Source organism: Orbicella franksi, chromosome 1, assembly GCF_964199315.1.
Source record: "Orbicella franksi chromosome 1, jaOrbFran1.1, whole genome shotgun sequence".
In the NCBI taxonomy this organism is placed as follows: domain Eukaryota; kingdom Metazoa; phylum Cnidaria; class Anthozoa; order Scleractinia; family Merulinidae; genus Orbicella; species Orbicella franksi.
Genome location: NC_138145.1, coordinates 25,167,347 through 25,239,435, shown reverse-complemented (window position 1 = coordinate 25,239,435; position 72,089 = coordinate 25,167,347). Strand labels below are relative to the sequence as shown.

Below are 72,089 nucleotides of genomic sequence, written 5' to 3'. Positions count from 1 at the left end.
ACAGAAGAAAAATTTGGAAGAATATTACAGGACTGAAAACTTTGCCTCCATTAGAAAACCGACTTTTGTTAATAATTTGCTATGGAAATCAAAGTATTCTTATTGAAATAGCTGTGAAGGTGTGGTGGCTTCATGGTTAGTGCGCTCGACTCCGGATCGAGCGTCCAGGTTCGATTCCTGGCCGGGGACATTGTGTTGTGTTCTTGGGCAAGACACTTTACTCTTACAGAGCTATTCTCTGCCCAGGTGTACAAATGGGCGCAGAGGGTAGCCCTGCGATGGACTCGATGTCTCTCCCTCAATCCCGGAGGGAGAAGAAATATTCCTAGTCACTTCATCCTACAGAAACCGGGATAAGGTCTGATGGGCCACTTGGCTCGTATGCGGATTTAACCTATTGGAATAGATACATTGACGACTGGAATTCCTTACCGAATAATGTTGTCGAGGCAGACCATGTTGTTAAGTTCACTAAGGTTTTCTACAAGCATTTAATTGCTCGTTAGCTCTCTCTGATTAATAAGTAATATATAAAGTATACTTTGTACTAGATTATTTAATCTCGAAATCTATGTATAGTTTTATCTTGTCGTATATATCTTTATTTCTCTATTTATTGGTTATTCATAGCTTTGGAAGTCAGCTTATGTGAAGATTTACGTTCTTCCCTGTTGGCACCATCTTTGTAATTTGTTAAAATCATTTTTTTTTTTATCACAAATAAAGTTTGTTATAAATAAATCAAAAGCTTTAATGTATAAATGCACGAGTTCTCATAGGCCATTAAGTGTTAAATTGTAGCCAACTCCTTGAGTTCAGTTTATCACTGGAAAGGGTAAAAAAAAAAGGTTGTCTGCATACAAGCCAAGTGGCCCATCTGGCCGAAGATTATCCCGGTTTCAGTAGCATGAAGCGACTAGGAGTATTTCTACTCCTCCCTGAATGGGATGCTAGTCCATTGCAGAGTTATTCCCTGCATTAAATTTGCCGGTACCCATTTATTCACCTGGGTGGAGAGAGGCACTGTCGGAGTAAAGTGTCTAAAAAGTGTACCTCCGCTTTTAAGTTCGTGAAAATGAAACGATTTACAAGAATGGTGAGAAATGTCATCATGAGTAATTTTTTTCCTTGTGCAAGCAGCTGCTGTATGCTGCTCTCATTAAATAGTGGCGCTAATCTATGACATCGACTGAGTTTGCCTTTCAAAGGTTAATTCATGTCTTCCTAGTACTCACGCGACCTATGTTCAAAAACAATAAGCACAACGGATGCACGTGATGATTCACACCCCTGACATTTTTCCCAAAAGGACCAACGTTCATTATCCCGTTAAGATTTACAGACAACAATCTGGTTCATGATGCATTCTACTTAATTTGTTACCGATTGAACGCCAAAAAACCGCGCGACCTCAGCTGTAACAACAAGTTCATCGCTTATGTGGATTATGTTTCTGTCACGTGTTTCTCTCACCATCTCGTGTTTTGGCTATTTCCATTCCATATCCGTAAACGTGCACGCAAGCTGAGCCAAAAAACTGCGCGATCTGAGCTGTATCAACAGGTCATCGGTTATGTAGATTATGTTTCTGTCACGTGTTTTTCTCACTATCTCGTGTTTGGGCTATTTCCATTCCATGTCCGTTTTATCCTTAGCTCCGGCGGGGTACTCCAAAAAAATTTATAAGCGGGGGTGTGCGGCGAGCTTGTTGAAATCCTTACTCTCTTTTGAGCAACATGTGCGATTTTCCCTACCCTATAGTTCGGAACAGACAAAAACTGGATACCCTTTTAATTTTTTTTCAGACCTGACCCTTCAAAAAACATACTCAATTCAAGACCAGAAATCATACCCTAATTCAAACCAACATTGCTAAAATCGATACCGTATTTCAGACTCAAACGACTCAAAAACCATACCCTTTGGCGTCGCATAAACCCCCCTCTTCCGGGTCCTTAGATAGCCCTGGGATTGCGGTGAAGTTGGTGAACTCCGTCCTATTTCTGGTTTTCAATAAAGTCAATGACCTGGGATATGTAGATGATTGATACTAGTAAACACACTCGCCAAGATTAGACCCAGATTAAGAACTGTGAGGTTTCTCACACGCGTATTATTCGGAAAAATGTTTCACCCGAATTTATATGAAAGAAAAATGGCATCTTTTGACATAAGAGGCAGCCTTCTCGGACCTCACAAGAGCTTAGAAACTCAAACGTTCTCTATTACAAATCGTATAACCCTGTGGAGTTACAACTTTGTAAAACATCAGGCCTCAGTTGTTCGAAGGCGGGATAACGTTATCCACCGGATAAATCGCTCCCCACTGAATCAGTGTTAAAAAAACAAACCACGCTATCCGCTGGATATTGATTTACCTGGTGGAAAGCGTTATCCACTTTTCGAACAACCCTACCCGAACCAGGCACTTAGAGGGTCGTATATTTAATGAAAGAAAAGGGGGTTTTTTTAATTTATTTTTTAAATATGACAACGTCACATGAAAACCGGCAATATGAATTTCCTGTGACTTCGTCCACCGTTCTCTTGTATTGACAGACATGGTTGGAACTTGGTGTGTTCGGTCCATCGCTACATGTCCATGTTACCGAGAGATCAAGCGTCATCATGCGAAGTAAATCTATAAAAAAAAAAAAAAGTTCGTGAAAATGTTACTGTTTACTAGACTAGTGTAGCAACTTGACAGGTAAACCGACTTATTTTAAGACCCATTGCCGATCTCAACATTCAAGCCCGGAACTTCGCTCCCAGTGCCCTGTGTAAGAATGAATAAGTTGCCAGTAATCGGATACCCGTGTTTGCGCGAAGAACTCTGGGATCGTCAGGGGGCAAACATTGCTAGTCGCTAAAAGGAAATGTATGGCGAAAAGTTGTTTCGAGGTACAAGAAAACGATTTTTGAGAGGGATCAACGCTTTTTCGCCGTCGTTTTTATCGCAAATGGATTTGGGCAATGTTAATATGTGGAATATGTAAGTTTTTCTTTGAATAACCGTGAAATATGTGCCAAAATCTACCGATAAACTCCGTTGTTTGCGTGAGGTTTGTTGTGAAATTTACATCGCGTAATGGCCTGAAAATATTACAAAATCAATTAGGTATAAATCGAGACGGAGGAATAACCCAGTAAAGCCTTTTAAGTTGTGTACAGGCTACTTTTGGCTTATTTGAAAGCTCAGTCGTACAAATAATACTGGAAATAAGCCCGGTGGCGATCATTGTACTGTCAGGGGTTGATTTAATGACAAATGAGTCCGCGCGACTCATGCTGTGTGGCTACTGTGTTGCTCAAAGCCTTTGTTTTGCTTTTACAAGCACGTATTTCAGTGATTTTCCATTCCTATAACAGATCAAGGGTAGCTCCTTGAATATATCTCTAAGTATTTGTATTTGAAAGTGCCATTTGTGCGTGATTATGCTTTCCAAAGCTTGGTATTGACGGTTGAGTGAAATAGCCCGACACAAAGGGTGGTAGTTCATTCTGCAATTTTCGATTTCTGTTTTAGAGCTTCTTTTCTGTCTTAATATTTAACTTCTCGGAGGGTCTTTTCTACCATTTGCTCCGGGTAGCCTCTCGAGATCAGGCGTGTATTGAAATTTTCAATATTCTCTTCAATGTACTTCACAATAAACCTCATGTAAGCAAAAGGGAGTTTATCGGTAAATTTTTAAACTTATTTCACGGTTATTCAAACAAAAACTTACATTTTCCATGTATCAAAATTGCCAAAATCAATTTGCGATAAAACAACGGCGAAAAAGCGTTGATCTCTCTCCAAAACCATGTTTTTGGGCGTCGAAACAACTTTTCGCCATACATTTCCTTCTAGCGACTTGCAATGTTTGCCCCCTGACGATCCCAGAGTTCTTTTCGCAAACACGGGTATCCGATTACTGGCAACTCATTCATTAAGGTAGCCATTGGAAAACAGCTTGATCGAGTGCACGTGCGTCAGTGACACGTGTATGGATAGGGGAACGTAGATAGCGAAAACACGAGATTGTCCCACATTACACGTTTCCTGCCAGAGGAGGGGTGACACCGCGTGACAGACCTGAAAAGATCTTTATAGTGAATACGACGTGTTATGTTGACTTACTGTTTATAAGACTAGTGTAGCAACACCCCGACAGATATGCCTACTTAAGACCCATACCCAGTCTCAACGTTCATCAGAGAGCGTACGGTAGACTATAAATCAAGCCTGGGGTTCAATGCAAAAACTTCGCTCCCAGGGCCCCATCTAAGAATAAAAAGGCGAGCCATTAGGAAAGAGCTTGACAGTGCGCATGCGGGCGTCAGTGTATGTGCAGCATGCTCGTGTATGGGTAAGAAAGGTATAAAATGGCGAAAAACACGAGATAGTACTCCAGTACAGGTTTCCTGACAGAGGAAGTGTGGCTCATCAGACGTGAAAAGATCATACATAATACGACTGGTTATGTTATCTTGTTGTTTACAAGGCCACTGTATCAACAGCCCGACAGATATGCCGACTTAAGACCCGTTGCCGACCTTAACGTCCATTAGGGAACGCACTGTAGACTAATCAAGCCTGAAATTCAGTGTTAAAACTTCCCTCCCAGGGTCCTATCTTAAATGCCTGTCTTAAATGGGAGAGCCATTAGGAAAGGGCTTGACAATGCACTTGCGATTGTCAGTGTTTGTGTAGCATGCGTTCACGTGTATGGATGAAGAATGCTGATAGCGAAAACACGAGATCCATATTACACGTTTCCTAGCGTGGCATGTTGTCGCAGTTTACTAGTTTTTACTCCGAGATAATTAAGTAGATGAAATGATAAGGGCCTGTCTCGCCAAATGTCACAGTGACTCAGTGATCTTATCCTGCGATCGAGAAGAGGTCCTCGTGACCCTTCTAAACTAAATAATAAAAGCTTGTTGGCCGCCAGCCTTTAGCAATGAAGTGTGATTCTGACTTTTACGTTTGTGGATGAAATCCCATTGGGTGACCATTTAAATGAAAGCTCATGAGTAGTGCTTTCACGTGGTATGGATTATAATACCATAAAGCTACAACAGTTCGTTTGGAGGCCTTATCTGACACCTAGTCACAGAAGAGATTGGTGAAGGTGGTGAGAGCAAGTTCTAACTTTTAGATGCTTGGATGCAGTCCCAGTGTGAGACCATTTCAAAGAGAGATTGAGATTTACTATTATTTGACGTTGTCGGTTGTCTGTTTTTTTCCCAAACGGAAGGCATGCACTAGCTAAATTTTTTGTTGAAGGGGGGAACTATTTTAAAATTAAATTATCAGAAGGTTAATGTAAACAGGTTCTACTCTTACTGTAGATGAGTAATGCCCGCTACCAGTTTTACGCCCTATTATGACACCATAAATGATTACTAGCCAATCAACACTGACGAGAGCTGATAAAATGGATTGATCAAGGGTTGATTACTTTTGGCTTAGCGAAAGACATGGCGCACCTGAAGGCAAAGCGATCGTTCAACCCTTTTTAAGCTCCAGGTACAGCTTTTATTAACAATTTAATATGCTTTAATAGCATTAATACCAGTGAATTTGTCACCCCTGATTTTAAGGTAGTTGCAGTCCAGTTAGTGGAGTTGCACCAACCCTAAGCTTGCATGTACGCACCCAATAATAAACCATCGTTTAAGCTACGTTTTCATACCCCAAGTTCTGTTTCATATCCAAATTTGTTAACACTATCTTTGCAAAAAGCACAACCTATCAGTGTTCTTTTCCTAAACATTGAGCGTATTCCGAGCTTGATCCCTCGTGAATCTGCTATATAACCAGAACAGAGTGGCTGTGTGTATTCCAATTTTGTCCAACGAAGGCTTTGAAAGGCACTTCTGCTTCCGTGTTAAGGCCAATTTAATCATGCAGACATTTCCATTCGTGGACATAAAGAACATCATCACAATTGGGCAAAACTAAAACAAAAACTAAATTTAAACCATGTGCGGCGCTCCCCTTCTCACTTTCTATAATCGCTCCTTAGCAAGACTTAAGAGTCACTTTCAACGACCAGGATAACCACGGTAATCACGACATTGATCCTGTCAACTAGTAGTTACTTGCATATGACTCCTTAGTTCCACAGACCAATAAGACACGGCATGGAGAGACAACCAGCGGAGTGAAGGTACAGCAGCTCTGAAGAAATTAACTACATGTCCCTTTGTGTCCTCTATGTGTGCTGACAAAGAACAATACCTTGAGTGCTTAAGTCTAATTACTAAAATTGAAGTTAACATTTCAAGAATTAATCACTACTTGTGCACTGTTGGGTCATTTGTCGCTTTTGGGGGTTTCCTCAAGTCCTAAATACATCGTAATATCGTTATAACTACTTGGAGTATTCCTCCCCTTTTTAGGTTTCCTCGAGTCTTAAATCATAATATCGCCAGACGGGATCACTTCTCATAGACGTATATTCGCTGTGACAAGCACTGGCGAGTCTCCCATTTTCTCAGAAAACAGGCCATAAATCTCTTTTCTCCCTTTCTGACGCCGTTCTTTGACTTGACTGTTTTACAACAACAAAGTAACTGCGACTTTAATTGAATCAGAAGGGTGTCGAAATGTATAATCACTTGTTGACAACACCAATTTGTTTTCTTAGTACTTAATGCTATCTTTCTTTCTTAGTACAATGTATAAAGCGAGTTGCTTCAGTACTCTCAATTTTGTTAAATTAAAGAAATTCAATTTAATAACGAGCAATGGCTGCATATCAGTGGCCATTGCGAAAGACATTCTGCATCTTTGAAGAACGAGATATGAAATGACTGAAGGAAACAAGAGTCTTAAATTTTCGCATTGATGTCGCGCATGGAATTTACAGAACGTCTTCTTCTCCACTGAAGCGAGAAGCACGATTCAAATAGCTGCTCGTAAGAAACAAGTTTTCGTTCGGAAATTTCGCTCTTTCCACATTTTTCCTTCCACGATTGACGCGCAAAGAGTAAGAGCGAAAACGTGCTCAATTTCTACAACATGGCGTCGCCTTACTCAACTTGATTTCAGCGATTCCAAGTTCACCGTACAGATTATTAGCAAATTAAAGATAGACAAACGAAGTTCTCCGCTGGTTATTTGACTCGTTTGTGGAAAAATATGTATAATTCATTGCTACAACCTTACATATACAAAGACATTTTATACGACGCGTTTACAATATATAACATCATGACACATAATTGCGCAAAATAATCATCACTGACCTAAAAGGTCTTCTAGGTGCAACAACACCCGGCGGAAAATGAATTTATAACTCTCCATTTACGTTAGTTTAGTGAAAAGCATGCTTCGGAGTAAAAGTCAATGTACCCTACACCAAAAGTGAAGTTTAAGACCTCATTATAACTGCAGGAATGCGGCGACAAATGCCTCAAGGGATATCAGCTGACGAGGGCAAAACTAATTTTCAGAAGAAAGACATTGGTATTCAGAGTCGTTAGTCAACTGAGAACACAATTAAGAAAAGGAAGAATTCTTACAATGTTAGCAAGGACTAGGAATTCCTTCGAAACCGCACGATTCGGCCTGAAGTTGGTCAAAAATTGTCCGGCGGCCATGAACTACGTGAAGCGTCCACTCCATTAACTCATCATGCTTCAATGATGCGCCTGGAATCTCAGGAAAGCTCCAATCTTGTTTCTTTCATTTGCCATTTTGTGAACTGTTTGACACTTCTGCATTCAGACAACCTGAAATAACAATTGTTCAGTGATAAAATTGGGCTGATTATTTACTTTGGCATGAGCAGCTTTTGAGGTTATCGACGATCTTCGCTCTTATTTCATTTCCAACTTCGAGTTCTTCGATCCATCAAACGTAAACCAGGAGAATTGCAGCCGATAAAAATGAATAAAACTTTTCGTCATAAAAGCTTCTCGGCCATATCCCTTTCGTGTTCAAAATTTAGGATAAAAGCAGAAGGTCCCTACACAGGAAACAGGTCAAATTCACTAAATTGAGCTCGTGTCAAGAGAATCGACTTAATTTCCCGTTTCTTCTTCTCTTATCCACATTTTCTTGTCAGTAAATACCTCATCATGTGGAATCCTTACCCAAAAGTAAAGCCCGCTTATAACTTCACCGCCGAGTTAAACATTACGAGGCAAAGAGGTGCTGGGTAATGCTTATGCTTCGCGGACATGCAGGGACTCCGAAGACCCCAGAAGACAAAGATACTAAATATATATAAACAAAAAAGCTGCATTGTTTTAACTGAGACTGAAAATGTATTACAAAGAGAAACTTTTCGCTATTTTCTAACAAATAAGCCAGACAGTTGTCTTTTCTTTGTTGTCCTTTGCCCGTTCTCTCTTCAATGAACTGCGATCAACACGACGCTCAGTTTTACACAGGTTTACAGCGATTAACTGTCGGCCTAGTCTTATACTGAGCCTTATACAGTTTCACTGAAAGCAGTCCACGCGAAAAAATTGATCGATATCCATGGATTAGCTTTTTCCTCGGCCTTTTCCTAGCTTTAGTCAGTCGAATTGAAACCTTCGCCTCAAACCCGCTCGTTGTAGATGGTGTAAAACGATACTACCGTTGTTTATTCATCAACACTCTTAAATGTTTTCTTTTCTTCTCGGAACTAGCAGTTTGTCTGGTTGTGAGATGAACAGAAAATACTTTGACTCCATATCCTCCAATTTATAAGCACTGAGAAAAGCCGAGGCCCCGGGGCCGGGATGATGACGTCTGCGGTCGTTGTAAGTCTCATTATTTTCGTTCTCCGCTGCGTAACATTCTACCTCGGCCGACGGTCGAGCCCAAGACCTTCAGAATTTCTAATTTTCTAGTACCTCGGAGGCGGGAATCGAGCTTTGCTTGTGTTTACTGGCTCGAATCGAAGGTGATCTCCATCACGCGAAAAAGACAAGTCGGCTAATTCCGCATTATTCCGTCCTCTACAGAGAAGCCGTGCAACGTTGGCATCATTGACGCAAAGTGATTAACATGTTCGTTGTATTTTTACGTGTCGTGTTACTTCAACCTTCACTCAGTATTCACTGGGACCATGAACGAAATCTGCACTAAAGGAGTTGCAACACCTCGTTAAAACACGGCTGCATGCTTCACAATTCAAAGATGTGCTTTGCGGTCACTCACTGCTCGACAACTTGCTTCACTGAGTCACTGAAACAAAGCACGTCACTATGTAGCCCTTCTCTTTGCATTATTTGGATCTTGTGAACTTGGCTTACAAACATAATTCTGATTCGCACCCAACTTTTTTGTTGATGCTCTGATTTTCATAAAACTTAAATAGGCGTATAGTCATAATTGAGTACACAAGGTTGACATCTTAATCACCAGAACGAATTTAGTGAGAATTTCCCTTTAGATAATGTTACAAATGCACAATTATTCCGTCCAGCTTGAATCGATAAGCTACTTCTTATTAAACAAAGAACAGGCTTTCAGTCGGTCGATTTGAGTCGCTTACAGCGCACAAAAGACGACAAAAGATGTTGCAACTTACTGACGTGATAGTTTGGGTAGTGGATATCCTGAAGACTCCGCACTAACCGTCGAGTACTGTTAAAATAAATTCTACAAACCTTCCTTCATTACTTCGCTAACTTTGAACCAGTGAGAGTCGGCGTCAGTCGTTTTGTGCAGCAGATTAAAAAAAAAAAAAAACTGGCGCGAAATTAAACAGTCTTAATGATTTGTTCGATCCAAGACAAACTTTGTGATCACACTAAAACTGCTAACGTCATTCCATGTATTTATTGCATTTTAAAAGGCTCTAACATGTCTAAGTTTGCCGCAGCAGAAACAAAGCGAGTTATGCTCTTGTTTTCTTATGAGAAGAAATTACAAGTCACGCAAGTTATTAATAAATGATTAGTCACCTTGGGTTGTTCTACATTCATTCAGTCGATTGTCTTTGGTTCCATTTACAGTGGTGATTTTGTACTTCACGTTCGGTCCTAGCTCAATCTCCGTACGCCAGAGACGTTGTAATTACCAAAACAAACCTTTTGTTTCTGTCTTGGCTTTTGTTTTCAGTTAAATGTTGTAGTTCTTCCTCTTTAAGCTGCAAATCCATCTTCTAACTGTTCTCGTTTTTCCGATTCGTGAATAGTAGTAGGTAATCACAAAATCCTGCTGACAATTACAGAAAGAAGCAGTCTTCCTTGACAATAATTTCCGGCCGTCGTAGAGTACTGAGACTTGTCAGATAAGTTTTCCTTCATCTCAGTAGATGTTCATGGGAAAGAATTGGAGAAATAAGGATTTCCAGAGGTCCATTGCAGCATAGTCAGTCCTTCTTTGTTGTTGCACATACGTCACAAGTTATTGTCGTTTTAACACGTGTTTCCGAGGTTCAGTTACTGCGCCATCTCAGGAAATCACGTTTCATCGTCGGATTCTGGTTATCTTCTCGGAACTTCACTTTCCAGAGAGGTAACTCTGGAATATTTTCATTAGTTGTTAACGATTACAATATATGTCGATTACTCGGTTTGTCTTTTGGCTTTGTTTCCCTCCCTTCTGCATCACTTTCGTACTAATTGTCTGCGTATCAAAAATGTAACAGATACCCGTAAAATACCATCTTTGTATTAAAACACTGAAATGCTTATGGCTTACATTAATATTAGATAATCGATTCTGAAACAATAATTATCTTGTCGAACATATACATGAAAATGCTAAGAACGAAGGAAAGTAAACTAGATCTTGATATAAAAGACATTACAAGAATGCTAATATCAAAAGCTAAGATCGCGAAAGCTGCTGTCTCCGTATCCTTCATGTTAATTTTCACAAAACCAAACCATATGCTGATCCAGTCTTTGGATGCGGCGAAGCTGCTTTCCCATGTCCCAGTCCGGCAGCCATGTGGATTAAAACTGACTCGTTGAACTGCTGTTTCCACCACCACACAGTGGCGGCTTCATCGTTAACGAGGCCACTGGTAACCGCCAGCAAGATCTCCCAACTAGCCTGAGGACATCGATGTGAGCGTCTTGTCTCATCTAGTGGAATATGATACGTAAACACACCACGGTCACGAAACAACATGAAAAAGAAAGCTATTAACACGTTTGTAGGACTAAAAAAAAGCACTCCCCGTCGACTTGATGTTATTATTTCTTGGTAATGAGAATTTAGATGTAACATCATAACATACATCATATACCAGGTCAAGCTTGATTGTGAACTCTTAAGTCCATATTTAACTTGATCTTAACATGTGTGTGCAAACATCAACTCAGTTATTTCGTCACTCTGCAAAAATATTTGTCGCACGTGTTCCTATTCGTTCCACCGACACGCGCAGTGTTCGCAGTCAGTTATGCGCGGTATTTGTTAGGCTCGATTTCTACCGCTTTCTCGAGTCCGGTCTACGTTCCTCCACAGCCATTTTGACAATGTTATGCCGCAATTTATCATCAATAAGAGGACAGACGCATAAAAAACTGATGTCAATTTGTTAATTGGAATTTTGTGCTTCATACAAGAATTTCCAAAGCAGAGATTCTGCTCGCTGGGAGGATCATCAATTGGAACTTTGGACTTTCATCATTTGACACACTGACACCTTAACACTGGCCTAACTGTGGTAGATGGCATATTGACTCTTAGAGAAAGGAGAACCATAACCTGCGGGCTGGATTTCTGATTTGGAATTTCGTGCTTCATGCGAGAAATTCCAAACCAGAGAGTCTGCTAGCTAGGAGGACCATCAATTAGAATGTTAGACTTTCATTTCATACACAAACACATTCATCGGAAAACGAGGGTGTCTATTTGTAGTACAGTTTTGCGAGCTGCAGATGACAGATTCAACTGAAATCATGGTTCGCCGGTTGAGGGAAGACCAGAAGTCCGCGAGCAGGATTTCTGGTTTGGAATTTTGCGCTTCATGTGATAAACTCCAAATCAGAGGGTCTGGTTGCTAGGAAGATCATCGGCAATGTGACCGTTAGGCTTTTATCGTTCAGCACACCGACACATGCAAACAAACACCTTTGAAACTTGTAGTCGAGGACAGCTGTTTAGACCTGTTTGTCTTTTGGCCACTATTTAATAACTTCGTTTTTCGTTATGTGTCATTTGTAGTAGAACTATACAGGTAACAACAGTTAGCATAGTAATGGAGTAATTAAAAATGTGAGAGTACCCAAATATCTTTTGCTTTACCGAGAAGATCTAATGAGAAGAAAGAATTTGCGAACTAATTTGTCCTTGTTGCTATGACGAGGATTTACAAGCCTTTTTGTTATTAGTTTTATTCAAGACATATGTCATTGCAGTTTTTCGTCAGTGGGAAGACAACAGATCGACTATCGGTTACTAACCACATCGAAATTTTGAGGATCTTGATCTCGCGATCAGTGAAATCCTTATCAAAAACACTGTGAATAAGTTTGTCCGCCTTTCAAGCTAGCTAGTTACGATCAAGAGTAAAACTCTTATTTTCGGTGCATAGCCATAGTCTGCTGGCAGCCCGGCGGTTTTTTCTGTTAGGGTCACTTAGACGAATGCCGCGCCCATGTCTCGTACCATTCCCCTTTACGCTAAAGCGTCATTCCTCATAACCCCTTCTGAATTTCGAGAGAAAAACAGACCGCCAGCGGTCTACATAGCTATGGGATTCTAAGAAAGAAGCATCCGAATCGTAAGTAAACATTACTTCAATTTCCCTAATATTAGTGCCTGAGTCACACCACACTGCTAAACATGAATATCTTTGTCCTTGCGGTTGAAAACGGATTAAAATTTGGCATGTAACACACCAAATTTATTGCGGCATAATATTAATAACATTATTACATCTACTAGCGTTAGATGAAAAATTCAACCAGATTCATGGTTGGTTGGCGGAGAAAGGAAGGCTATAGAGTGCGAGCAGGAATTCTGGTTTGGAATTTCACTTTCCATGCGAGAAAGTCCAAATCACTCAAACCAGAGAGTCTGCTTAGCAGGGCCTCAACATGATGTGAACATTACACTTATGTTATTTAACACTCGAGGTCAACAGGTGATTTGGTTGGGTATTCCACGTTTAATGCAAGAAGTTCCAAACTACAGAGTCAGATCGCTCCGAATTACACGATTCATGCGCAAAACGCCAAGCCAGAGAGTAACATCAACATGATGTGACCGTTATATTTATCACTGATGTCATTTGACTCACTGACAAAAGCGAGGTATACTGCTTTTGTGATAGACTGACGCATAGCGATGACCTAACTGCGGTAGATAACAGATTGACGCATGGATAAAGGAGCGCTAGAGCCTGCGAGCAGTAATTCTGGTTTGGAATTTCGTGCTTTATGCTAGGAATTCCAAAGCAGAGAGTTTGCTCGCTAGGAGGACCATCACTGAGTTGAGCTCTGGACTTTCATCATTTGAGACACTGATACATTAAGACTTACCCAAGTGTGGTAGATGACAGAGTGACTCTTGCAGGAAGGAACCATGGCCTGCGAGGAGGATTTCTGTTTGGAATTTTGTGCTTCATGCGAGAAATTCCAAACCAGAGATTCTTCTCGCTAAGAGGACCATCAGTTGGAACGTCAGACTTTCATTTAATGTGAGACACTGAAACATTCATTGGAAAACGAAATTTGTGGTGTAGTTTTGCGAGCTGTAAATGACAGCTTTAACTGAATTCATTTTTCGTCGGATTAACTGAATTCATAGTTCGTCGGTTGAGGAAAGACCAGACGCCTGCGAGAAGGAATTCTGGTTTGGAATTTCGTGCTTCATGCAAGAAGTTCCAAACCAGAGAGTCTGCACGCAAGGAAGACCATCAGCTGGAGCACTGGAAGTTCATCATTTGAGACACTGACACATTGAGACTGAGAATGACTTAACCGTGGTAGATGGCAGATTAACTCTTGGAGGAAGGAACTATAGCCTGCGAACGGGAATTCTAATTTGGAATTTCGTGCTTCATGCGAGAAATTCCAAACCAGAGAGTCTGCTAGTTAGGAGGACCATCACTGAATTGGAGCGATAGACTTTCATTTTCTTTCACACTCGAAAAGTGAGCGAGTCCTTTCGTGGAATTTCGTGCTTCATGTGAGAAACTCCAAGCCAGATAGTCTGCTTGCTAGGAAGACCATCAATGTGACGGCTAGACGTATATCGTTCAGCACTTCGTCACACAGAAACAAACACCTTTGAAGGACAGTTGTTTCGACCTGTTTGTCTTTTTGGCCACTCTTTAATAATAGCGTTATTAGCCACTTAGCTTACGTAATTTGCAATACTGTACTAGGAGAACTATACGAGTAACAATGGTAAACTCAGTGATGGGGTAGAAGCCGTAGGACTGTGACAAATTGAACAGCCAATTAAGTTTGTTGCGGTACAATAGCAGTAACATCTACTAGAGTTAGATGACAAATTCAGTCACATTTATTGTCTGTTGGAAGAAGGAAGGCCACTGCTTACAAGCAGGAATTTGGGTTTGGAACCCGCACACGGAGAAACCAAGTGTGATTTTGCAGAAAATTTATCATTCATTATTGGAAGGAGAAACAATGCCTGTGAGTCGGTGATCTGATTTGGAATTCCACGTTTAATGCGAGGAATTCCAGATCAGAGCATCTGCTTGCTAGGAGAAACACTAATGTGACCGCTATTGGAATTACATCATTTGACACAAGAACATACCCATTGGAAAAACGAGACGTTTTTGCAATTTGCTTTCTAAAAGCAGTAGATGACACATTCAAATGCATTCATCGTTTGTAATGAAAGGACCAAAGCCTGCAAGCAGGTGATGCGGTTCTATGGTGGACCCTATCCGTTAAGACTCACCTAACTGTGATAGATAACAGATTAACTCTTAGAGGAAGAAGAACCATAACCTGCGAGCTGGATTTCTGATTTGGACTTTCGCGCTTCATGCGAGAAATTCCAAACCAGAGAGCCTGCTCGCTAGGAGGACCATCATTTGGACCGTTAAAATTTTATCATTTGGGACTCTGACACATTAAACACTGACCTAACTGTGGTAGATGACATAATGACTCTTAGAGGAAAGAGATTCATAGCCTGCAAGTGGAAATTCTGATTTAAAACTGCAAACCAGAAAATCTGCTCGCTAGGAGGACCATCAGTTGGAGCGTTATACCTTCATTCGATACACTGACACACTGACACACTCACTGAAAAACGATGGAGTGTCTTTGTCGTCTATAGCGCATTCAACTGAAATTATGGTTCGTAGGTCGAGGAAAGACTAGAAGCCTACGAACAGGATTTCTGGTTTGGAAATTTGCGCTTCATGGGAGAAACTCTAAGCTAGAGAGAGTGCTTGTTAGGAAAACCATCAATGGGAGCGTTATGCCTTCATTTGACACACTGATGCACTCACTGTAAAACGATGCGATCTAATTGTAGTTTAGGTATTCTAGTGGTAGAGGAGACATTCAAACGAAATCATACTTCGTCGGTTGAGGAAAGACCGGTAGCCTACGAGCAGAATTTCTGGTTTGGGATCTCGTGCTTCATGCGGGAAATTCCAAACCAGAAAGTCTGCTCGCAAGGTTCAACAAACTTTCATTAGACTTTTCACTCTCGTTAGACTTTCTTTTGACAGACTGACACATTTATCAGAAAACGATGTAGTCTATTTGTAATGTAGTTTTGCGAGCAGCAAATAAAATATTCAGCAAAATTCATGGTTCGTCAGTCGAGGGACGACCAGTAGCCTACGAGCAGGATTTCTGGTTTGGAATTTCGCGCTTCATTGGAGAAACTCTAAGCCATAGAGTCTGCTTACTAGGAAGACCACTAATGTGACCGTTGTTTAGCACACCTGCAAACACAAACAAACGCCTTTGAAACTTACAGTACAGTTATACTAGATTCACATCAACGAGACTGAAACCAAAATGTACGTAAGCGTCGATCATGCGACACTTGAGTTTTGCATTGCCGATATATCGATGATTGTTATAGTGTACTAATCTACTCAGCCGAAAGAGGATGAAGGGTAAGTTGGCCTTGCATCACCTGATGGAACTGATTTATAATACTCGTACATCAGCATATCAAAACGAAGTCTTACTCGGGAACAGTCAGTTTGCGTTTCGCGCGATTTCCTGTGTTTAACAATAACAGACGTTCCCGCGCTTGACAGCCGTTGAGTGTTTTTCAGTCCACTGTGAATGCTGGAAAAATCCTGTAAAATGATGAAGCACTGGATTGGATCTAGTGAACCCAGCACTTGTTTGACCTCAAAAAGAAAATTAACGAGCTCTTTGAGGGGTTGGCGTTCTAGCTTTTATATGTTAGATATTTGATTTTTAGAGTCAAAAAAACTCGTTCACTTCTGATCGATTTCACAAAACTAATTTTCCTTACCTGGTCTACCCTTTGAAAGCGACTTTCTCTGATTTTGAGTCCTAAAAAAACGGTGAAACACAACTATAATGGAAAGTTTTCAAACTCTTCTAATGATAATGCTTATCAGTTTTAGGATTACCACTACGATGTCACGTGTTTACGTACCGCAACGCCCACGTGCTCCCTTGCTCCCATGGTAAATCGACAAATGCACAGCTTGATTCAACAGTTATGGATACGTCAAGCGGAGGAGGACTACGAAGCTTTCATTCCTCCCTACATGGCATTAACTTCTTTCTTTAATATTATCATTTTGTGTCCAACAGGAATATACGTAGGGAATCTTAATCGGGGTAATCCAGTCTATCACCCAAGAGTTTTCCGGTTCGACAATAAGAAATTTCACTATGAGGCATTAGCCAAACACGCTACTCTATCGAACATAAAAGTATACACCCACAGTACTCTATAGCTCAAATAATCGAAATAGCACTCCGAAAATTGATAACGCTAAATAATAAAAGTAACGAGACAGACGAAAGATTGCATGTAAGGGAGGGTTTTATGCCGCACAAAAACATCTACAATGTTTACAATAATTGTTCTTCATATTTTAGTGACATGCAAGCTTCGAGAAAACAAAACTGTAATTAGCATAAACTAAAGACACTAGTTAAAAGACTTTAATATATCCTGATATATTGTACTTTGGCTGAAGAGCCTGCATTTGACTCATTCTTATTAATCTTATAGCTAAGACTTCATCTGATCTGTTTTTACATCGCGTTTCCTGAGGGTATTCACAACAACAACAGCAGTATTTCGGTCAGTTTCCCTGTTCCATCTGCTGGTCTACCACGAAGAAACATTTGGCGGCAAGCTGAACAGTGGTGCACGGCGTAGGGGCAGCAGAGGAGAATTTGGATTGACTTTCGTGGCTCAATTCTAATTCTGCAATTAACAGTTCTCATGCTATCTTGACTTGATGATGTTTTCATTGTCTCGAATTGATTTACTGACCTTCAATTAACTTAGTTATTTGTTATTGTGTATGCTTATGTCAGAACAAACCATATCACGATCGACCACTAAGTAATTAATTAGTGTCGTACTGAAGGTCAGAGCTCAGAACTGAATAGCTGAATTTCTGACGGGATTCAATATCACATTTTACCCAGCGTTTAATCCTAAGCAACTGGTAAAAATCGGGTACTAGTTTGCCAACATCGAGCAATTTGCCTACAGCTCTCGGCAAAATCGTTTACCAAATTTCAGTTCTCTAAAAAGTGACATCTCCTTCCAGTATTTTCTCGATTATAAATTTATTCATGAGGGGCTTTGGAGTGCAATAAATCTTTAATCAGCCACTTCATACTCTGCCTGCTTTAAAGAAGTCAGGTTAGTTCATGAATTCCCATTCTCTCGACGATACTCCCTGAGAACAGTATATCCCGATTAACACGCCTGTACTGTGGACTTTCATTGCCTGAGAAGGTAAGGAAATCTTATTAACAACTACCGAAAGCAGTAGTTTCGTTTACTTCCAGTATAACTATCGTCGAAGAATTGTGCTTGTGGACGGATGTAGGTTTCGTTCTTTTCGTGCGGGGCAGTTTTGGGACGGAATTTCATTCTAAATACGATTTGGTTACAGCAGGGAGCATTAATTGACTAGCGACAATCTGTTCAACCTCTTACGATAGCTGATTTACAAAACGTCCACTCAAGAAGTGATCAAACTCTGTAAAATACGGCGTTGAATCGTTAAGTGCTCGGCAGCGTTGAGAGATCGAAAAGATTCCGGACTGATGAGTTCTTCACTCACATGTAATCGATAACACAAGAAGACAAGCTAGGATCAATTACAGCTATAGGAACGAATTGCTTCAATACATTTCCTATGGCCAAAGATGGTTAAATGTTCCAAAATAACGCGTAAGAGCTCATTACTTTAAGATCGCCTGCAAACCTTGAGAACAAATTATTAAGTTCATGTTTCCTCACGGCTGATACTGATGTAAATGTTACTGACATGCAGAATCACGGCTCGATTGAGAACTCTTTATTTGTTTTCTCAGAGATGACTCACTATATAAAATCCAACATCTATGCCATACGAAGCTTTGAAACAATGAAGTAAATGTGTTTGCTATAAAACGTTTACTCGGAAATCACTTGAAGCTATTGTTACAAATGATATGTCCACCGAAAAATGGGAACATTTTCTAGAAGTTTGCTCTCTGTACAAGAAGATCCATCTCTGGCCATTTATAGAAAATTAATAAGTAATTAATGGTAAGCCTGCTGAGAAAAGGAGTGATAAATTAACACGATCCATCTCATTATTGGTGAAATTAATTTCACGACGGGTAAAAGAGAAAAAGGACTCAAACAAAACAAAATGTCACCGGTCTTCCTGCTTTTTTCAGGATGTTAATCACACTAATGGCGGTATTCTGTTGCGCCCTGTTCCCCTTCCTGGACCACCCCAAAGAAGTCTTCGGGGACAAGCTGGACAGTGGGCGTGCATGCAAGGACAACAGAGAAGAATTTGGTTTTGCTTTAGTTGGGCATGACCTCAGAAGCGTGTACGCTGACAATTTTGCTCGCTGCTACTTTGAATGCAGTTTAGAGGAAAGATGCCAAAGTGTGACGTTTCTCTGAAACGAGAAAGAATGTCAAATGAAGAAAGAAACAAAGAAGTCAAAACCTGGAGATTTTGTGGAAAATCCAGCTGCTACTTACATGGAGAATAACGATCGAGGTCTATTAACTCGCTGTTTTTGCACGACTGCCTAGATGCTTTTCAAATAACATTTGACAAGTAGCCCCTAGGAACAAATTCATATCCCCAAGAGGGGTGGGGTGGGAACCCCTTAGGGTTTTGTTCAAAAATGACACAAAAATTATTTGCATTTAGTCGATAGAGGTCAGCTTGCTATGCAAAGTGAGATGCTTTATGCTGCCATCTTGCCGGGATTTCACTGTTTCCTCATGAAGTCAGGGAATATCGTAAAATGCTGATGAAATGAAAAAAAAAATTGCAATTTTACAATGCTTCTCGAGAACTGGAAAAATCGAGGAATTTCGTAAACGCAGTTGACTGACAACAATGAGACTTAGGTGGCCTCAAGTGATCCTCTCAACTGACTGACGGCCAGCCTTTTAGCTGGCCTCTGACAGACAACCAGGCTTTAAACTGGCAAATTACCAACATCTAACTGTTTGGATGAACTGATAGCAAACGCACAAACATTTGACAGACAACTGACAAACAACCAAAAGTGATTTTCGCCAAGTGAGTATGACTCTCTGATCATGGTTTCTTGCAGCAAAGAAAGGTTCAAAATCCTCGGTCCCAGGTTCTTCATGCAAAGATATTCTGATAAGCGGCGAGGCTCACGGAGATGGCGAGTACTGGATCGACCCAACAAACTCAGAGAACGCCTTCACAGTTTTCTGTGACATGACATCTGTTCAAGGTACATTGAACTAATATTTCCTTATTACAGGAAATTTTCTTGACACTTTAATTTCGCGATTGCGAAACTGAAGTGAATTAAAGATGACGCAAAAATTATTTCTAATGAAACGTTTCTAAAAGAAAGTTTCAAACTATTCTGAGACAATGTATTGGTCCTCGTCATTACTTTCGTCTTCCATGTAAACTTCAACCGACACCTCTTTGGTACAGCCATCAAACTGTCCGTTGTATTCACTGGTTTCTTGTAATTCTGTTCGACAAGCCGCTTACACCTCTCAACGGCTTCCACGTTCTTTGTGCAGGTACACGTAGCGAGTCGCACCGTTGCCTTCTTATTTAAGAGTAAATGCCTATAAAAATGGACCTAAATCGCCTATCAATGGCACAAGTCGAAAAATTGATTTCGCTTGTATTTTGTCCATAGATAGGTCCTAGTAAGAATAGAAACGGACCATAGTTAGTTTCTGCTAATACAGCTTTCTTTGGGAGAAATACGCCAAAATCGATTTCGACCCGATTGGGCTCAAAATCTACTTCCGGTTTTGCTGAATTTTCCGAATATTTGATTGCTTCGCGCTCCGCAGAACAGCTACTTGAGAATCTTTCAATGGATTTTATATTCAGTTCGGGTCTTCGTGGTATGACTGAGCGAAAAATAAAATAAATCAAAGTTAGTTTTGAGCCCGAAAAAAGATCAAACTGACACGCAAAATTTTACAGTGTGTCGCCAGAGAATTATTGCATGAAAACATCGCCATATTTTTCTATGGGCTATACCTTTAAATACCATAAAAACACTTTCTACGGGTTAAATATACACCCACCTGTTAGGCTATCAAAAAACATCTCTGGGCAAATGATTTCAAGTCGCCCGCCTTGGTCTGTGTTTCTCATAGATTTTGCCCAAAATCCGGCGTTGGAATGTAAACAATTGCGTGACGCGGATAGCCACTCTCGAGTAAAATATTCGTTTCCAGCAATCCGATGAAAGCAATTTTTGAAACGTTGTGTGGATAAAATAATGGAAAATGTTTTTTTTTTTTTTGTTTTCTTTTTTTGTTTAAGTTAGTATAAGTATGTATGTTTTTTCATTTGCATTGCAACACCCACGACATCCCTGATAAAGAACGTTTCTACAGTACTCCGGGAAATGATTTTAACACTTATTTATTTTATTGAATCACGGATAACTTACAATATAGTGGCAGTTTTAGAGATACACTTAACCAATCCTCTATGGTTTATGGCAATTGAATCATTGACTGACAAATAAAGTCAAGTGGAAATACCATAATTTCTATAAACTACTAACTGCGTGATGGCATCTCCGCTCTTCTAGCCGTGTAGAAAATTTGTACCTACACAATATACTCAAACTCAGCTAGAAAACCCGAAATTTCTTGAATTGAATTAGCCCAGGAAGAAACTGCGTTTAAGTTTCGATCATACTGGGAAAAAAATCCATCTTTTCTACTTTGGTTGTTTGATCAATTAACTGAAATTTGCGGATCATAACACTGGTAGACAAATAAACATTACAGTGGTTGATCTAGGACTAGGTTTACACTAAAGGAGTTTTTTTGGATTCGTAAAAGTTCCCGGATTCATCAATTTTAGAGTATTCGGATTAGTAGGGGTTTACAGTGAAAGGATATTCGGATTCTTAACCGTTTACACACGACGATAACTCCGGGAACATTCATGATGGAATGGTTAACAAGCAGTTTGTTGCCTCGACAACGAGAAACAAAATGCCTCCGAAAATAAGGCTAGGGGTAGGTTGAGACAGTCTGAAGTTTTCTTTCAACTCGCTGACCATGGTACTGTTGTCCATCATGTCAGGTCCCTCCAGGCATTTATTCTGGTTTTTCTTAATATCTAGAACCGTCGAGGTTTTCGATCGTGCCATCGTCGTCATCTGCGCAGTAAAGTATAAATTGGGTTTCTGAGGAGTATGGCATTACCCATTATAAAAGTGATTACCTACACCTGAAACAGCACGAGGTGATCACCCAGCGACCGCCATCAAATGGCCATCAATGTGCCTACGACTCGACTACGACTGGATCATGTAATCTGCCATTTTCGTTCCACCGCAAACTCAAAAGATCACAGGCCGAAAAATATCCGGATTCGAGAGAAAATCGTTTACACGACAAAACTCTCCAGATTCAAAAGTTTTCGGATTCAAGGTTCCCACTTTAAATTCCGAATTCAAAATCTCCGGAGAAACGACCAAACCGGGGAGGTTTTATTTCGGATTCGTCCACTTTTGTGTAAACGGCAAAATCAATCCGGCACTAAAACGTTCCGAATTCATCACGAATCCGGAACAATTTCCTCTAGTGTAAACCTACAATCCTGGCCATAAGTTGTTGCATGAAAACGAAGCTATTCTGAAGACTAGATCAGATGTGGGAAAAAAGGAAAAAGGGACAATAGAAAGTGGTCAGACAGTTGTGTTGGAACCAAACGCTATTGCTGAAAAATCGCTATTATTGGAATAAGACGTGAATATCTATCTTCTCGTCTCTTTAGTTCGAGAATACTGTTCTAGGAGGCGAACAATTCTTGAAACGTGGCTATTCTGAAGCTATTGTCAAGGATTTTTTTCTTCAAGATTTTTATCAACATTGACAGGGGGAGAGGGGTAGGCGGGCTTGCGCGGTTTTGGTCTTAAGAGAGGCTGCCTGTGAAGTCATCTGCCGTAACTGTCCCAACACTTTTGACCAGGATTGCAGTCTTAAATGAACAGCGAACATCCATCTTGTTTTGTTAGCGGAAGTCGGTCACGGAAGAGCGAATTTCAATGAAATATATGTATAATTTGATTAAGCAATTAGCCAAAAATAGGTTGGCCGCCAAAACAGTTTAGGGTTTAGCCTAACTCTAACCTTAAGTTTTAAGACTGAAGAAAAAAAGAAAAAAAATCATTGAGCATTTCAGTTGTTTGAAACAGAAACATTCGCGCACAATGAACTATATGTATAGTACGTGCGTAACCTGGAAAGCAATCCGTCCAGCACAGTAATTGTTCAAATTAACAGCTTACCGAGACACTCGCACTGTCGATGCCTCTTATTTATGATTTAAACTTTTATGATTTGTTTACTTTACTTTTTCTAACTTTTTAGCCGGAGAAAAGGCACTAAATGTGTTGGTACAAATAAAAAGGTTTAACCGAAAATCGATCCGTCGAAATCAACAAATACAAATTTAATCACTGTAGCGTTCCTTCAGATCACGTAAGGCTACAAACCAACAATATCAACTTGTCATCACGCTTAACAAATGAACTTAGAACGATTTTCTTTCTAGAACTCGCTCTTGTAATTAGAATGATCAAAGAAAGAACGACAGCTTAAAACGACATAGCAGTAACACCCGAACTCCAAGTAAATTGCTTTTAATTGGCGTTTTTAATTAAAGAAATTTCCGAAGCGATGACTTTCAAAATATTAAAGTTAAAAGTGGTCCATTATGTTTTTCTTTTTTCACCCGAATGTTCTAAGATAGCCATCTGCGGTTTGTTGGAAACGAATTACGTATTCACGGTGGACGCCCGCGTCACGCAATTGTTTACATTCTCACGGCGGTTCAGGGAAAAAATTGTGAGAAGCACAGGCCAAGGCGGGCGACTTAAAACCATTTGCCCAGAGATATTTTTTGATTTTCAAACAGGTGGGTGTATAGTTAACCCGTAGAAAGTATTTTTATGACGTTTAAAGTTATAGCCCATAGAAAAATATGGCGATATTTTAGTGCTATAATTCGTCTGCAACACATCGTAATATTTTGCGTTTCTGTTCGATCTTGTTTCGGGCTCAAACGAAACCTCGATTAATTTTATTTTTCGCTCAGTCATACCATGAAGACCTGAGCTGAATGTAAAGACCATTGAAAGATTCTTAAGTAGCTGTTGTGCGACGCGCAAAGCAACCAAATTTTCAGAAAATTTAGCATAACAGGAAGTAGATTTTGAGCCCAATCGGGGCAAAATAGTTTTTCGTAAATTTCTCCCCAAAAAAGCTGCATTAGCAGAAAATAACTATGGTCCGTTTGTTTACTAGCTAGGGCCAATCTATGGGCAAAAAATGAGCAAAATCGATTTTTCGACTTGTGCCGTTGTTTGGTCCATAGTTATGGGCACTGGCTCTTAAGTTGTGACCATCTGAAATGTGTTGATATAATAAACTCGAGGAATGACTTTGCTTTGATACTTTTAAATTAAGTCGTTTTACCCACCTCAGTTAAAAAAATGTTAAATCACATTGTCAAGGAAATAACCAAACTTGTAACGTTGGTAAAGTCGCGAAATTAGAGTGATTTCGCGAAATCGAGGCATTTATTTAAGTGTCGTTAAATATACGACCTCCGATATTTTTCTACAGCTGGCAAACACAGGGGAATTTGGGCTTTTGTATCACCAAACAAAAGCTAGGGAATATTCCATGTTTGCAGGCCCCTTTCTTTACGGCGTTCTCATCATTTTTCCTCCAACTTCTTTCACGTTTCTCGCTTTGAAAGGATGAAGGCGATCGCCATTTTGACTCCCGTCAACTTATGTTTTTTCATTGACTTGCCGTCTAAAGGTGTTAGAAAGAATTAGGCACTGAATAATTTATACTTCTGTCCGAAAAGAAGGTTAACTAATCTATGATTCATTCATTCTTGGTGTTTTACTCCCGCGCTTTGTTTCTCTTTAATTCAGGTGGGTGGACACTCATCAGCCGTTTTCTGATGAAAGGTGTAAATTCTCCACAAGATGCAGCTGTCGAGTCAGATTCTTACAGAGAGATCCTCTCTAACTACCACGCCAACAGCCAGTTCTTGCTGCGAGATGGCTTTAATCAGTTGAAGAACGACATGGGCTTCACTCAGATCCGGTTTTACTGTTATAAAAAAAAAGAGAGACCGAGTGTTTCACATCGTAACCAACCAGAACACCAAGGGAGCTAACGTGGTGAAGTTTTTTACCGAGTCTGACACTATCCCTAGAGCTTGTGACTCTTTTACACGCCTCCCTGAAGACAACTCAACTCTGGCCGATAGTTGTAGTGATTGGGCTTTTGAGACAACAAATCGATGGGGACATGAAAATAACCTTAATAAAAGACGCCTCTATTCAAGGCCAATTTTGTGGGCGTGGAAACGATACTACACTCTTAGTGGTGACCCACTTACTTGTGATGACAAGTTAAATGAACTCGCTATGTCTAAGGGAGACAAATGGCAGATCTTTGTACGATAAGGCAATTGCTTTCAATGTTATAGAGCGATTTTCAGTTAAGTGTCAAAGGTAACAAATAATTGCTTTGGATTTGCTTCGCACGGCTTTATGATTGGTTTAAAGAAGGTCGAACCACTTATTTAACGAATCAGATTTAAAACCAAAACCAATTGCCAGTCACGTGTTTTTTTCCCGCGCTTGGCGCCGGTGACATGCAATTCCTTCGATTTCTTTCTTGAAAACCTTTCCATATGAAGCTTTTCACGGAAAATTATCGTGCAATCAGAAGTATACTGGCATTTGTGAGCACGGCTTACATCCCTTTAGGGAGTTTAGCTGATTGAGACATTTTGTTTTTAATTTCCTCTCCATGCATTCTCGGTCCTTATTTTAATATATATAATTTATACATCATTTTATTTAAGTTTATTTTTTTAAGATGGCAGTGTGCTACACTTAGGCCAGGTGGGCGAACTGTTTGCAAAATATGCTTACTGAAGAACATAGCTCTGACTCAATTGGTTAGCACCTAAGTAAACGTCCTCACATCGTTAAAGTAAATATACCTAGAAATATAGATTGTTTTGGAATGATGAAGTTGACAGGCAGTGTTTTCTGCTGGTTTTGCTTTCGTCTTTGTTGTTGTTGTTGTTGTAAATAAGGAATCTTGTTTTACATATTGCAGAATATATAGTCAGGGGTGCTTACTGAAAGAGGCGTTTAATTATCTCATATCTATTGCTCATGCAAACAGATTCAATACATTGTTTGATATCGATATATCTGTTGTTAGTATCACCCAACTAGTGGACTAATGTAAATCCTGCATCTTGATTGGCTACGCAATTGGCGCAATCGAGCGTGACGCTTTCTTTCGTTTTATTCCCAAATAAATATTTCTTCAACTTGCATTTGCTAACTTTATTATTGCCTTTTCTGTTCGACTAGTTGGGTGATACTAAAACAATTAGACTCTTCACCCTCAAGGGCCACGGGTCAATAGCACATTCGGCTTCGCTTCATGGGCTAATTGTTAAATAGCACGTCTCCACAAATCATGTAACCATATAAACTAAAATTTTCGTCGACGAAAAACTGAATAAAACAGAGTTCCCTTAAAGATCCTTAAAATATTTGTTTCTAAGTTCATTAACTTTCTTGGCTTTTCACTATGGAAATGAGAGAGGGGGGCTTATTGAAATGATCTTGAGGCTTAGGAGAGGAGTTTGGTCTTTTAGAAATGGGACTCGGCTCGACAGTTCTTACGAAATATGCATTTGAATTTATATCATAGGGTTAGGGTTTGCGAATGCTTCGATTTAAATGCGTTTGTTTTATTGGCCGATTGCACTTTGCTGAATCCTCTAGGACACATACGCTTCTCCCGCTCATAACATGATAAGAGTTTTTACTATTATATAGTACTAAATATTGAGGTTAAATGAAGGCATTTAAGCCGGCCTACTCTTAGATCGTGAGCAGGTTTAGTCGTGACTGGTTCACACACGAGAACAAACGACACTAGTTAACTATTTATGACTGAGTAAAATTAGTTTCACCTTTTCTAAATATTAAATATGACATTTTGCCCGAACAAGTAGACCATTCCATGTCGTGAGTTTTTTGGCTAATAGTGAGATTTTCTATAATTGTTCTATGTAACTACTTCCTTCCTGACCGTTTGTTCTAACGGTGTACAATGGTTGTTTTATATAAAACGGTTGTTTTTGTCCTAATATTTCTTAATTTTAGTAATTTCTTTAGTTGAATTACGATGTCTGTACTCCATCTTACTCTTTATGCGCGTTATTCGTTTCGGAAAAGTCCTTAGCCGTCCCTCGACCAGCAAAAGAAACGCTACAATCTTGTATTTTGTCGAGAACGTTAGCCTATCTCGTTCCCAAATCTCTTCGTCCACAAGAGATCTGGGAACGAGATTAACATTCTCAACGAAATGCAATAGCCACGTTCGATATATCAAAATTCTAACATGGCTCCGAGGCTTTCAGGAAAAATTGCAAATTTGTTAAGTTTCCTTTGTCTCTCAATTCCCAAAGGAGACTTGAACACAAAGAAAGCACCTCCAAATATAGAAGTTTGCCCTGAAAGCCTCGGAGCCATGTCCGAATATTGATATGTCGAACGTGGCCTATTGCTAGATTGCAACGTTTATTTTATTTTCGTTGATTTTAAGGACAGCTAAGAACTTTTTAGAGATGATCAACCCACATTCAGAGCCACCAGTCTGCTTACTGAACCTTTTGTCTGTTAAGGTTTTATTGCCGTTACCCGTTTGGTTTTCTTCAAATCCTATTTACTACCTGGCGAGAGCAAACCGCACGATTGTGTATCAGCTTGTGAGCGGAGCTAATCCACTTCTCCTGAAACTGTAAACTTCAAAGTAATAAGTCACAGTTGGGCCTAACCTAATTGCAACATTAGGGCCATTTATACGAGGAAAATAATCCGCGGCTTGTGTAAGACGCGAACTTGACCATTTATAGGAGCGTGGCTTATACAAGACGCGAAGAGCTCGTATAAACGGTTCACGGCTCGTTCGCGACTAATGCCTCGCTTCGGTGTTCGTTGTCATAACGAGCAACCAGGAGCAACGAAACGAGACGGCAGGCTTCTTCGCGAAGAAAACGATGACTCTTCGGGTTTTTATTAAAAACTAAACTTCAGTTAAGTATTTTGCACTACGGCTTCTAAATGAAATTTTTTGAGTCTGAAAAAATATGAACGAAAGCCGAGACAAGCTGGACGAGGGCGATCAAGAATGGTGGGAGCGGAATGTGCAGGAGCTGGATCTACATCTTACATTTTGACCGAGAATTCAGGCAAAACTTCAGGGTTTAACCGAGAATTCAGGCTTGTGCAGTGTGAGTTCGCGTCTTACGTAAGCCGCAAACAAGCCGCGATACCGTTTATACGAGTGGCTTCGCGTCTTACATAAGCCGAAGCTTATTTAAGTCGAACACAAAACCCTTGTCTTACACAAGCCGCGGATAACATAAGCCGCTGGCTAAAACTGGCCAAAATGTACCGTTTATACGGTAAGTTCGCGTCTTATTTAATCCGCGGCTTGTGCAAGCCGCGGATTATTTTTCTCGTATAAATGACCCTGTTATAACAACCACTTGTCCATGACTCCATGTTACCTTTGTCCCAAGCTGAGTTTACCTAGTTTAAACTGAAATTATTTTTCAACCATTCTTTATTTCTAGTTCAGAGCATAATAGTGGACTAAAACAGGCCGTTACCTACCGCTGGGCCGAACTGAATAGTCTAATAAATTTTATGCGTGTAACCGGCTCAGAACTAAAATTCTTAAATTCTGTCTGATAACGACTGAATTCAAGAAGGGACACGAAACCATGATTTACACCAGTATCGTCGACTTTAACAGTTGGTAGTAGCAGCAGCGTCTAGAGGACTTCCAACAATGAAATCACAAATGCCAACATTTTTCTTATGGATACATTCATAAAGGGCTTCAAGGTACAATAAATCTTTAATCAGACATTTCATACCTGTCCTGGCGTAGGGAAGTCCATAATGTTCTAGTTCTCTCAGCGACACGGTCACCGGTCATTCGATTGACCGACTATCCTTTGTGTTATCCAAAATTACGTGCAGTTTTAAACTCAGTGAATTAGCTCAGACATCAAGTCAATAACTTCAAACAAGAAGATTACAAAGTTTTATTCATCAGTTGGTTGATAACGAGAACCGTGAGCAGTTAATGACAAAACCGTCGATACTTTGTGTTAAGAACTCAGTGAGACAGACTTCAATGATGATTGTTAGTACGTGCATAAATCCTATGTCACAATCACAAATGGCTGTCGTTAGTAAGTGCGGTAAAAGATAATTAAATGTCAGCTCTTAAAAAGGTATCCTAATCAGTATAGTCGAGAGAAATAGTAGAAAATTTTAACAATTCTTACTTTTTCAACTAGTACACCATTGTTTGTTTACATCTCTCAAGTTGTTAAGTGCGGATAAGTTTCAAAACATTTTATCTACCTGGATTATTCATACATTCCTGTTTCGGTGGAAATTTGAACAGTTCTTTCTCCGACTACTACTCAAGATAATTCTATTCATCAGCTTTATACCAGATCTTTTGGAATTTTACATCGAAATTTTGAAAGAACGAATTATGGGAGATTCTCTGATTTACAACAACTTGTCAGCCTAAGAAAAAATTGAAACTTTCTGTTCAAAAACAACTTTATGACTACGAAAGAAATAGTAGTTATATTGATATCTATTACAGCTGTTTTGCAGACTTAGCTGGAAAGGCCACTAGAAATTATGTGAATTTGAAATTAATTGCTAATACTAGCGGCGGACCTCTTTAGTAACGTTTGAATGAGCCCCAATGATAATCAACATAAGTGACACCGTGGGTTTATAACAACTCGAAGCAAATGTACGTCACCAAAAAACCCCGTGGCCTCGGGATTAGTTTCGCTTTTAAATCTGATTGGTTAAATAAGTGGCATAAGCTTTAAACCAATCACAACGTTGCGTAAAACAAAGTACTCATGTCTTACTTTAGACACTTAGTTGAAAACCGTTCTAAAGAACTGAAAATAAATCCCCTATCGCACAAAAATACGCCATGTGTCTCCCAAAGACACGGCGTTCTCGTCTGTAAAGTCATCACACAAGAGCGAGCGTGGATCGTTGTTCTGAATATAAAGCGCATAGTAATTTTCATATGCCCACAAAATTGGTCTCGAAAACAAGCGTACAGCGTTGAGAACGCTGCTATGCCCCCATCGGTCTTTCGTACTATAGCCCCACATATCACAGTTTCTAGCCAAAGTTGAGTTGTCATCAGGGAGGCGTGTAAAAGAGTCACAAGCTTTAGGTTGAGTGTCAGACTCGGTAAAAAACATTGCTGGTCATGATGTGAAACACTCCGCCCGCCTTCTTTCTAAAACAGTAAAACCGGATCTGAGTGAAGCCCATGTCGTTTTTCAACTGATTGAAGTCATCTCGCAACAAGTAGTGTTTATTGGAGCTGTGGTTGGACAGGATTTCTCTGTAAGAATCTGACTCCACATCTGCATCTTGTGGAGAATTTAGATCTTTCATCAGAAAACGACTGATAGGAGTCCATCCACCTGAAAGAGAAAATAGTAAGGTCCAACTTTAAAGGTAATCATCCTGGAGCAGCAAAGCAGTTGGCTTTCATTTTTATTGGAAATGCATGTTTTTCTCTGGTAGTTTTCAAGGCATACTTTTTACAACAAAATAGAGTGACGCTGCAATCTTTTCTGAGCAACAACAAAAGTGGTTTCAAATTTTATTGGATCGTCTCTTTTAACGTACCTTGATCAGTTGTCATGTCACAGAAAACTCTGAGCGGGTCCCCTGAGGATGTTGGTTTGATCGAGTACTCACCTTCCCCCTGAGCCTCGCCGGTTATTAGAATATCTTTGCAGGAGGAGCCTGGAACCAAGAGTGTCGAACCTTTCTTTGCTGCAAGAAACGTCATACATTACAACGGGACAGTCCATGTGTATTTCGTTGCTTTAATTATGCAATCTACAGTCATAGATTCTAAAGGGTATCCTGCCAGTGTTCCTGTGTTTGGTCTCTCCATTCCACTTGTGTTCTTGTAGGAAGTTAAAACTGTCCATAGTCTTAGTTAATTATCGCCTCGTGTCGCTTGGAAACTGATGGTTATTTGATGGTTATCAAGGCGGTAGACATTAAGTTGTGCTCTTGAACAAGAAAGTCACTCTCACAACATCCCCCTCCAACCTGGCGTATCAAACAGGTACCAGCGAAATTAATATTAGGGGGTAACCCGACACAATGGACTAGCATCCCATCCAGGGGAAGTTGAAGAGAGACAGGGATAAGTTCCGGTGGTATGGGACATTTGGCCTGGCACAGTCATAATTCACCTTTCCATTTTTTTCCTTTACAGAAGTCATCCCTGCAATTTTGTACATCGTGATTGGCCGATATTCATTGTAAGATGAGTGGAGGTTAACCCTCCATCCAACCTGGTCCTTTTCAAAAAAACAAAACAGCTGAAAGGACAAACCTCGGAAGTTGTTTTCCATATAAGTAGCAGCTGGATTTTCCACAAAATCATCAGGTCTTGATTGCTTTGTTTTGATTTTCATTTGACATTCCTTCTTGTTCCAGAGAAACGTCACACTTTGACATCTTTCCTCTAAACTGCATTCAAAGAAGCAGCGAGCAAAATTGTCAGCGTGCACGCTTCTGAAGTCATGCCCAGCTAAAGCAAACCCAAACTCTTCTCTGTTGTCCTCACATGCACGCCCACTGTTTGGCTTGTACCCGGAGACTTCTATGGGGTGGATCAAGAAGCGGAGCAGGGCAAACCAGAATACCGCCGTTGTGTATAACATCCTAAAACATGCAAGACAACCGTGAAATCTTTGCAAGTGAATGTATGAAACATCATATATTTGAATTGCAGAGAAAGATGAAGACATGACTGATCATCGCAGTTATATACACAACTTAAGCAGCTGTGAAATTAAAGCCTGAAAAAAATCAGGCTTGAACGGGATTTCCCAACCAGCACGAGAATTGTAACCAGTGCGGTATAAGCGGGGACCTACCTTGCTACACTTAAATCAGGGGTGCTGAGATTACTTTCTCGAGTCAAACTGCAAACTGAAGAGACTTTGCACCAGTATTGGGCCAGGATTTACGTTTTCTTCTCAGACGGTCAGAGAGGGTTCATAGGCCATCTTTTCCACCGTATGATTGCGTAAGCTATTGCTATTCAGTTTGGCAAATGTTCGTTGCTAAATTTCCTAACACTGAAGTAACTAAGGGTTAGGATATTTAAGAGACGGTACAGCAACCGTCGTAACAATTGACAAGATGACTTTTCTGTCAGTGATCCAGGCATACTCCAAGTTTTCCAGCTAAGAGTCGAACTTATGCGACTGACCTGCTGGCTAACTAGTCAAGATGTTCTACCACTGAGCTACGAGAGGCTCGTGGGAGTTAAGGCCATTAAGAGCAGCTTCGTCTAAATATCAACTAGACTTGGAAATAGCGAAAAAATCGAATTCCTTCAAACTCGCCTAGAATGAAGCCCTACGGGCACTAGTTACAAAAATATTGTTTTAAGTTCGATAAATCAAAAATTATCTTTTTTCCGCAATTTTTTCGTTTCGATGCCCCAAATCGGCCAAAATCCATCGAAAATGAGCGGCATATTCAGAGGCTCGTAAACTCAAAAGTAAAAATCTTCATTACAAACTGATTGCACGTCGTATTTGTATTTCCTTTCTTGTCTATTTAGAGCTAAATAGATCGTGATTTGATTAGAACAAAAATATTTGATGAATTTTCTAAATTAACGACCCAAGACAGTTTTACAAGAGGTCTACATTTAGCCTATTTTCAAATGCTGAAAAGGCGTTCTGGTACACGGTTTTTCCCAAAACGCCTAGTTTGGTCTGAAAGAGCATTGTTTCTTCTTTAAATTAGTGAAATAAAATTTTTGGGTAAATAAAATAACGAGCGATGAGATAGCGAACTAAATGCAGCACTTCTTCCTGAAAACGTGACCGTTGACCCAAGTGTAACGAAACTGATTACTGCAAGAAAACCCTGGAAGAAAAGCAAACGCTTCGTTATTTTGAAACAATTTCTAAGGATATCTCTCCGAAACCATGATTGCAAGAAACTATTTCCAGATATGAAATCTTACAGGGTGAAGGAAGGAGCTAAAGGGCGCATTTCGACACAATAACTTTGTTTGCTGAGAATTGAATTGAAGTCAATTCCAGTGAAATTTGCAAACTTGAAGTATGTTAGCCGATACTTACCTGATTATTTATATTTATAGAAGAGTCGTCTTCTTGGATTAACCTTCAAAAGAAGCTGGACCCAGATTTGGAAACCTCTAAAAGAGGAAATGCTTGTTTAATGTTCCGTGACCTGCCCGCTGCTATAAATTCCATGCACATGCCAACCGCATGTTTGTCGTAAAACCAACTGAACTCCACTGACAGTTTCCATGGGCAACTCCAAAATAAATAATCGATCCCAAAAATGTAAAGTGAAATTGGCTGTCTTCATGAACAGTTAGAAGCTAGAGTCAAGTTCCATTACCTTTTAAAAGTGCTTGATTTTACTTTGTTCACTCAGTAGTTACTGTCACGTTCGAATACTGCGTATTATTATGTGGCTAGCTCCGTGAGCGGGCAAGATGAATCAAATCCTGCGCTGTGATTGGCTACCCGAGCGGGCAAGATGGAGCTATCTTGCCCGCTCGGGACTACCCGCCGTGTCCCGCAAGAAAAATTTCCGCGAAAGCCATATAATAAATCCTTTATTGACCAAGCTTGTTCGGTCAAGATGGCTGGATATTGACCTCGTTCTTTTTTGCGAGTTTATGGACCTCGACTCCGTCTCGGTCCATAAACACGCAAAAAAAGAACTTGGCCAATATCCAGCCATCTTGACCTCACACTTGGTCAATAACCCATACGTATCGGTCACGCCAAAACACTGCAGACCGTGCAGACTGAGTAAGTTTCCCATACAAAGTCTCGTACGCGTTTGTCTATTCAATCAAAAGTCAAATACTGCGCTTGTGCAGCCTGTGGATAAATGACAAACTTTCAGACATATTTAACACTATTTTGTAACTAAACCCAAAAAAAAGGAGTCACAGTGAAAAGCCCAAACAAGTGTCTGCAGTCTGTACGGTCTGCACTGTTTTGGCGTGACCGATTTGCGGTATTCGAACGTGAGAGTAGTGAACAAAGTCGACGCAAACAAATAAAATCAAGCACTTTTTAAAGGTAATGGAACTTGACTCTAGCTTCTAACTGTTCATGAAGACATGCGGTTGGCATGTGCATGGAATTTATAGTAGCGGGCAGGACACGGAACATTAAACATTTCTTCTTTTAGAGGTTTCCAAATCTGGGTCCAGCTTCTAACATACTTCAAGGAGGGTTCCCAATAGGTTTAGCGGGATGCGGGATTTGGCTTTTTTTCGCCGTGATATTTGGGATTTGAGCTGAAAACAGGGGCGGGAAGCGGAAATTACAATTACGAGCGGGAGCGGGATTTCGTGTTTTTGTGGGGTTGGGACGCGGGATTTGCAAGGGGAACAGAGCGGGATACAGGATTTCAATTCTTACGTGACTTCAGAAATTGTTATTGACCAGCGCAAAACCACAAGCTGGCAGAAACGAACCATATAGCTGTGTCAGGTTTCGAGTAATGAATAGCAACCGCTCTCACCCTGCAAGCAGAGCCTTTTCTTACGGTACATATTCAAAAAAGCGATAAAAGAGGCTCTGCTCGCAGGGTGAACCGCTCTGTACCCTGTCAGGTTCTGTCAAATGTATCGTCCATTTCCGACATTTTCGATGCTTGCGTCTGTAACCTTGACCTCCCGATCTTTTCTAGTTTTTCTAGTCTCTCGACCTTTTCCAAAGCGCTTGGCTTGTTTTGGCCAGGATGACCAAACCGAATGGCGGTGATAGTGATTTAACGAACGAAGTATGCGACATTACGAATTGCGTCATCATATACTAGACCATATTACGAAGAGGTTGTGCGAACAGGGATGCCTTCATTCGGAAAGAAAAGTTCTGAGCCCTGATTTCAAGTAAAGTGAAGACGCTGAAAGCTTTGAAAGAAACTGTCAAGTGTGTTTCCGGCCGTCTCTTGAATATGGGAATGAACAATCTTTTTCTCTCACTGATACGTGGACAAAAGGAAACAAGATAGTAAACCGTTTACAGAAAGAAACGTTATAATCATTTGTGCTTACTTATCTGCTACCCATTGAATTCTTTTGCGATCTTTTATGCAATATCTTGTTTTAAAAAGTTTGTGTCAATAATTAAATTAATTATTAATTTAAAAATTAATAATTAACGCAGAAACGTCCTTGAAAATTAGGCGGGATCGGGATTTCCAGGCAAAAAGGGGCGGGATGGCGGGATTAACAAGAAAAAATGGGCGGGAAAGCGGGATCTGAGAACCCTATTGTGGACCCTCTTCAAGTTTGCAAATTTCACTGGAATTGACTTCAACTCAATTCTCAGCAAAATGCGTCCTTTAGCTCCTTCTTTGACCCTGTAAGATTTCATATCTAGAAATAGTTTCTTGCAATCACGGTTTCGGAGAGATATCCTTAGAAATTGTTTCAAAATAACGAAGCGTTTGCTTTTCTTCCAGGGTTTTCTTGCAGTAATCAGTTTCGTTACACTTGGGTCAACGGTCACGTTTTCAGGAAGAAGTGCTGCATTTAGTTCGCTATCTCATCGCTCGCTATTTTATTTACCCAAAAATTTTATTTCACCAATTTGAAGAAGAAACAATGCTCTTTCAGACCAAACTAGGCGTTTTGGGAAAAGCCGTGTACCAGAACGCCTTTTCAGCATTTGAAAATAGGCTAAATGTAGACCTCTTGTAAAACTGTCTTGGGTCGTTAATTTAGAAAATTCATCAAATATTTTTGTTCCAATCAAATCACGATCTATTTAGCTCTAAATAGACAAGAAAGGAAATACAAATACGACGTGCAATCAGTTTGTAATGAAGATTTTTACTTTTGAGTTTACGAGCCTCTGAATATGCCGCTCATTTTCGATGGATTTTGGCCGATTTGGTGCATCGAAACGAAAAAATTGCGGAAAAAAAATAATTTTTGATTTATCGAACTTAAAACAATATTTTTGTAACTAGTGCCCGTAGGGCTTCATTCTAGGCGAATTTGAAGAAATTCGATTTTTTCGCTATTTCCAAGTCTAGTTGGTATTTAGGCGAAGCTCCTCTCAAACTTGTTTCATGGGACAAACATGCCGCATACTGCTAAGGGTGCAATGTCGATAAGTGACGTAATTTGCAATGATAGAAATAAGATTGTGGATTTCTAGGGGCAAGCACATAGCATATGGGTATATATTTGAGATTCCTTTTGATAGGCTCAATATTTCCCACAAACAAGTCATGTAAGAGATACTTGTAAGCGATTTCTTAGTGAACAAAAACATGTGTTTCAAGAGATTTTTTTAAAGCGATTTCTTGGTAAAACAAAAAAAACAAAGACATCATGAGCTTCCACTGTCGCTGTTTTGAAAGCTTTAGCCGTCTTAAATTAGGGTAAGAGTGAACTTAATTAATTTCATTGTATTCTAGTAGCTTGCATGGTGTAAAAGTCTTCTGTGTAAGTGCTTAATTTTAGAAGAAACAAAAATTGACAGTCAAAATAAAGCTCTCACTGACATTGTTTTGACTGAAACGTTTACCCTGGGACAAAAGGAACTTAATTAATTGCATTTGAGCTTTCCATGACATGAATATGAAATGTCAGTAGGTAAGTGTATGCTGCCGGGAATAAAGTGACTCAGCTAAGACGTAAACAACTGGAAACACTGAAAAACTAAAACCAATACTGTCAATTTTGCTGGCTACTTTCGATGAAAAAATGTTAAAAGCCATAAGTAAGGCAACAAATAAAACACGGCATTAAACGTAATCAGTAGTAGCTAATAGTGCATGGCAGTCGAGAAGTCAAATTCAGTTCCCATATATATTACTCTCGGAGTTTTGTTGATTCTTGTTTTCTTATGTGATCGATTGTGTAGATTTCCAGGCTAAAGTCCGTCCAAAGACCTGATATCATGTCTAAGATCTTTATGAAAACTCATACTGATGTGCAAAAAATTGGTACTTCCCGAAATTATTGAAGCTCCATCAGCCGTTGAGAATGCCTAACAATGCAGCTCTAATCTAAAAATATTCTAGCGCTCTTCAAATCAAACCCAGGGTTTCGTTGAGGAATAAGGCCGGGTCTGTTGTGCGACTTTAATAGGCAAATACAGAAAACCACAACAGTTCCTGATTGCTTATTTTGCCTGAAGAAAATTCTCACACTTTTTTTCTAGTTGTTTAATGGCATATTACGCAATTGGGAATCCTTGATATAAGGCAAAATTAATATTACAACCATCATTTTGATGCTAGCGGGACTTCAAACGCGATGTTTGACGAGTTAGCTGAAAGGCCTCTGATGAGTCTCTTGGCAGGGTTGAAACATACGTATGCAAGGCTAGCGATTGTAAAATTCTCACACTTTTTAATTTTCAAGAAAAGTTTGGTTGTTCAAATAAAAGACGCAAGATTTGAAACTGAAATTTGCAACTTACTAATTGTTCACTAGTAAGTGTCGTCATCTTTAGAATGAAATGCCGAAGAAGAAGAACTAAAGCTTTCAAGTCTACCAATCTAACAAAGTTTGTTTGATTCATGATGTAGTGTCTATACTGCAAGGAAAAGAAATTGTTTCCATTGCTAGTTTTCAACAAGATTTGCTTACCTTTTCAATGGTATTTTTCAACTGATGTAACATCCAAGTAGCACTAGAAGGTGTGCCCGTACTCAGTTAATGATCGTCGAGACAATGTAATGTTGTCAACTTTTCTCGTACTAAAAGAGGTATGGAACGCCTGATTAAAGATTTATTGCGCCCCGGAGCCCCTCATGAATAAATTTATCAGCCACCAAAATGTTGGAAGTGGTGTCGCTTGATGTACTTCATTAGTATTCATCGTTTAGTCCATCGTTTATATGTGTCCCACAGTTTTTGTCTGAAAAACTGTCTCCTGAAACAACATAATTTATCCGAGCCATTGCAGCTTTAGCAGGAAATTTCACAACGCTAATGAGGAGGCCTGGCCTGCTAACGTATTCTATTCATCAACATTATACCAGATCTTTTGGAATTAAATTTACATAGAAAGCTTGAAAGAACGAATTATGGAAGATTCTATGACTGGAAACAGCTAGCCAGCTTTCTAGCTAGTTGTAGCTAAGTGCATCGACCACTATAAATATTCAACACTGCTTTAACATTTTTAACAGTTTTTTGTAACATTTGCCTGTGCCATTCTCTTAACGCTAACTAAACATGATAAAGAGAAAACATTTCTTGGCATTACAATAATGGAAAAAATGGCGTGTTAGACACCTATCGAAGCCCTACACTAGGCAATATAAATCAAACAGCATTATCTCAGCTGTTTGAGCCTGAAGAAGTATCTCCTTACTATGTTTACCGGTATTTCACATACTGGGTGTTGATCAATTGAATCAAAGTTATGTCACACAGTTAGCATATTTACAAGCTGTGTTCCCAAGTGTAGCGCGCTGCCTTCTCAGGTTGCCATGTGCGGTCAACATAATTGTAACAGTTGAAACTCTGCTTTAATTGTACTAATGCTCGTCCACATTATAGCGACGTTTTCTGGTCAAATATGGCCGTGATTTGAAACTCTTGCAGGACTTAGTCTTCAATGGTGCAAGTCTGTGCAAAACGCTTATCCTTCGGAGGTATGGTTTTCGAAATATGACGGTCACAAACTTTCCTTAGCAGCAAATTCATGACCCTGAAGACATGAGTAATCATTGTAGTTTTAAACACAACTTAAGAAGTTGTGAAATTAAAGCCTGAAAACAAAATTCAGGCTTGAACCAGCTGGCACTTAAGAAGGACGCCCCTTAAACCTAAACCAAAGCAGTTATAAGAGCTAGTGATTACAGAGGGTTTACAAGACCTCGAAGCAAATGTACATATACGTCACCGGCGCCAAGCTCGGGAAAATAACTTCTGACCTCGCGATTCAGAGTTAAGCTTTTTAAAAATCTTATTGGTTCGATAAGTGACACGAGTTCCATAAAATCAATTATTGACTGAGTTATAAATGTTGTTGTTTTCAAAAAACAAACAAGAGAAAACAAACAAAACTGCGTAAGGCAAAGCCAAAAAATACTTATGTCTTCCTTTAGACAGTAAATTGAAAACAATTGATTCCCTTATGACCCTTGTCGTACAAAAATGCGCCATATGTCTCCGAAAGACAGATCGGCCCTGTTCTTGTGGTCATCGCACGCGAGTTCGCGTGGGTTGTTGTCCTGAATATAAAGTGCGAAGTAATATTTAAGCGCCCACAAAAATGGTCTGTGATACAAGCGCAGATCATTACGAGTGCTTTTATGCCCCTCCTGCCCCCGTCGGTCTTTCGTGCTATAGCCCCACATATCACAGTTTCGAGCCAAAGTTGAGTTGTCATCAGGGAGACGTGTAGAAGAGTCACAACCTTCAGGCTCAGTGTCAGAGTCGGTAAAAAACTCCACACGTTAGCTCCCTTTTAGCATCATTGTTGGTCATGATGTGAAACACTCGTCCCGCCTTCTTTTTAAAACAGTAAAACCGGATCTGAGTGAAGCCCATGTCGTTTTTCAACTGGGCTGTGATTAGAAAGGATTTCTCTGTAAGAATCTGACTCCACAGCTGTATCTTGTGGAGAATTTAGATCTTTCATCAGGAAACGACTGATAAGTGTCCATCCACCTGAAAGAGAAACTAGTAAGGTAAAGCTTTAAAAGCAATCATTCTGGAGAAGCAGAGCAGTTGGCCTTCATTTTTACTATACTAGAAATACATGTTTTTCCCTATTGTTCTGAGTTAAACACCTTTGCAGGGCATACATTTACAACAAAATAGAACAACGCGAGTTAAGAAGGCGATCACCCTTCAATCTTTTTGAGAAAAAAATTTGAGAGATAATAACTGCAATAGTGCAGTCGAACCTCCACTAACGGCCACTTTTCTACAACGACCGCCTCTCTACGTACAACGGCCACTTTGTTTTGTCCCAGCAAACAGTCCATACATTTATTCTAATTTTAACCTCTCTACAACGGCCACCTCTCCTCAACAGCAACGACCACTAAAACTCGTCCAAACTGTCAGAATAACCTCTTAACAACGACCAATTTACTCTGTCCCCAAGGTGGTCGGCCCTACTGGAGAGGTTCAACCATAACTAAAGTGGGTGTGAAATACTTACTGACAAATAGAACTATAACCAAATTTTTAAACGTTGATCTTTTTTCCAATGTACCTTGATCAGTTGTCATGTCACAGAAAACTCTGAACGGGTCCCCCGAGGATGCTGGGTCGATCCAGTACTCACCATCTCCCGGAGCCTCACCGCTTATCAGAATATCTTTGCAGGAAAAGCCTGGAACCGAGGGTGTCGAACCTTTCTTTACAAAGGCTGCAAGGAACCATGATCAAAGAGCCACATATTAAAACAAGACAGTTCTACAGTCATTAATTCACCTAATCATACTGCAATGATCAAACACAAATCACACCCTAAGGGATACCCTGCCAGTGTTATTGGTGTCCGTAGTCCTTGTTAATTACCGGCTCATATCGCCTGGTAACTGGTGTAATTTCCTTCATTTGCTGGTTATCAGGGCGTTGGACGCTGAATCGAGTAGTCTGGGTTCAAGCCCTGGCCAGTTCATTACGTTGTGTTGTTGGGGAAGATATTCACTCTCACAATGCAACGCCCTACTCCAACGAGTATCAGCAAATTTTTAAATAGGGGTAACCCTGTGCAGTGGTCTAGCATCTCATCCGAGGGAAAATTGAACAGAGACAGGGATACGTTCCGGGGGAATGGAACACTTGGCCTGACGCAGTCTTAGTTCACCTTTCAGTTATCTTTCTTTTTAGCCGTCATTCAAGCAATTATGTATGTCGTGCACAGGTAGGTAAAAATATCAGTATAACGGTGTGAGTCAGTTAAAAGATTGACCGTATATCCGTTGTAAGATCATCTGATTAGAAGTTAGCCTCCCATCCAATCTGGTCCTTTGTCTAAAACAAAAAGCTGAATGGACAAACCTCGAACGTTGTTCTCCATATAAGTAGCAGCTGGGTTTTCCACAAAGTCTTTTTTCTTTTTTGTCTTTTGTTTCGTTCTTCATTTGACATTCTTTCTCGTTCCAGAGAAACGTCACATTTTGACATCTTTCCACTAAACTGCACTCAAAGAAGCAGCGAGCAAAATTGTCAGCGTGCACGCTGTTGAAGTGATGCCCAACTTAAGTAAAACCAAACTCTTCTCTGTTGTCCTTCCATCCACGCTTACTGTTTGGCTTGTACCCGGAGACGTCTTTGGGGTGGACCACGAAGCGGAGCAGAGCACACCAGAATATCGCTGTTTTGTATAACATCCTAACACCTGTAAGGCAATAGTGAAGTCTTAAACCATGAAAATGGAATGCGTTGCCTCCATCAGTAAATAGGATGCACGACAGATTAGTACAGAGGCTCATTTTCAGCTCATTTTATTTATTTGTTTGTCAGAAAGGTCAGTTGAACCAGTGACTCCAATGTGATAACTTTAGTATCAGTCTTTTCGAAGGCATAACTGTGGAAGGGGAGCGAAGAGAGCGAAATGAAAAGGCCTGATGGCCCCGATGCTCAGGTTATAAGTACGAGAATTGTAACCACTGCGATATAAGCAAGGACCTATCTTAGTAATACCCTTAATACTCTTGCCTACACTTTATAATGGGTCACTGACACTACCTTTTCGAACAGTGGCGGATCTAGGGGAGGGGCCCATGCCCTTATTTTGGGAAAAAAAAAGAAAAATCACAGAAGGAAGAAAAGCAGGGAGGGCAAGCAAAACAACCCTTCCCCCCACCCCTCTCTCTCTCTCTCTACAATTTGTACCAGTATTGGGTCGGTTCTCAGTCACTGTGTGTTCGTGGGCCATCCTTTTCACCGTTTGATTGCATAACTGAGCTGTTGTCGTTTTGGAAATGATCGTTGCTAAATTTACTTTTATCGTGCTAACCTAAGAGTCAGTACTAACCTAAGAGTTAGCACATTGAGAGACGGTACAGCAACTGTAGTAAAAATTGAGAGCGTGATTTTTCTGTCAGCGAGAAAAAGAATTTCGATTTCACTAGGTAAGAGTCGAACTTCTCGGTGCGACTGACTTTCTAGGTACTAGATTGTTTTGAACAGTTTATTTCCGAGAACCAAGTTGAAGTTTTGCAAGAAATAATTTTAATCGATTTCTAATAAAAAAGAAAGAACACTTTTTTTAACAAGAGAACCTTTAAAGCGATTTCTTAGCAAAAACAAAAACTGACATAAAGACTATTCGCTCTCGTTGTTTTGAAAGCTTTAGCCGTCCGGCTGAGCTATCGTAGATTAAGGTACTGGTGAGCTTAATTAATTTCATTGTATTCTAGCTTGCATGGTGTAAACGTCGTCTGTGTAAGTGATTTGTTTTGGAAATGAAAACAGTCAAAATGAAAGCTCTCACTGAGATTAGTTTGACTGAAACATTTACCGTATGACAAAAGGAACTTAATTAAGTGCTTTTAAAGCTTCCACACTGATATAAATATGAAATATTTTGGAGTACTGAGGCTATGCTGGGATTAAAGTGACTCAGCTGAGACGTAAACGACTGATAACACTGAAAAACTAAAACAAGACTGTAAATATATTGCTGGTTACATTCGATGAAAAATGTTGAAAGCTGGATGTAAGAAAATAAATAAAACACGGCATTAGACGTAGTACTAGCTAACAGTGCATGGTGCTATATATATATATTACTGCAAGGAGTTTTGTTGATTCTTGTTTTCTTAAGTGGTCGATTGTGTAGTTTAAAAAGCTTAAGTCCGTGGAAATACCTGATATCACATCCAAGATCTTTATGAAAACTCATACTGATGTGCAAAAATTGGTTCTTTCCGAATTTATTGAAGCTCTCGCCATTAGTTGAGAATGCCTTATGTTGCTGCTCTGATCTGAAGTTACTATGACGCTCTTTAAATTAAACCCGGGGTTTCGTTGAGGAATAAGGCCGGGACTATTGTGGGGCTATGAGGGGCAAATCGAAAGAGTACAGCTGATTGCTTATTTTGCTTGAAGAAAAGTTTGGTTGTCGGAGTAAAAGACGCAAGATGTTTAACTGAAATTTGCAACTTACTAATTGTTTATCATCAGTAGTCAGTATATTTATCTGCAGAATGAAATGCTAAAGAAGAAGCACTAAATCTTACAAGTCTATCGATCTGACACTATTTGATTCAGTGTCTACACTGACCGGGGAGGGGGTACTCCCTTATATGGGCTATATAGGTATGTGCGACCCCGAAGGGTATGGTTTTTCAGTCGTTTTGGTCATAAATAGGGTATCGATTTTAGCCTATAGCTGGTTTTCACATGACGTCACCAAAATTCGAACTACAAAACTACTGATCTTCCTGAGATTTTACTTAAATGATGTATAAGAGCAGCTGAAAACTAATATTCATACAAATTTTCGCTCCGAATGGTTTCTTGGTTTTGTGATACACAGCGCTTGAATTTCTAAGCTTTTGCGTGACGCGGCATTTACATGACGGCCAAGAGAGCTGTCATGATGGTTAAAAAAGTGACTTATTTCGGGGAACTTGGCTATCTGAACAGTTCATGTCTTAGTCAAAGTATTATTTTAATGTTTTAGAGTTCTTCGAGGGATAAATTCACGCTTTTGTAGCAAAACTCAGTGACAGATGTTACTGTTGGTTTCCGGCCGCCATGTTGGTGCCCATACGGATGGGCACCAGCATGGCGTCTCCTTACAAATCTCTATAAGTTTGGGTAAAAAATATCTCCGCATATCTCGCATAAGAAAAATTGCTGTGACCAGAATTTTGGCGAGAGTCTTTGCATACTTACCTTCTTTCATTTCCCAGATTCTGGACTTTATCTATAGACCGGTTTTGATTTTTATTTTGATCTATTTTGAATTGCGTGACACTGAAAACCAGCAATTTTGGCCATTTTGGTCATAAATACGGTATGGTTTTTGCACTCTAGCCTTGATATGGGTATGTTTTTAAGAAGAAGCCACTTTTTCATTATTATTGAAAAGAAAATTAACAAAAGCCCTTCACAAATTATGTTTACGGTAATTTAACATTGGTCTGAACCAGGGAACGTATTATAACGCAGGTCTGAAACTGGGTTTTGATTTAACGATCATGTCATGAATAGGGTATCAAATGTTTGGTCAGGTTATAAATAGGGTAGGGAAAATGGCAGATTTTGGTCATCAGTAAATAGGGTAAGAGTTTTGGGAAGCGTGCCGCACATCCCCACCCAACTTTTCTGGGAGTACCCCCCCCCCCCCCGAGCTATACTGCAAGGAAGAGAAACTGTTTCTTTTGCTAGTTTTCAACAAGATTTGCTTACCTTGTCATTGGCATTTTTCAACCGATGTATTCTCCAAGAAGCAAATGTGTGTTAATCGAACACATGTATACCGTACTCAGTTAATGATCGTCGAGATAATGAAATGTTATGATCTTTCCAGACTAAGAGAAGTATGAAATGGCTTATTAAAGATTTATTTCATCCCGAGACTTCTCATGAATATATTCAGTATAAGCCAAAATGTCGGTTGAGGTAATGAACTTTATTTGGCTTACTATTTATCGTTCCCACATACTTAAATACTATTTTTCTTTGGCCATCGTAGCTTGATAAGGAATAACACGCAAACCGTTTATCACCGCAGTTTGCGTGTTATTCCCACATACTTAGTTGTAGTCAGAGGAAAATGTCTCCTAACAACATAATTTATCCCAGTCATTTATACAGCTTTTGGCAGGGAATGTCACAACGCTATTTTTAATTTTTAAAAGGAATGATAAGGCCTGGCCTTCCAACGTAAAAAGATTTCCGGTGTTGTTTTTCGTCGCCCTAAAAGGTAGTACCGGAAATCCTTCTGCGTCCGCGGGAAACAAAGGTGCCGCTCGAAGTTGGGATGCCTGTGGCTCAAGCTTTGATATTTTTATCCAAGCGTACCTTACCAGCGGTGTTGCTTTTCAGAACAGGTTGGAAAAGATGGCGGAAATTGGAGTGATCGTGCGATCGGATCAAGAACAAGAGGTGCAGTATGCAGTCCAATACGTTTTAATCCCTCCTTTAAATTTCATCCTCTCAAAGATGGCATGCTTGCCTTGTTGTCTGACACAGGCCATTGCAGTTTTCCTGAGAGAAGTGAATAAAGATCGTGCAGAAAATGGTTTGAGTCCCGTTGGCACTTCGGCCGCGTTAATGTTTCTTCTGGCACGAAAATTCAATGCTGAACGAGCGGTAACTCTATACCGACAATATCAGGTGAGGATACTGTAAAAAGGAGAAATTATGTGCGAGTTTCTCTACCTTACTGCGTTGCGTAAGGGCAAATGTAATTTTTAGTGCTAGCCAGCTGCGCCAAACAAGCCGCTAAATAAGCTTATGATTTGGTAAAATTCGTCGAATTTTTCCGTGCTGTCAAACATTGTGATAATCTGAGAACAAGAAAGTTTGAATGCTGAAAGCACCGTTTAACCTTTGTATAGGGTTAATTAGGTGGCGGAGAGCTACAATTTGCTGCACATTGACCAGTGCTGCATGTTCATTTAAATTGCACCGTGATGAAAGCTTAAAATGTAATAGCGGGTGTTGGTATAGCGATAGATAGCCAAGATTGGCTTATAATGACGACTTGTGTTTATTATTATCATTATCATTATCATTATCATTATCATTATCATTGTCATTGTCATTGTCATTGTTATTAACGGTGAATCTGGTTGAATCTGTCATCTACCGTCGGAAGGAAACACACAGCAAAAACACGCCCTATTTTTCTTCATGTTGATGGTCCTGCTAAGCAGACTCTCTGGGTTGGAGTTTCTCCCATGAAACGTGAAATTCCAAACCAGAATTCCTGCTCAGAGGCTGTAGCTCTCCTTCCTCCAATAAACAGTGAATCTGGTTGAATCACTCCTTAGCCACACACTCCCTTTTCTTCCAACGAGCGTGCAAGGACATAAACCTTATGTTCACACTGATGGTCGTCCTAGCGAGCAGGTAGTTTGGTTTGGAATTTCTTGCACGAAACGAGGAATTCCAAACCAAATCACAAGCTCGCATGCCTTTGGTTCTCCTTCTACCAAAGAACGATGAAACACGGCTGAATTAGGGGTAAAAGGAGCACTCTACAATAACACCCTTCGTTTGTGTCATGCGTGTTTTATCACGTTTGTTACATTATATAAGCGTAGTGGTAACATCGTGTTGATGGACCTGGTAGGCCGACTTTCTGGTTTGGCATTTCTCGCTTGAAACGTCAAATTCCAAACCAGAATTCCTGCTCATAGGCTATATCTCTCCATCCTCCAATAAATGGTGAGTCCGTCTGACCTTGTCATCAACTGTCAGTAAAAAGTACACTACAAAAACACTCCTTCGTTTTTCTGATGTTGTGTTGCCCACTAGGCAAATGATAGCCAATGATGTAAGTGTAACCGTCACGTCATGTTGAGGTCCTACCAAGCAGAATCTCTGGTTTGGAGTTCCTCGCATTAAAAGTGAAATTCCAAACCAGAATTCCTGCTCGCAGGCTATACCCCGTCCAAAGTACAGAGCAAACAAAAAATACTCCTTCCAATGTGTGGTGAATAACAAAACTCTAATGGTCATATTGTTGGTCGTCCTAACGAGCAGACAATGTGGTTTGGAATCAACTCTTGCATTAAATGTGGATCCCAAACCAAATCACCATATCGCAGGCTTTGGTTCTCCTTTCGTCAATGTACGATGAAATCCGGTTGAATTTGTCAGCTACCACCAGTGAAATGTACACTGCAAAAACACCCTATCGTTTTCCCAGTGTTGTTGACCTCGTGTTCCAAGTGATGTAAGGGTAACGGTCACACCGTGTTGAGGTCATGCTGAGCAGGGTTTTGGTGCGTAGCTATGGAAACCAGTAGTTTCGATATCATCTAAGGATAAGAGTTCCTCTGTCTGTTCCTTAACATCATTCACCTCTGTGCTAACTATTATGATTGTGCTGCTAGCCTATGATCACACCCTTCCACCGTTCTCCCCACGAGTATCCAAGGTATGCTTACCACGTTTTTAAAATGATGTAAGCGTCAGGTGTTAAATTTAGAATCTAAACCAAATCACGTGCTCGCAGACTTTGCTTCTCCTTTCGTCAACAAACAATGAAATCCGGTTGAATTTGTCAGCCCAGCAGTGAAAAGTAAACTGCAAAAGACAACCTCCCGTTTCAATTTCCCAGTGTGTAGACCACGTGTGCACGTGTAACAGTTACGCCCTGTTGAGTTCCTGCTAAGCAGACTGTCTGGTTTGCTGTTTTTTTAATGACACGTAAAATTCCAAACCAGAATTCCTGCTTGCAGGCTATAGCCCTCGTTTCTCTAACAAATGACGAATCCACTTCAACTTGTCATCTACCTTAAGTAGAAAGTACACAGCAAAGACACTTCGACTATTTTCCCATCAGCGTCGAATGACCTCAGTCTAATGGTCACATTGATGATCGTCCTAGCGAGCAGATAATCTGGCTTGGAACTTCTTGCATTAAACATGGAATTCCAAACCAAATCACTTGCTCGCAGGCTTTGGTTCTCCCTTCGTCAACAAACGATGAAATCCGGTTAAACTCTTTGTCGGCTACCATTAGTAAAATATTAATGTTCATTGCGTAAACAACCCTTTGTTTTTCTCGTATGTGTATTGACCACGTGTGTCAAATGATGTACATGAAACTATCACACAGTGTTAAGGTCCTGCTGAGCAGATTCTCTGGTGAGATTCCAAACCAGAATTCCTCTTCGCAGGCTATAGCCCTCCATCTTCCGATAAACGGTAAGGCCGGTTGAACTTGTCATCTACCGTCCAAAGAACACAGCAAAAAGGAAAACCTCGTCCCACACGTGGTGAATAATAGAACTCTAATGGTCACATTGTCACATCGCCCTAGCGAGCAGACAATCTGGTTTGGAATCAATTTTTGCATTAAATGTGGATCCCAAACCAAATCATCAGGTGGCATGCCTCCGTTCGTCAATGAAGGATGAAATCTGATTGAATTTGACAGCTACCACCAGTGAAAAGCACACTGCAAAAATACCCCTCGTTTTCTTATGCGCTGCTGACTACGTGTGTCAAATGATATAAGTGTAACGGTCACATCATGTTGAGGCCCTGCTGTGCAGATTCTCTGGCTTGGATTTTCTCGCATAAAACGTGAAAGTCCAAATCAGAATTCCTGCTCGCAGGTTATAGCCCTCCATCCTCCAGTAAACGGCGATTCCGATTGAAATTGTCATCTACACTCCGTAAACAGTATACTGCACAAACACCCCTTCGTTTCTCTGATGCGCTGCTGACTATGTGTGTCAAATGATATAAGTGTAACGGTCACATCATGTTGAGGCCCTGCTGTGCAGATTCTCTGGCTTGGATTTTCTCGCATAAAACGTGAAAGTCCAAATCAGAATTCCTGCTCGCAGGTTATAGCCCTCCATCCTCCAGTAAACGGCGATTCCGGTTGAAATTGTCATCTACCCTCCGTAAACAGTATATTGTACAAACACCCCTTCGTTTCTCTGATGCGCTGCTGACTACGTGTGTCAAATGATATAAGTGTAACGGTCACATCATGTTGAGGCCCTGCTGTGCAGATTCTCTGGCTTGGATTTTCTCGCATAAAACGTGAAAGTCCAAATCAGAATTCCTGCTCGCAGGTTATAGCCCTCCATCCTCCAGTAAACGGCGATTCCGATTGAAATTGTCATCTACACTCCGTAAACAGTATACTGCACAAACATCCCTTCGTTTCTCTGATGTGGTGTGGATTACGTGTGTCAAATGATGTAAGTGTAACGGTCATATCATGTTGAGGCCCTGCTATGCAGATTCTCTGGCTTGGATTTTCTCGCATAAAACGTGAAAGTCCAAATCAGAATTCCTGCTCGCAGGTTATAGCCCTCCATCCTCCAGTAAACGGCGATTCCGGTTGAAATTGTCATCTACCCTCCGTAAACAGTATATTGTACAAACACCCCTTCGTTTCTCTGATGCGCTGCTGACTACGTGTGTCAAATGATATAAGTGTAACGGTCACATTATGTTGAGGCCCTGCTGTGCAGATTCTCTAGCTTGGATTTTCTCGCATAAAACGTGAAAGTCCAAATCAGAATTCCTGCTCGCAGGTTATAGCCCTCCATCCTCCAGTAAACGGCGATTCCGATTGAAATTGTCATCTACACTCCGTAAACAGTATACTGCACAAACACCTCTTCGTTTCTCTGATGCGCTGCTGACTACGTGTGTCAAATGATATAAGTGTAACGGTCACATCATGTTGAGGCCCTGCTATGCAGATTCTCTGGCTTGGATTTTCTCGCATAAAACGTGAAAGTCCAAATCAGAATTCCTGCTCGCAGGTTATAGCCCTCCATCCTCCAGTAAACGGCGATTCCGATTGAAATTGTCATCTACACTCCGTAAACAGTATACTGTACAAACACCCCTTCGTTTCTCTGATGTGGTGTGGATTACGTGTGTCAAATGATGTAAGCGTAACGGTCACGTCATGTTGAGGCTCTGCTAAGCAGACTCTCTGGCTTGCCTGGATTTTCTCGCATAAAACGTGAAATTCCAAATCAGAATTCCTGCTCGCAGGTTGTAGCCCTCCATGTACCCTCCGTAAACCACTCCTGTACAAACACCCCTTCGTTTCTTTGATGTGGTGTGGATTACGTGTGCCAAATGATGTAAGTGTAAGGGTCTCATCATGTTGACGTCCTGCTAAGCAGACTCTCTGATTTGGAGTTTATCGCAAGAAAAGTGAATTCCAAACCAGAATTCCTGCTCGCGGGCTATAATCCACCATCTTCCAATAAACGGTGAGTTCGGTTGATCTTGTCATCCACCGTCCTATTCTTCCCACGCGTGTTGAATAAAAGAAGTCTAATGGTCACATTCATGATCGTCCTAGCGACGACCAACAATGTATAATTTAGAAACAAAGTAGACTGTAATGTGTTTTCAGTAATGTGATTCTGTGTAATGTATTTTTGTTCTCCGCATTTACCTTAACATGGTGGTGACCAGCTCCAAAGCCAATGGCTATTCTGGTTACCAATTTATTTTATAATACCGGTGTAAATTAATTCTGCAAATAGTGCGCAGTGAAAGTCACCAAGTCACCAGGTCCTTTCGTCAATGAACGATGAGATCCAGTTGAATTTGTCAGCTACCACCAGTGAAAAGTACACTGCAAAAGTACCCCCTCGTTGACCATGTGTGTCAAATAATGTAACTTTAACTATCACATCATGTTGAGGTCCTGCTAAGCTGACCCTCTGGCTTGGAGTTTTTCGCATGAAACGTGAAATTCCAAACCAGAATTCCTGTTCGCAGGCTATAGCCCTCCTTCCTTCAACAAACCGAGATTTATGGCCCAAATATTTCCTATCCGTCGATTTTAATGTTAAAAATTAGCAAAGCAATCAGCAAAGACACTCTCTATCCTTCCAACGAACTTCCAATGACCTGCTAATGATCACATTGATATTCGTCCCAGCGAGCAGACAATCTGGTTTGGAATTTCTCGCATTAAATGTAGAATTCAAAACCAAATCATTTGCTGGCGGGCTTTGGTTCTGCTTTGTCAACGAACGACGAAATCCGGTTGAAACTGCAAAAACGATCCCGCTTTTTCCCATCAGACAGTTGGTTGGGCCCAAATTAGAGCGGCCTCCGAAAATCCAATATTCCGTTGATTTTTCACCTAAATATATCCTCTCCGTTAATTTTAATGTCCAAAATTAACAATTTGTTTTTCCTAAATATCCTATATCCTATATTTTAATTCTGATTTTATCTTAACGAATGTAGTAATTGAAAGTAGTAATGATATTGTAAATAGTCGTGCTCTTAGGAATATTTTTTATTTTAATTCTGAATTTATCTTAGCGAATATGGTAATTGTAAGTAGTAATGTTATTGTAAATAGTCGTGCGTTTTTTGTCATGAGCCCCTGGCTCGGGGGATTGGGTGACCACTCCCCACGTTTACGACTTAAAATAAAGTTACCTTACCTTACCTTATATTCGATTAATGTTGTAGCCAAATTATATCCTGTATCTCGAAAACCCCTAATACGGGCTCGCTTTCTCGGCTTTTAATGTACCGTCTACTGCATTTAGAAATCAACCTGGAGAAACACCTCGTTTATCCCATCAGCGTAGTGTGTCAAGTCATTCTAGTCTTACGGCCACATTGACGGTTCTCCTACCAATCGCGAGCTGAATCTCTCCTATTAAACGTGGAATTCTCGACCAAATCACATGCTCACAGACTGTTGGTTCTCCTTCCACCAAAGAACGATGAAACACGGCTGAATTTGTCAGCTGTAAGGAGTAAAAATAACTCACTGCAAAAACACGCTTCGTTTGTCTCATGTGTGTTCTTACCTGGTTTGTTAAATTATATAAGTGTAACGGTCACATCATGTCGAGGTCCTCCTAAGCAGACTTTCTGGTTTGGAGTTTCTCACATGAAACCACGGTGAAATTCCAAACCAGAATTCCTGCTTGCGGTCTGTAGCCCTCCTTCCCCCAATAAACAATGAATATAATCTGGTTGAATCTGTCAACTACTGTGACTAGAAACTAGTACACAAAACCACTCCCTATTCTTCCCAGTTGTGTCAAAGGATGACATCTTATGGTCAGATTCATGGTCATCCTATACTAGCAGATAGGCTGGTTTGGAAATTCTCGCATTAAATGTGGAATTCCAAATCGCTTGTTGGCAGGCTTTGGTTCCCCTTTCGTCAACGAGCAATGAAATCCGGTTGAATTGTCGACCCAACAGTGAAACGTACACTGTAAAAGCACCCTCCCGTTTTCCCAGTGTATTGACCACCTGTGCCAAATGATGTAAGTGTAACGGTCACAACGTGTTGAGATCCTGCTAAGCAATCTCTCTGGTATAGAATTTCTCGCGTGAAACGTGAAATTCCAAACCAGAATTTCTGCTCTCAGGCTATAGCGCTCCTTCATCTAACATATGACGAATCCAGTTCAACTTGTCATCTACCGTTAGTTGAAAGTACACAGCAAGGACAGTCCATTCTTCTCACCAGCATCGAATGACATCAGTCTAATGGTCACATGGATGGTCGTGGACCTAGCGAGCTGATAATCTGGCTTGGAACTTTTCGCATTAAATGTGGAATTCCAAATCAAATCACTTGTTCGCAAGCTTTGGTTCTCCCTTCGTCAACGAAGGATGAAATCCGGTTGAATTTGTCGGCTACCACCATTATAAAATTACACCGCAAAAACACCCCTTCGTTTCTCTGATGTGGTGTGGACCACGTGTGTCAAATGATGTAAGTGTAACGGTCACATCATGTTGAGGCCCTGCTAAGCAGACTCTCTGGCTTGGATTTTCTCGCGTGAAACGTGAAAGTCCAAACCAGAATTCCTGCTCGCAAGCTGTAGCCCTACTTCCTCCAATACGCAGTGAATCTGGTTGAATCCGTCATCTACCGTCCTCTCGCAGGCTATATCAGTCCATCCTCCAATAAACGGTTCATCTGTTTCGGTTCAAGCGTGTTGAATAACAGCAGTGTATTGGTCTCATTGTTGGTCGTCCTAGCGAGCAGACAATTTGGTTTGGAATCAGTTTTCGCATTAAATGTTAACTGAATCCCAAACCAAATCACTAGGTCGCAGGCTTTGGTTCTTCTTTCGTCAATGACAGGTTAAATCCGATTATATTTGTCAGCTACCACCATTAAAAGGTACACTGCAAAAACACAGGTCCTGCTAAGCAGACTCTCTGGTTTGGAATTTCTCTCATGAAACGTGAAATTCCAAACCAGAATTATTGCTTGCAGGCTATAGCCTTCCTTCCCCAAATAAACTATGAAATCTGATTGAATTTGTCACCGACCACCAGTAAAAAGTGAACGGCAAAAACACCCTTCGTTTTTCTGATGTGTGCGTTGACCACGTGTTTCAAATGAAACGGTCATATCATGTTGAGGTCCTGCTAAATAGACTCTTTGGTTTGGACTTTCGCGCACGAAACGTGAAATTCCAAACCAGAATTTCTGTTCGCAGGCTGCTCTTTCTTCGAATAAACGGTTAGTCTTGGTTAAAGTTGAATCAGAAGGCATCTACCGTCAATAGAAAGTATACAGCGAAAGCTCTCTTTTCTTTCCAAGAGTGTCGAATGACACAAGTCCAATGGTCACACTGATGGTCGTCCTGGCGAGCAGAGAATTTGGTTTGGAACTTCTCGCGTGAAACACGAGGTCCAGGTCCAGTCTGAACGTGGTGAGTTCCAAAGGAGGACAATAACAGCTTCCGGGTCTTGCTTTTTAGTCAAATCGTCTCATTTTCGGTGCTTGACTGTGGTAACCAGCAAAAGAATAGATATTAATAGAACTTACTTAACGTAACTTTCGTCAGTTTTGCTATTGTCTTTTTTTTATCTGGCATGTATGAAATCAATTTACAGTTGAGCACCCTTCCAAACAGTCTTTTGTACAAACAGTCCCTTTATCTACTCTATCGCCATAATATTGCGTTAGTGGACTTAATATTGCGTTGGTCACACAACAACAAAAACATTTCTTCACATTTTTCGAATTTCCGGGAGCCTACAATAAAGAAGCCGTGTGCCGTTTGCCGTTGATTGCTTAGTGACAAGACGTTTTGACATGAAAACTTTCAGTATACCTTAGATTGCTTGAACAAGAAAAGTTAAATTGATGATTTGCCATCTAGTAGGACTCTTCATTGTAATCCAGAGGCAGGAAACAAAACAATGCAATCAACTTGACCTCGCGGTCAATTCTAAAATCATGTAAAATTTTACGATTTCGCAACGTGGAGTGTACGGATTGTTTGAAAAGTTTGATCGAAGAGTGCCGGTAGACATGGCTTGAACCTGAATTTTTACATATTCGTACATATTCAGAGAAATAATTCGATGGCCTTTAATCGGTATCAATACATGAGTTTTATAAGCATCTTGCAGAAAATTGAGAACACGCCTGAACCCTGCACGTGTTGAATCTACACGTGCAGGGTATTAGAACGTGTGCGAGGAGTATCTTCATTTGAGGTCGATTTACAGCTTTCCTTACAGGAATTGAAACCAAGCTGGTAACCAGTGGAAAGTTTCCATACATGTAATTGATCTTCGTGGGACAAATTTGGACGAAAACGTTAGCCATTACTCTTGACTTGATATTCACCTGCGCTAAGATGTTACATCCAAATTCTCATTACCGACCAAGATACGGGATGCGTGTGAACTGACAAACATAGCTCTCATGGGTTAGTCCTTAAAAACGTGATTTTCCCTTGTTTTACTAATTTTTTCCAAGCTGTTTTTGTTATCGTCACCAGTTCGCGTGTCATATTCTGCCTGTTTATACTGCGGCGTCAGTGATCAAAGACGCTTTGGAGCGTGTCCACAGATCACTACAATCTTGGACAATTTAAATCAAAAATTAAGACCACCCCTTCCTCCATTTCAATGATGGCAAAAGTGGCGCACTTTGGGTTTAGTGCCAGTTCATCGTTGATTCACGGGGAGGGGTGGTTTTATTTCTTAATTTATTCTGTCCAAGATTGTAGCTAACAGCCGATGTTACTGGCGGTTACTCGCTTTTCTCCTCAGCGGGTAAATCGGCGATTGCCGGTTTGTTGGTGGAACCCGGCAGCTATTGAGCAAGTCCCATTTTCAAGCAACAATGCCGTCAGACTCAGTAAGGACATCCAAAAGAAGCAGCCAGCTTGCGCAAAGTCCGAAGACTGGAACAGCATATTGGTTAGTTTTGCAAATTATCGTGTTCAAGATGGTCATTATGCATATGGATACTAAAGAATGGCACATTGACCTCAATGACCGGCTTGAGTTGTGATCTTTTAATGTTGGAATTATGTTGATCGCCATTCGGCAGCCCGTCGATTTTCGTGTCGAGATTTATTTTGTTTGTTGGCCTTTCTTGGTTGTTAGTTTTAGTTTTCGAAAAATTAATTTTGTTTACTCGTTGTTGTGATAATTATTGTTGCAGAATCGAGAGTATGTTCTGCATGCTTAAAAGGATAGTTTCGATTTTCTTGTATTTGATGTACATAACCCATCAAAATTTCAGTTGGCAGAAATAGAATGTAACTGACGTCTGTGGAATTGTTAATTTGGCGAAACTGTGCCATAAACTTACTAGTTGTAGGTTATTTGGGCAAATGTTGCCATTATTGACAACTAAGTGAGTCTTGCAAAGACATGAATGATCATCGCAGTTATTACATAATACAACTTGTGTACTCAGGAAGCGAAATTAAGTTTTGGTTTTGGTTTACGTTATAATGTAGCGAGGTTGTTACAATATTTCGACTCCAATTCAGTGTCACACGTGTAGTCCGCATGCAGTTGGATGACTGTAACTCTGAAATAGATCTAGAGGGGATATATTGTAAAAACTATGCCAAAAGACAAACTAGGTAATTAGGGCAGATATTGTTTTATTACAATTTATTACAATGCACAAAGGATATGTTACAATATTTCGGCTATATTCTAGAGTCATAGTCATGTAGTTAAATGACTATGACTCTGGAGTAGAGCCAAAGTATTGTAACAACCTTTCTGTATTGAAATAAACCGAAATTTGGTTTTCAACAATGTTGATAATCCTCGGGCTACTTTTGTTTATGTTATATTTAAAACATTTAGACGGAGCTAGACTTTGCACTGAAGTGAGTTCTCTGCCGGAAAGTGATAACTCCGTGTACAAGAACGTCTTCTTTCAGAATGTGATTTCTCGGAAACAAGTTAAAAACTTGAAATACAGCCCGTAACGAGAATAAGGCAAACGAGGAAGGATTACCTCTGCAGCACTGGACCTCTGGAAATCATTATTACTTCTATTGCTTCAATTCATTCCCATAGACATTGATGGTGTAATGAAGGAAAACGTATCTGACAAGTCTAGTTCAGTACACCACTACGCCATGTCTAGCAAACCTCATGTACCGAACTGAACTTCTGCAATCTTGATTGCTTTTGGTCACTGGTAACTATCATTCAGTTCATTCAGTGGAATCGGAACGTGAACACGATTATTCAAAAATATTGATTTGCTGCTTGCAAAAGGACCAGGATCGAGCTACAGCAATACACTGAGGACAAACAGTGAGACAGGGAAAAGAGCCAGTGTTCTGATGATTATAGGACAACTGACAACTCCTATTTTAATGGTCTATAAACTCCGGAAGATTTATCAACTGCTATGAATGAACAGAGAAAAGTAAAACTCGTAAATCCTTGACAGTGGGACAGACGACAATCGACTTAAGTTTGGCCAAGAACTTATGAGTTATGGCATTATTAATTTGCTTGAGAAAAATCTTTACGTCTAACAAGAACATCATCACTTGCTTTCTTTCTGGTATGGCTATCAGAGCTGTTTGAAATTTAATTAGACTGAATATATTAAATGACATTGAACGAGTTTTTGTCTGCGTATAATCTCGGTCGACATGGGTGCAAGTCATTGATAAGATCGTTTTGTTTTAGCCTGCGTTTTGCCCCAATGTTAATTTTCTGTACGAAACGGCTTTCGCCGGCTCTCACCCGTTAATGAAGGACCTTTAATCGTATTTTCGATCAGTGCTTGACAGCTCAAGCTTCTGGAGAGATTTGTCCAGTATTCTGACAACTTGTGCTTGTGCGCCCGTGCATGAGCTCGCAAAAATTGAAAATAATTACGTATGATTAAAATTCAACCATTCGTGTTTCGTAGTGGCTCATTCAGCTTAAATTAAATGAAACAATATGACAATTCTATCATTATTTAAAGGAAAATCTGCACTTAATTCGTTCTTTTGAGGGATTGAACCCTCTACGCCTTTTATGTGAATATGGCTGTAGGACGCAAAAACAAAAGCACTGAGGTTGCACGTCAAGTTTACAATATCCAAGAGTTTTGGAAAGAATGGACAGTAAATTACTTTGCTTCACTTAGTCAGGATTCAGTGAAGGCACCCAGTTCAGTGAAGTCATCTTGGGAAACATGTTTGTGAAGCAGCTATAGTGCAAAACAATTTTGTGACGTAGCAACAGTACAGCATCTTTGAATGAGATGTCAAAACTCTGCAAAACTCCTTTGATCCAAACTAGTGGTCTGGTCCTTGTACATACTAAATTAAAGGTTGAAGACAATTGCGAAACACTTAAAAAGTTTAATTTCCATTCTAATAATTATTGGTACCAAAGTTGCGCGCTCTCTTGGCAGACGATGATCATGAATAAATGTTTGTTTATATCTACTTGACAGTTACATGGCGCTGAAAACCACACAGATTAGCCATGATTTCTAGCGGAACAAGAGTTCTTTTCTTCCACTATCCTTCGATGCGGACTTTCTGGCGAAATGCAAGACCATGCAATATCAAGGTTTAGCTAAAATGTCTTTGTACCCGCGATTGAGAAGAAACAATTCAAATGAAGACTGAACTGTACTATGAACATTTACCAGCTGATCATGAAAGACCACTATTGCCTACAGCAACACAGCCAACCATGTTTATATATGGCCGTGGCAAACACACTTTTTCTTTGCTTAATTTTTCATTGAAGACATTTCTAAGATGTGCTTTCATTCTCGAATTGATCTTTCCCTGAAATTGGCCTTCGTTGTAAATTGCCCTTATGTCGAACACTCAGCTCAGAAAACGACTGCTGTGTATCAATTTTCGGCATTTCAATGATAAATGGCGCCTATACAGTGTGCAAAACGACTGAAAAGCACTTGCAGTAGATAATCATAGCAAGCCAAACACTGAATGATTGTAGAAAATGATTTTTCGCCAGAAAATGGATCCTGACTACAGATGTTCATCTACTGCGCACGCTGATCACAAAAGATGGCACTGGAAACGGTGGGATTGTCTCATATCTGAGAGTTCAGCACCACGAGTCTAACGTTTCGAATAAAGTAGAGCAATTTAGTGGTAATCAGTGTGAACTAACTACAAATTCGGTTTGGACTGAATGATAGCCCAAGAGCCAGTCGTACACTCTTGTTCGTAACTGAATAGCACGAGTGGTTTATAACGAGCGCATTGTCGTCAAATGGGACGAGCGCCGACAAATTTAAAGTGGAAATTGTAGTGGTGTATTCACTGAATTAAACTTAGTTTGGGCAAGTTTCTTTGTCTGCCTTTAGTTACCGTGGCGATGTTATATACAGACTGTGAAAGATTAAGTTTCAACCAGCTTGCAGCCGTTAACTCGAATACGTAATATAAACTTGATATTTCGGCTTCACGATTGAAGAGGGAATGCGACCTCAGTAAGAACAGTTCTGAATCAATTTAAAGTGCGCAGATTTAGAGTACAGATTTCAGAGAATTGTGCAAACTATCAGGTCAGTATCTTTTGTCTTTTGTAGCGAACAATTAGTCAAAGATAAGTCAAGTCCAAATCAACTTCTAGTATCATATTCAACTCTCCTTCTAGGCGACTTCAGTGAAGTGCATTATACTGAGGTCATTTTTGGGTCAAAACACCATCACCGTAATAACATTCAACACAACGCTTACAACAGTAAGAAGAGTTTGGAACAACTTTAGCTAGGCTTATGTGGTTTGGCTAAAGCGGGTAAATTTGAAAATTCCCTGCGCGGATTAGGTCTGCAGTTTGTAAATACTAAACAAATCCAGCCATTCTCGAAAACTAACCACTTTCTCCTAGTGATCAAGTTCATGCAGAAAATCACGCATCTCGATAATACTGACTTTCGCACATGATTTTCCAAAAGCGAATCAAATAACAGCAGAGTACCACCTTTGTCTTTCGTCGCCAATAATCAATATGGTGAACATAGAATAATTGAAATGAGAGCAATTATGGTGAAGTTTCCATAAACTGACGCCATGTTGTAGAAATTTGGACATTTTCGCCCTGATCAGATTTTTTCCACGTCAATTTTTAGCGAATATTTCCTTGTTCAAGTATTTTTTGGAAGAATAAGAAAGAGCTAGAATTCTATAGATCCTGACGAAACGGGTTTCTTCTGACCACTGTACCAATACGAAGAGCATTACTAGTGATCCCTGCGAACTAGCCGGTAAGAAAAGTAGTTGCTCAAAGCAAATAGGTCAGTTTGCCAAAAATAATAAAATCCAAGGCCATTCTGTGTAGCTAGTAACAGGCGAACCGAGGCAGTCGCCTCGGTAAAAAAAAAAATAAATTTATTTATTCATTTCAATCTCCCGTTGAAAGCTCTGCATTACTAAAAAATCATTGTAAAAGAAGCGTTTTTTTTTTTTCTGGTATTGCCTCGGTAAGAATTTTAGTCTCGCTACGGCAGTGAAATCGCATCAAACTTTAATTTCTTCAGAGACACATTCAAAGTGATTCATCGTCCGCCTAGCAAACAGGAGAGTTTCGCTGGCCATGTTAGAACTACAAGTCTGAGAGAAAATATGATCCAGCGTCAGTGGAGATGTTATGTTTTATCCAGGACTCGAAACCTAAATCAGCTATACGCACATTTAGCAATTAACTTTTGAGAGATTTATTTCAAAACTTGTAGAAATGCACTTAAGATGGTGTTTATTGTCAGCATATAGTTTCGGAGACATGTTTCAAGGTAACAGTCCCGCAGGTCTAATGAAGCAGTTACAAGATGCATTCCTGCAGGTATAATAAATTAAGCTTTTAACTTTCTTCCTTTCTGTAGGGTACACTGATTTTTGCTCCAGAGCATGCTTTGCACTAAATTTACGTAAATGAAAACTTATAAATTTCGATTTTCGCCAGGTGTTGTTGCACCAAGAAGACCTTTTAGGTCAGTGATGATTGTTTTGCACAAGTCAGAGTGTTATGTTATGTATTGTGAATGCATCGTATATAATGTCGTGGTATGATTGTAGTTTAAATGGATCATAGATATTTTTCCACACACGAGACACTGACTCGTTTCGGAGGACTACATTTGTATTTTTTTCTCAATAATCTGTACGGCTAACATTTTCAGGAAGTGTTTATTGTCAGCATATATTTGGAGACATGTTTTAAGGTCCAGTCCTGAAGGTTTCATGAGGCAGGTATAAGGTGCAGTCCCGCAGGTATAATGAGGCTTTCAACTTTCCTTCTTGCTGCAGGGTACATTGATTTTTGTGGAGAGCATGCTTTGCCCTGAATTTACGTAAATGAAAACTTATGAATTCCGATTTGCCCGAAGCTGTTGTTGTATCAAGAAAACCTTTCGTGTTATGATGTCAGTTTTATATTGTAAATGCGTCGTATGAAATGTCTCAGTAAGGTTGACCTAAATGGAATTGTAGATATTTTTCCACACACGAGTCAAATAACCAGCGGAGAACTACATTTGTCTTTCTTTACTAATAACCTGTACAGTGAACTTGGAATCGCTGAAAGAAGAGCTACTATGGTCGATCATGCGCAAATTAATTGACGCCATGTTGTAGAAACGAGTGCGAGTATTTCTTTGAAAGAAAACAAAGAGCTAGATTTCTGGTCGAAAACTGGTTTCTTACGAACAGCTATTTGAAGCGTGCTTCTCTCTCCAGTGCAAGGAGGAGAGGTTCAGTAAATTCCATGCGCGACATCAGTGTGAAAATGTATGACTCTTGTTTTCTTAAGTCATTTCATATCTCGTTCTGCAATGATGCAGAATGTCCTTCGCAATGGCCACTGATATGCAGCCATTGTTCTTTAACATATTGAATTTCTCGACACCAAAAGAATTAAAAGGACTGAAATAAGTGGCTATTGTACTCTCCTGGCGGCCAGTATCGGACTAGTAGCAAAGATAGCTATACTAAGAAAACAAATCAGTTTCTCAACAAGTGATCATACATTGAATTAAGATGGCAGCAACTTAATCGTCCGCCGTACAAACGGGAGACTTGGCAGCGCATGCTTGAACTACAGGATTAGGAGAAATGATCCAGCAACTGGAGATGTTAGGATTTGCTTGGGACCCGGAGGAGGCCTAAAAAATGGAGGAATGTCTCAGCTTCGCACAATTAGTGGTAAACACTTTAAAAAAATTTTTCAAAGTTTAACAACATTTGGAGAAATGTAGTCGGTCAAGATGTTGTATAATTGTCAGCATATATTCAGAAACATGTCAGTTCCCGCGGGTCTGGAGGCAGCTGCGAGATGCAGTCCAATTTTCCTTCTTGCTCAGGGTACATTGATTTTTGCTCGAGAACATTGATGCTTTGTACTAAATTAGCGTAAATGGAGACTTATAAATTTCGACACGCGGCCGGGCGTTGTTGCACCAAGAAGACCTTTTAGGCCAGTGATGATTATTTTGCGCAACTCTGTGTTATGACGTTATATATTGTAAATGCGTCGTATAAAATGTCTTTGGAAGGTTGTAGTTTAAATGGAATTGCAGATATTTTTCCACAGACGAGTCAAATAACCAGTGGAGAACCACGTTTGTCTTTCTTTGCTAAAAATCTGTGCGGTGAACTTGGAATCGCTGAGATCAGAGCTATTATGGTCGATTATGGGCAAATTGACGCCATGTTGTAGAAACGAGGATATTTTTGCTCAGACTCTCTTTTCGCTATAATTTTGAGCTTACGTTTTTTTCATTGAGTATTTTTTTGCAGGAGAAGTTCTGTAAACTCCATGCGCGACATCAGTGCGAAAATGTAAGACTCTCGTTTCCTTCAGTCAATTTATCTCGTTCTTTAAATATGCGGCATGTCTTTCGCAATGGCCACTGATATGCAGCCGTTGCTCGTTATTAAATTTACTTTATCGACTTCATAAAAATTGAGAGTGCTGAAATAACTAGCTATATACACTAAACTATCCTGGTGGAATACTGGGCTGGTTAGAAAGATAGTAATACCAAGAAAACAAATCAAGACTCGAGGAAGGCTATAAAAGCAAGGGATGCCTCAGCTTCGTCCGATTAGCGGTAAACTCTCTCTTCAAAAGTTTATTACATTTGTATAAGAGAAAACTAAGTATTTAAGATAGTATTTATATTGTCAGCATATGCCATGATTCGGAGACATGTTTCAAAGTACATTTCTAGATTTGTGGGGCAGGGACATGATGCAGTCCTGCAGTTATAGTAGGGCCTTTAACTTTCATTCTTGCTGTAGGGTATATTGCGTTTTGCTCCAGAGCATGCTTTGCACTACATTTACATAACGAAAACTAATAAATTTCGATCTGTCGCCAGGTATTGCTGCACCAAGAAGACTTTCTAGGTCACTGTTGATTGTTTAGCGCGAGTTGGTGTTATGAAGTTATGAATTGTACAAATGCGTCATATATGATGTCTTTGTAAGGTTGTAATTTAAATGGATTGTAGATGATTTTACACAAACGAGCCGTCAAACAACCAGTGGAGTACTTCGTTTGTCTTTCTTTGCTAATAATCTGCACGGGGATCTTAAGATAGCCGAAATCAGAGCTTTTATGTTTGATTATGACGCCATGTTGTAGAAATGAGAATATTTTTTCTTTGACTCTTTTCGCGTCAATTTTTAGCGGATGACTTCTTGTTGGTGGGGTTTTTTCGAAAGAGAAGAAAGAGTTAGATCTCTGGCAATACTAAGCAAACGAATGATGCCCAATTTATCAACAAAATGTTATACAGTTCGGCACCCTTCTGAATAAAATAAGAGCGCAATTTTGGTATTCGAAATCGCTACAAAGTGATTTATCGTCCGCTCAACAAACATGTTGGAGCTACAGCTCTGAGAGAAGTGATCCAGCATCTGGAGATAGTATGATTTTTTAGGACTCAAAGAAACCTACAAAAGCGAAAGATGTCTCAGCTACGCAAAATAAGTGATTAATTCTGGAAAAAATTATATCAAAAGTTTATTACATTTGTAGAAATAAAAGCAAGTACTCAATATAATGTTTATTGTCAGCAGCATATATTTGGAGACATGTTTCAAGGTACAGTCCTGCAACGGTTATAATGAGGCAGTTATAAGATGCAGTCCGGCTGGTATAATTATGTTTACACTTTTCTCCTTGCTGTTGATTACATTGATTTTTGCTCGTAAGCATACTTTGCACTAAATCTACGTTAATCCAAACTTATAAATTCCGATTTACCGCTGGGTGAAGTTGCGCCAAGAAGACCTTTTAGGTCCGGGTGATGATTATTTTGTGCGATTCTGTATTATGGTGTTATATATTGTAGATGCGTCGTATGTAATGTCCTTGTAAGGTTGTAGTTTAAATGTATTGTGGATATTTTTCCACAAACGAGTCAAATAACCAGTGGAGAACTACGTTTGTCTTTCTTTACTAATAATCTGTGCGATGAACTTGGAATTGCTGAAATCAGAGCTATTACGTTCGATTATGCTCAAATTGACGCCATGTTGTACAAACGAGAATATTTTCGCTCTGACCTTTTTCGAGTCAATTTTTAGCGGATGTTTTCTTGTTCGAGTATGCTTTTCAAAGGAAAAAAGTGCGATATTTCTGGACAAAACTGAACTAGTTTCTTACGAGCACCTATTTGAAGCGTGATGTAGGAGGAAACGTTCTGTAAATTCCATCCGCGATATCGGTGCGAACATTAGATCCTTGTTTCCTTCAGTCTTTTTATCTCGTTCAGCAGGGATGTCCTTCGCAATGCCATTGCTTGTTAACAAATTGAATTTACCGACATCAGAAAACTCGAGAGGAATGAAATAACTAGCTAAATACATTGCATCATCCCTGTGGAGTACTGGGTTAGTAAGAAAGATAGCAATACTAAGAAAATAAATCAACAAAGTATTATACATTTCGACGCCGATCTCACTGATCATGCAGTTAAATCGGAACAACTTTGATAGTCTTAATAGCAACAAAGTTATTTATCGCCCGCTTAACAAACGGGAGATTTGGCAGAGCATCTTGTAACCGTGAATACAGGTCTATGAGAAATGATACAGCATGTGGAGGTATTTCGATTTATTTAGGACTTGAAGAATCTAGAGGAAAGGATGTCTCAACTTCGCACAATTAGTTATAAACTCTAGAAAAATATATTTCGAAACCTCAGTATCGCATTTGTAAAACTAAATACAAGGTCCTCAAGGTAGTGTTTATTCTAAGCACATATTCGGGAACTTGTTTATAACTGTAGTCCTGAAGATTTTATGAAGCAGGTTTAAGGTGTAGTCCTGCAGTTATAACGCGGCAGTTATAAGATGCAGTCCTGCAAACATAATGAGCCTTTTGGACTTTCCTCTTTGCTGTAGGGTAAATTGATTTTTGCTCAAAACATTTTTGCATTACATTTACGTAAATGGAGACTTACAAATTCATTTTCCGCCGGGCGTTGTTGCACCAAGAAGACCTTTTAGGTCAGTGATAATAATTTTGCGCAAATCTGGGTTATGATGTTATATATTGTAAATACGTCGTATAAAATATCTTTGGAAGGTCGGAGTTTAAATGGAATTGCAGATATTCTTGCACAAACGAGTCAAATAACCAGTGGAGAACTACGTTTGTCTTTTTTTGCTAATAATCTAAGCGTTGAACTTGGAATCGCTCAAATCAGAGTTACTGTGGTCGATTATGCGCAAATTGACGCCATGTTGTAGAAACGAGGATATTTTCGCTCGGACTCTTTTCCCGTCAATTTTTAGCGGATGTTCTCCTGTTCGAGTATTTCTTTGAGGGAGAAGAAAGAGCTACATTTTTGATCTAAAACTGGTTCCTGGCCGGTAGCTTTTTGATGCAAGTTTCTCACTTCAGTGCAGGAGGAGACCGTCGTTCTGTAAATTCCATGCGCGACATCATTGTGAAAACTGATGTAAGACCCTTTTTTCTTTTATTCATTTTATCTCTTTCTGTAAATGCAATGGCCCACTGACATGCAGCCATTGGCCGTTAACAAATTGAATTTCTCGGCCTCAAAAAATCGAGAGGACTGAAACAACAAGCTATATACATTGTACTTCTCCTGCCGAGCACTGGGATAATAACAAGGATAGCAATACTAAGAAAACAAATCAGTTTATCAATAAGTGATTATACTTTTCGGTCCCCATTTGAATTCATGAAAATTAAAATCGCAGCAACTTTGATGCTCTTAAGTGTTATGAAACAGTTAAGTTAAACAGCGCCATTAGAAAGAGAGATGAGATATCTATTGCCCTTTAACTGAGCAGTGTATTTTAGAGTGAATACCAATCTATGACGATATTACGATGTATTTATTACTTGAGGAAACCCCAAAAAGCGACAAATGCCCCAACAATGCACAAGTAATGATTAATTCTTGAAATGTTTTCTTCAATTTTAGAAATTAAAACTAGGTACTCAAGACATAGTTCTCTGTCAGCACACATAGGGGCACATAGGAGACAAGTAGCTCATAATTTCTTCAGAGTTGCCCGTGGGTTACAGTACCTTTACTACACTATTTGTATCTCCTTGCAGTGTCTTTTCGACTTGTGAAACTAAGGAATTATTTAGGAACTCGCTAAGAGAATCAATATCGTAAATACAGTGCTTATTCTCATTGTTGAAAGAAACTTTCACGTCTTACTAAGGAGTGATAGTAGGAAATGAGAAAGGGAGTCACTACACATAGTTAACATTCTGAGTCTCTAAAACTTCAACAAAAGAGAGGCCTGTACTCCAGGTTTTCAAACCTTTTTTGTTGTTTCAGTTGCGCACCAGTCTGTTGCTGTCACTTTTGCCAAGGACAGGAGTAGTGTACATGGATCTTGACTTGACACAGAAGCGGAAGATCTTTGAAAACGTCTTTTAGACAGTATTAGAAGTATATACTACCAGTTTGGCTATGGCTGTATAAACTTCAATTGCAGAAAATAGATCAGGTTCATTGCATAGTTGTTAGGGACAGGATATTGATGTTACACTTTCCTGATACTTTTGAAAAGATGGTCAAAAGAAATTCCGTTTTCAACAGAACTCGAAGTACAAAAACGTGGGTTTAATGATTGTTTATCATTGGGTACGTGCAAGGGAGCCTTGAGTTTTATGCGTCTCTGCAAATTGATTGCGCTCAAACAAGGGTGATAGATCCATTGGCATAAATGCTGTTATAACATGAAATTATAAAGAAAAGCTGTACCTGGAGTTAAGGAGGACTGAACATTTGCTCTGCCTTCAAGTACGCCATGTCTTTATTTGTTCGTTATTCGTTCGATGTGTTTTATCAGCTCTCGTGTTTCATTAGGCTCGATTTCGAGTCCGGTCCACGTTCTTCCCCATGCCCTTGGTGGAGAAATAATTTTCATTCTGTAACCAATCACCTCTATCAAAGCTGTTGCTTACAGATTTGAAAGTCTTGAAACTTAGACGGCATTGATCTAGGGAGAGGGGGACGCAAGGTATTTAATTGTTCCATTGTCTTTAATTTATGGTCCTAGTTGTCCTGCGGGGCACGATAAGAGATGAGTGAGAATGTCTTTAAAGGGACACTGTCACGATATATTTGCTTAAAACTGTTATAAATTCACGAAATGGTCCCTAAATTTATGTAATAAGAACTTAATTAACTCTAACTAAATGATTAAAAGCAATTTGATGAAAAAAATCCACACTGCAGCAATATTTTTGCAAAATTGCAACGATTTTTGAGCCAAACTAGAATTTTTGAAAAAGTGACAAATCCATATCGCAATCCGTTTCCATCCTCGCCATCGTTAGCCATCCTCACTTCCTAATGGGTTTTAATTATTTGTCGAGTACTGCTCTACATAATAAACCGGCATTATTGTTCAGCTTCCAATGATCGATATATGTTTTGGAGATTTCCAAAAGCAAGCTACAAATAGTGACAATGTGCTTTTACTGCGCCTTTCAATAACATGCGGACTCTAAGATTCAAAGCTCAACCGACAAATGCGTTTTTCGCTACCGTCAATCAAATGTTCGGCGGCTCCTCCCAGGTTCCGAGCGCGCGGTAATCGTAATTGTTGAGCACGGTTCAGACAACGAAACAGTGTTCGGCAGTAGTCGGAAGCTGGGAGAAGCCGCCGAACATTTGATTGACGGTAGAGAAAAACGCACTTGTCGGTTGAGCTTTGAATTTTAGAGTCCGCATGTTATTGAAAGGCGCAGTAAAGGCATACTGTCAAGTATCAACCCTTTCTTTCGTGTTGGTTCACGATCCCGAGAGAGTGTGGCTAAAACGGCCAAAAATGTTTTCATTAACCGTTTACCTTATGATATAGGGAATTCGATAATTGCATGCCTAGAACTGTTGGGAAAAATTGATAAGCGAACAACATCTTAAAAGTAATTTTTTCATATCGTTCATTTTCATTGCCACTCACTGAGACTACATCAACAGAAGAAAAATTTGGAACAATATTACAGGACTGAAAATTTGCTTCCATTAGAAAACCGACTTTTGTTAATAATTTGCTATGGAAATCAAAGTATTCTTATTGAAATAGATGTGAAGGTGTGGTGGCTTCATGGTTAGTGCGCTCGACTCCGGATCGAGCGTCCAGGTTCGATTCCTGGCCGGGGACATTTGTGTTGTGTTCTTGGGCAAGACACTTTACTCTTACAGAGCTATTCTCTGCCCAGGTGTACAAATGGGCGCAGAGGGTAGCCCTGCGATGGACTCGATGTCTCTCCCTCAATCCCGGAGGGAGTAGAAATATTCCTAGTCACTTCATCCTACAGAAACCGGGATAAGGTCTGATGGGCCACTTGGCTCGTATGCGGATTTAACCTATTGGAATAGATACATTGACGACTGGAATTCCTTACCGAATAATGTTGTCGAGGCAGACCATGTTGTTAAGTTCACTAAGGTTTTCTACAAGCATTTAATTGCTCGTTAGCTCTCTCTGATTAATAAGTAATATACAAAGTATACTTTCTACTAGATTATTTAATCTCGAAATCTATGTATAGTTGTATCTTGTAGTATATATCTTTATTTCTCTATTTATTGGTTATTCATAGCTTTGGAAGTCAGCTTATGAGAAGATTTACGTTCTTCCCTGTTGGCACCATCTTTGTAATTTGTTAAAATCATTTTTTTTTTTTATCACAAATAAAGTTTGTTATAAATAAATCGAAAGCTTTAATGTATAAATGCACGAGTTCTCATAGCCCATTAAATGTTAAATTGTAGCCAACTCCTTGAGTTCAGTTTATCACTGGAAAGGGTAAAAAAAAAGGTTAAGTCTGCATACAAGCCAAGTGGCCCATCTGGCCGAAGGTTATCCCGGTTTCTGTAGCATGAAGTGACTAGGAGTATTTCTACTCCTCCCTGAATGGGATGCTAGTCCATTGCAGAGTTATTCCCTGCATTAAATTTGCCGGTACCCATTTATACACCTGGGTGGAGAGAGGCACTGCCGGAGTAAAGTGTCTAAAAAGTGTACCTCCGCTTTTAAGTTCGTGAAAATGAAACGATTTACAAGAATGGTGAGAAATGTCATCATGAGTAATTTTTTTCCTTGTGCAAGCAGCTGCTGTATGCTGCTCTCATTAAATAGTGGCGCTAATCTATGACATCGACTGTGTTTCCCTTTCAAAGGTGAATTCATGTCTTCGTAGTACTCACGTGACGTATGTTCAAAAACAATAAGCACAACGGATGCACGTGATGTTTCACACCCCTGACATTTTTCCCAAAAGGACCAACGTTCATTATCCCGTTAAGATTTACAGACAACAATCTGGTTCATGATGCATTCTACTTAATTTGTTACCGATTGAACGCCAAAAAACCGCGCGACCTCAGCTGTAACAACAAGTTCATCGCTTATGTGGATTATGTTTCTGTCACGTGTTTCTCTCACCATCTCGTGTTTTGGCTATTTCCATTCCATATCCGTAAACGTGCACGCAAGCTGAGCCAAAAAACTGCGCGATCTGAGCTGTATCAACAGGTCATCGGTTATGTAGATGATGTTTCTGTCACGTGTTTTTCTCACTATCTCGTGTTTGGGCTATTTCCATTCCATGTCCGTTTTATCCTTAGCTCCGGCGGGGTACTCCAAAAAAATTTATAAGCGGAGCTGTGCAGCGAACTTGTTGAAATCCTTACTCTCTTTTGACCAACATGTGCGATTTTCCCTACCCTATAGTTCGGAACAGACAAAAAATGGATACCCTTTTAATTTTTTTTCAGACCTGACCCTTCAAAAAACATACTCAATTCAAGACCAGAAATCATATCCTAATTCAAACCAACATTGCTAAAATCGATACCGTATTTCAGACTCAAACGACTCAAAAACCATACCCTTTGGCGTCGCATAAACCCCCCTCTTCCGGGTCCTTAGATAGCCCTGGGATTGCGGTGAACTCCGTCCTATTTCTGGTTTTCAATAAAGTCAATGACCTGGGATATGTAGATGATTGATACTAGTAAACCCACTCGCCAAGATTAGACCCAGATTAAGAACTGTGAGGTTTCTCATACGCGTATTATTCGGAAAAATGTTTCACCCGAATTTATATGAAAGAAAAATGGCATCTTTTGACATAAGAGGCAGCCTTCTCGGACCTCACAAGAGCTTAGAAACTCAAACGTTCTCTATTACAAATCGTATAACCATGTGGAGTTACAACTTTGTAAAACATCAGACCTCAGTTGTTCGAAGGCGGGATAACGCTATCCACCGGATAAATCGCTCCCCACTGAATCAGTGTTAACAAAACAAACCACGCTATCCGCTGGATATTGATTTACCTGGTGGAAAGCGTTATCCACTTTTCGAACAACCCTACCCGAACCAGGCACTTAGAGGGTCGTATATTTAATGAAAGAAAAGGGTTTTTTTAATTTATTTTTTAAATATGACAACGTCACATGAAAACCGGCAATATGAATTTCCTGTGACTTCGTCCACCGTTCTCTTGCATTGACAGACATGGTTGTGTTCGGTCCATCGCTACATGTCCATGTTACCGAGAGATCAAGCGTCATCATGGGAAGTAAATCTATAAAAAAAAAAAGTTCGTGAAAATGTTACTGTTTACAAGACTAGTGTAGCAACTTGACAGGTAAACCGACTTATTTCAAGACCCATTGCCGATCTCAACATTCAAGCCCGGAACTTCGCTCCCAGTGCCCTGTGTAAGAATTAAGGGAGCCATTGGAAAACAGCTTGATCGAGTGCACGTACGTCAGTGACACGTGTATGGATAGGGGAACGTAGATAGCGAAAACACGAGATGGTCCCACATTACACGTTTCCTGCCAGAGGAGGCGTGACACCGCGTGACAGACCTGAAAAGATCTTTATAGTGAATACGACGTGTTATGTTGACTTGCTGTTGATAAGACTAGTGTAGCAACACCCCGACAGATATGCCGACTTAAGACCCATACCCAGTCTCAACGTTCATCAGAGAGCGTACGGTAGACTATAAATCATGCCTGGGGTTCAATGCAAAAACTTCGCTCCCAGGGCCCCATCTAAGAATAAAAAGGCGAGCCATTGGGAAAGAGCTTGACAGTGCGCATGCGGGCGTCAGTGTATGTGCAGCATGCTCGTGTATGGGTAAGAAATGTGTAAAATGGCGAAAAACACGAGATAGTACTCCAGTACAGGTTTCCTGACAGAGGAAGTGTGGCTCATCAGACGTGAAAAGATCATACATAATACGGCTGGTTATGTTATCTTGTTGTTTACAAGGACACTGTATCAACAGCCCAACAGATATGCCGACTTAAGACCCGTTGCCGACCTTAACGTCCATTAGGGAACGCACTGTAGACTAATCAAGCCTGAAATTCAGTGTTAAAACTTCCCTCCCAGGGTCCTATCTTAAATGCCTGTCTTAAATGGGAGAGCCATTAGGAAAGAGCTTGACAATGCACTTGCGGTTGTCAGTGTTTGTGCAGCATGCGTTCACGTGTATGGATGAAGAATGCTGATAGCGAAAACACGAGATCCATATTACACGTTTCCTAGCGTGGCATGTTGTCGCAGTTTACTAGTTTTTACTCCGAGATAATTAAGTAGATGAAATGATAAGGGCCTGTCTCGCCAAATGTCACAGTGACTCAGTGATCTTATCCTGCGATCGAGAAGAGGTCCTCGTGACCCTTCTAAACTAAATAATAAAAGCTTGTTGGCCGCCAGCCTTTAGCAATGAAGTGTGATTCTGACTTTTACGTTTGTGGATGAAATCCCATTGGCTGACCATTTAAATGAAAGCTCATGAGTAGTGCTTTCACGTGGTATGGATTATAATACCATAAAGCTACAATAGTTCGTTTGGAGGCCTTATCTGACAACTAGTCACAGAAGAGATTGGTGAAGGTGGTGAGAGCTAGTTCTAACTTTTAGATGCTTGGATGCAGTCCCAGTGTGAGACCATTTCAGAGAGAGATTGAGATTTACTATTATTTGACGTTGTCGGTTGTCTGTTTTTTTCCCAAACGGAAGGCATGCAGTAGCTAAATTTTTTGTTGAAGGGGGGAACTATTTTAAAACTAAATTATCAGAAGGTTAATGTAAACAGGTTCTACTCTTACTGTAGATGAGTAATGCCCGCTACCAGTTTTACGCCCTATTATGACACCATAAATGATTACTAGCCAATCAACACTGACGAAAGCTGATAAAATGGATTGATCAAGGGTTGATTACTTTTGGCTTAGCGAAAGACATGGCGCACCTGAAGGCAAAGCGATCGTTCAACCCTTTTTAAGCTCCAGGTACAGCTTTTATTAACAATTTAATATGCTTTAATAGCATTAATACCAGTGAATTTGTCACCCTTGATTTTAAGGTAGATGCAGTCCAGTTAGTGGAGTTGCACCAACCCTAAGCTTGCATGTACGCACCCAATAATAAACAATCGTTTAAGCTACGTTTTCATACCCCAAGTTCTGTTTCATATCCAAATTTGTTAACACTATCTTTGCAAAAAGCACAACCTATCAGTGTCCTTTTCCTAAACGTTGAGCGTATTCCGAGCTTGATCCCTCGTGAATCTGCTATATAACCAGAACAGAGTGGCTGTGTGTATTCCAATTTTGTCCAACGAAGGCTTTGAAAGGCACTTCTGCTTCCGTGTTAAGGCCAATTTAATCATGCAGACATTTCCATTCGTGGACATAAAGAACATCATCAAACTTGGGCAAAACTAAAACAAAAACTGAATTTAAACCATGTGCGGCGCTCCCCTTCTCACTTTCTATAATCGCTCCTTAGCAAGACTTAAGAGTCACTTTCAACGACCAGGATAACCACGGTAATCACGACATTGATCCTGTCAACGAGTAGTTACTTGCATA

General features: G+C 40.0%; 1 protein-coding gene, 1 long non-coding RNA gene and 1 pseudogene across 3 annotated transcripts; 1 reads left to right on the top strand and 2 right to left on the bottom strand.

The window, feature by feature from the left end:
- Positions 1-12,230: 12,230 nt before the first annotated feature.
- Positions 12,231-27,388, top strand: LOC145498534 (uncharacterized; annotated as a pseudogene). Its single transcript, XR_014050870.1, has 3 exons — positions 12,231-19,118; positions 19,687-19,836; positions 24,550-27,388. The product of XR_014050870.1 is annotated as an uncharacterized LOC145498534 (transcript).
- Positions 27,389-29,215: 1,827 nt separating this feature from the next.
- On the bottom strand, positions 29,216-39,780 carry LOC145489978 (uncharacterized). The gene is made up of 4 exons (XM_081469099.1): positions 39,745-39,780; positions 39,230-39,406; positions 38,471-38,495; positions 29,216-29,980 (listed from the first exon to the last, which is right to left on the bottom strand). Exons 1-4 carry the CDS (start codon positions 39,778-39,780, stop codon positions 29,679-29,681), a joined length of 540 nt encoding a protein of 179 aa, XP_081325225.1. The 3' UTR covers positions 29,216-29,678.
- LOC145498516 (uncharacterized) lies at positions 39,357-41,983 on the bottom strand. Its single transcript, XR_014050869.1, has 2 exons — positions 40,808-41,983; positions 39,357-40,169 (listed from the first exon to the last, which is right to left on the bottom strand). It is a non-coding gene; the product is annotated as an uncharacterized LOC145498516 (long non-coding RNA).
- Between the last annotated feature and the right edge of the window lie 30,106 nt (positions 41,984-72,089).

What these genes read in the sequence shown, in the direction of transcription:
- LOC145489978 (XM_081469099.1), bottom strand. Translation starts at nt 39,780, where the DNA reads ATGGACTGTTTGCTGGGACAAAACAAAGTGGCCGTT. An exon ending in GACAAAACAAAGTGGCCGTT is followed by an intron (nt 39,407 to 39,744) that starts GTACGTAGAGAG and finishes ATTCTCCACAAG; the next exon opens with ATACAGCTGTGGAGTCAGAT. An exon ending in TAACGTGTGGAGTTTTTTAC is followed by an intron (nt 38,496 to 39,229) that starts CGACTCTGACAC and finishes TCATGTCTTCAG; the next exon opens with GGTCATGAATTTGCTGCTAA.